We start from the raw sequence: 72,089 nt of genomic DNA on the forward strand, positions 1-72,089 counted from the left end.
CTTCTGGCAGTCCACGGCATATTCAGTATTCTTTGTCAATACCATGATTCAAATGCATCAATTCTCCTTTGGTCTTCCTTATTTATTGTCCAGCTTTCACATGCATATGAGACAAATGAAGAGGCCATGGCTTGGGTTGAAACCAAAAATCCATTGCTGTCCAGTCGACTGCCCCATAGGGTTTCCAAAGAGCAACTGATGGATTCGAACTGCCCACCTTTATGGGTAGCAGCTGAGCTCTTACCCACTGCACCACCAAGGCCTCAAGGTGATATTTTTACGTTTTAACACTTTAAAGAGGTCTTTTACAGCAGATTTGCCCAACGCAATATGTCATTTTATTTCTGGTATTGACCATGTTGAATTGAGCAACCATATGGCCTACTATCCAAGAATGACAAATTGAAGAAGATGGGTGTCACATTCATCTTCAAAAAGAACATCTTGAGTAGTATCCTGAAATACAACCCTGTCAGTGATAATATCCATATGCCTACAAGGAAGTCCAGTTAATTAATACAATATTATTCTATTTTACACACCAACAACTAATGCCAAATATTAAAAAAAAAAAAAAAATTGAAGATTTTTACCAACTTCTGCCATCTGAAATTGATCAAATATGCAATCAAGATGCATTTATAATTATTGGTGATTGGAATGCAAAAGCTGGAAACAAAGTTAAAGGGTCAGAAGTTGGAAAATATTGCCTTGGTATGAGAAACGATGTGGGAGATCCTATGCTACAATTTTATAAGACCAACAACATATTCATTGGAAATACATTTTTTACAACATCAGAATGGCAACTAAACAAATGGACCTTGCCTGATGGAATGCAGAGCAATCAAATCAAATACATCTGTGGAAAGAGACAATGGAGAAGCTCAATATCATCAGTCAGCACAAAGCCTGGGGCTGACTGCAGAACAGATCATCGGTTGCTCATATACAAGTTCAAATTGAAGCTGAAGAAAATTAAAACAAGTTCACAAGAGCCAAAGTATGACCTTGAGTACATCCCACCTGAATTTAGGGACTATTTCAAGAAAAGATTTGACATGTTGAAGGCTAATGACTGAAGACTAGCTGGCACCTAACCAAAACAATATCTAGAATATGCTAATAATTCTTACAACTGAACAAAAAAAACACACCCAATAAAAATACAAGCAAAAGAATTGAATAGATATTTCTCTCAAGAAGATATACAAATGGCCTATAAACACATCCAAAGATGTTCAACATTATTAGTCAATAAAAACTTTTGCCATCAAGTTGATTCCCATTCTTGTGATCCTATAGGACATAGTAGAGCTGCTCCATAGTGTTTCCAATGAGTGGCTGGTGGATTCAAACTGCTGACCTTTTGGTTAGCAGCCTTAGCACTTAACCACTACAATAGGGCTCCCATGTGTCAGCACCCAAAAACAAACCAAACCCATTGCTGTGGAGTCCCTTCTGACTCATAGCGACAGTATCGGACAGAGTAGAACCGCTCCGTAGAGTTTCCAAAGAGCACCTGGTGAATTTGAACTGCCAACCTTTTGTTTAGCAGCCTGAGCTAGAAAGGCACTATGTTATTTGTGTAAAAATACCGTATACGTGACCATCCCCTGCCCCTAAAACCGATTCTGACACAAGCTTTTAATTCCTGTTGTTGTGGGTTCTGCTATCCTGTTTAACACTATCTGTCTGAATGCCCTGTGACTGCTGTTTGTGGAGGAGTCACAAAATCACCTGCCCTGTGTCAGTGGTTTTAGCCTACTTTGACTACTTTGGAAATCAGTGAAACCTGAGCAAAATAGTTTAAGAAAAAATACATTGTGAGCTCTCATAAAAGAAAGCGCTGGTGATTCAAAGCTAGCATAAGATTGCTAAAGTAAGCCAGGGATTTTTGTTTTGAGTTTTACTGGGTTGGTAGAATAAAAGAATGTTACAGTCCCAGATTATCTTGATTTTAGTAAAGTATTTGGTAAATCTCTTGTATATTCTTATGTATGTGATGTTCTTATGTGTGATAGATGAAATATAGAAAAATATTTCATAGTAACATGAACTGAAAGAGCATCTCAAGAATAAATACGAGTGAATAATCTCAAGTTGTCATTTCATAGGACTTTATAATCTTCTCTTAAAAAATCATCTTATGAATAATTGGATGAAGTCATAGAAGAAATTATTATAAAATCATAGATAGTATCAACATAGAAAAGAGTAATGAATACTTACATGATAATGATTCAAGAAGATATTGGTAAGCTGTGAATACGGACTGATAATTAAAAGGATAAATTTAACAGTGACAAAAATAAAATTTTATGTGGAACATCAATTTATTCTTTTCATGGATATTTGGGCACCTCGCATAAGCCAGAGCTTATTTAGGGCGCTCCAAATAGAAAGATGAATAAGATAGAATTCCCTGCTGTTCAGAATCTCACAGTCTAGAAAGAGAGAAGGGCAGATGAGAACCTTTACAGGTCCTAAAGAAACACAGTAACTACAATACTAACTCAGAATGGGGGGATCATTGCAGAAGCATAGCAAGGGAGTGTGCAGGGAGGCACTTCCCCTGCGAGCAAATCCGAGGAGGCGCCAGACACGATGGAGAATGATATTAAGAGGTCATAAATAGGAAAGGCACCTGACTGAGGCAGCCAGACAAGCGGGGTGGAAGGCATTTCTGCTGACACAAGATCGCTTTCAATGTCTATTCATCTTGAAATTGGGGAGGGGGGTAACTTAGAGATTGCCCCGTACACTTGTTATCATCCCTAGACCTGGATCGTTGAAGGCTTCCATGAGAAACCTAAATCTAGAAGGAAAAATTATAATTATCCAGAAAAATTCAAGACTTGGATCAAGACGATTTGAAAGAAATAATAACATGACTGATAACATGGTAGTGGGATTGGACTTATTGTATGGTTCCTCAAATGGCACAGCTGTGTCTAATGTCTCAACATCAGAACCTTTCTAAGGATAAATGTGTCTGAAAGTAGGATAGGTTGAAATATGAAAAAGAAAAAGATAATCTTCTGTCTTTGTAAAATATTACACGAAAAAATGAGTAACTATTTGGCAGGTAGTTTTAGGAAATTACTATATTGCCATACAGTGGCTAAGACTTCATGAAGACCAAAAGGTTCTAGGACAGAAGGGATTCAGATACTCACCTTTTCTCTATGTGGAATGTTCAGCCAGGCTGCTCTGTATGCTTTAGACCAAATGCCTTCTAAATGAAATAAAAAAAAAAAATATATATATATATATATATATATATGTCTTAGTAATGTTGGTGGTGACAGTTCAAAGTACAGACCTCTTGGTTCTTTTTTACTGAGGGCTCAGGATGCAGATCTCAGTTTCTGAGTCGCTTGTGTAAATATTATGAATCAAAAGTCATAATTCCCTAGTGTAGCTCCCTCACAGTGCTACCTGAGACACTTGCCAAAGTGGCATTCCTATCCAGGGTTTGGATATACAAGAGGTCTCATCAAAAATATACAGAGAGAAGGTCCTTCAAGATTTCTGTTCACCAGGGATGAGTTAATGTGAAAAAGGAGCAATTAAAATTTTTCTTTTCTTGTCCTTTGTGCAATGCTCTCATTAGCTTCTTTGTGTATAATACTCTCCCTCGGTGCTGAAACACTAGACGGGCATTACATTATTGACTAGAAATTAAGATCTGGCAGACTTTATCCTATGAGTTTTTACAGTAGTGGTCTCATACGATATTTGTCCTTTTGTGGTTGACTTATTTCACTCAGCATAATGTCCTCCAGATGCATCTATGTTATGAGATGCTTCCCAGATTCATCATTGTTCTTTAGCATTGCATAATACTCCATGAGTATGTACCACAGCTGGTTTATCCATTCATCTGTTGATGGGCATCTAGGTTGTTTCCATCTTTTTGCTATTGTGAACAACGCATATATCTATAGGTGTGACAGCTCTTATTTCTCTAGGATATAGTCTTAGGAATGGGATTGCTGGATCATAGGGTATTTCTGTTTCTAGCTTTCTAAGGAAGCACCATATTGTTTTCCAAAAAGGTTGTATCATTTTGCAATCCCACCAGCAGTGCATGAGAGTTCTGATCTCCCTGCAGCCTCTGCAAATTTTTATTTTCTGTTTTATTGGCTTGTGCCAGTAATGCTGGGGTGACATAGTATCTCATTGTGGTTTTGATTTGCGTTTCTCTGATGGCTAGAGATGGTGAGCATTTCCTCATGTGTCTGTTGGCCACTTGAATGTCTTCTTTGGTGAAGTGTCTGTTTATTTCCTTTGCCCATTTTTAAATTGGATTATTTGTCTTTTTGTTGTAGAGGTGTTGGATTTTCTCATAGGTTTTAGAAATTAACCTTTGTCTAATTTGTAATACCCAGAATTTTTTTCCCAGTCTGTACGTTCTCTTTTTACCCTTTTGGTGAAGTCTTTTGTTGACCATAAACGTTTAATTTTTAGAAGATCCCTGTCATCTAGCTTATCCTCTGGAGCTTGTGTGCTGTTGGTTGCAGTTTGTATCCTGTTAATGCTGTGTATTAAGGCCTCTAGCGTTGATCCTATTTTTTCTTCTATGAACTTCATAGTTTTGGGCTTTATATTCAGGTTTTCGATCCATTTTGAGTTAGTTTTTGTATCAGGTATGAAGTATGGGTCCTGTTTCATTTTTGTTTATTTGCAGGTGGACATCCAGTTTTGCCAGCACCATTTGTTAAAAGACCGTCTTTTCCCCATTTGATGGACTTTGGGCTCTTGTCGAATACCAGGTGACCATAAGTGGATGGATTTACATCTGGGTTCTCAATTCTGTTCCATTGGTCAATGTGTCTGTCATTGTACTAGTACCAGGCTGTATTGACTACTGTATCTGTAGAGTAGGTCCTGCTCTTTTTTGATTGTTGTTTGCTTGACATATTTTTTCCATCCTCTGAGTTTCTTTGTTTCTGTATTTATGTCTAAGGTGTGTCTCTTGTAGGCAACATATAGAAGGATTGTTTGTTTTTTTAAAAAAATTCATCCTGCTACTTTGTCTCTTTTTGGTGCATTTAGTCAATTTATATTCAACATAACTATTGGTAGGTATGCCTTTCGTGCTGTCATTTTGATGTCTTATTTTGTGTGTGTGTTGCTGACAGTTTCTTCATTTCACTTGATTTTCTGTGCTGAGCCATTTTTCTTATTGTATTTTCTTTTCCTCTTTTTCATTGTTATTGATTTCGTATTTGCTGAGTCTTTATGTCTTTCTGTTTTTTATTTTGCTGTGGAAGAATGTTAGTTTCCTTTGTGGTTACCTTAATATTTAACCCTATTTTACTAAGTTTAAACTAGTCTTTTATATTGCCTTGACTTCTCTCCATATGACACATCTATTACTACATTGTTTAGTCCCTCTTTTATGTTTTAATGTTGTCATCTTTTATATAATTACATCTGTTTCCTTATTTTCAGTGTTTTAGGTTTGATTTATTTTTGTGATTTCCCTATCTGGGTTGATACCTGGTTGCTCTGTCCTGTGCTCCAGTCTTGTGGTGTTATCTGATGTCATTGATTTTCTAACCAGAGGACCCCATTTAGTATATCTTATAATTTTGTTTTGGTTTTTGCAAATTCCCTAAACTTCTGTTTATCTGGAAATGTCCTAATTTCACCATCATATTTGACAGGTACTTTTGATGGATATATAATTTTTGGCTGGCAATTTTTTTCCTTCAAGGCTTTATATATGTCATTCCATTGCATTCTTGCCTGTGTGGTTTCTTCTGGGTAGTCTGAGTTTAGTCTTATTTACTCTCCTTTGTGAGTGACTTTTTGTTTATACTTAGCCTCTTTTAAAATTCTCTATCTTTGGTTTTGGCAAGTTTGATTATGTCTTGGTGACTTTCTTTTGGGATCTATCTTGTGTGGGGTTTGATGACCTTCTTTGATAGATATCTTGCCACCTTTCATGATACCAGAGAAGTTTTCTGCCAACAAATCTTCAACAATTCTCTCTGTATTTTCTGTTACCTACCCCCCCCCCCGCCAATTCTGGTGCTTCGGTCACTCGTAGGTTATTCCTCTTGATAGAGTCCCACATAATTCTTAGGTTTTCTTCATTTTTTAAAATTCTTTTATCTGATTTTTCCTCAGATATGTTGGTGTCAGGTCTAGCAGTTCAAATCCACCAGGCACTCCTTGGAAACTCTATGAGGCAGTTATACTCTGTCTTATAGGGTCGCTATGAGTTGGAATCAACTCCACGGCAGCGAGTATGTTGGTGTCAAGTGCTTTATCTTCAATCTCAGTAATTCTGACTTCCGTTGCTTCAATTCTGCTCCTATAACTTTCTATTGAGTTGTCTAATTTTGAAATTTTATTATTAATATTCTGGATGTCTGTTTGCTGTCTCTCTATGGATTCTTGCAGCCTATTAAATTTGTTGTTAATTAATTAATCTTCTTAATTCCCTCTATTGTTTTTTATGTGTGCTCCTTGACTCGTTCTGCATTTTGCCTGATCTCCTGAAAAATTCTGTATATTAATCTTATGTATTTCACCTCCGGTAATTCCAGGATGTTTTCTTCACCTGGAAGAATTCTTGATTCTTTGATATGGTAGCTTGCTGAAGCCATAGTGGTCTGCCTCTTTATGTGGTTTGATAGTGACTGTTTCTCTGAGCCATCAATAAGTTGTTGTATTTATTTATTTAATGTTTGCTTATTGTGTCCTATCTTCTTGTTTGGTTTTGATATCCCCTAATAGGCTGTTCGTATGAGCTAGTTTGATTACTGGCACCTTTGAAGATTTAATGTCCTGGCTCCAGGTGGTTAGAGCTGTTACTAGGTTTGTGAGCCCAGGAGCCCATTTTCTTTTCTTGTATGGATTCAGCTCAGGTGTCTAGGTAGTTGGTCACCAAGTGTGTGGTGTAGGCTGTCACCTATTGTCCTAGATAAGTAGGGGTGATTGGTGTAGGCACAGGTATCTGGCTGTGGTAGGGGTTCCAGCTCTGCGCAAGGCAGACTTTAACAAGATTCCTTTCTGCTTCTAGTTTAAGGTGTTTTTGTTTTGTTATAAAACAAAATAAATAATTGTTAAAGGCTAATGTTTTGTTAAGGGTTTTTCTTTGTATATTTTTAAGGAATAGGTATTTAGGGTATTTTTTTGAATTTGTGTGTGTTTTTTTTTTTTTTTTTTTTTTACTTCTTAATCTGGTTTTGGTGTCAGAATGTCAGGTATCAGGATATGCTAGCCTCATTAAATGAGTTGGAATGTGGTCCCATCTCTTCCATTTTCTGGAAAAGATTGTGTGGAATTCATGCTTTTTCTTCTTTAAATGTTTGAAAGAATTGACCAGTGAAATCATCTGGGCTTGAAGTTACCAGTTTTGAAAGATTTTTTTTGTATAAATGCAATTTCTTTAATAGATATAGGGCTATTGAGATTGTCAATGTCTTCTAGGAAAAATCTTGATAATTTTTGGCTTTGAGAAATTGGTTTTTGGGCAGGGCCAAGATGGCATAGTCGTCAGACGCCTCCTGTGGTCCCTCTTACAACAAAGACCCTGAAAACGAGTCAATTGGTTACATATGACAATCTGGGTGAACATCAAAGACTAAGTTGAGAAATTGGACTGAGCTGCAGGGGGAGGTAGAGATGGTTCAGAAGCAGCGAGGAGTTGCCAGACCTGACCTGGCTGGCACCAGCACCCTGCAGGATGGATCAGCTAGCTCAGGAAGGGTGAGGTAAGCAGTAGCACTCAGGAGGCATTTTCTCAGTGGTGGAGAGCCTGCTGAAGTCTCCAGAACCACCAAAAAATGGTACTCAATCAGGGAAAGTACAAGTGTCTAGCCTACTGCACAGATCAAAAAAAAAGAAACTTTTTGCAAAGTACCTCTCTCCCATTTACCTGCCCCCTCCCCACTCTGCTCAGGGTCCCAGCCTGCCTTCAGCGATTCTTATACTTCCTGGGCCAGAAGTAGGACCTATCTTGTGCTCTGAGCCATTCTCCCAGCTTTGAAGAGGGAACAAAATAACAAAAAGGAAAAAGTAATCTGTCAGCTCCCCTAAGCCAGTAACTCAGACCAGGCACAGCCCCTTTGCCTAGGCACAGGCATAAGGGGTCCAAGAACTTTGAATGCCTTTCACCCTGCATAGATCTGTGTGGGCCCATTTCAACAGTGCAGGCCCTCATTAACACAGTATGACAGGGTATATACTTGAAAACTATTTTCATCTCTATCACCTATAAGGGGTAGTGGCAGATTTGTGACATTTAACACAACCCTGCCCATTAGGCAGGGTCCTCACCTACCCACATTAGGGGCCTGAGGACTGGTGGCTCCACCCACTCCACTGAGCCACCCATGACAGGGGTCCAAGAGTAAGTACAAATAAAAAACAAGAAAAACATAAATACTCAGCAAATACAAAATCAACAAGAATAAAAAACATGAAAAGAAAATATATAAAGAAATTGGTCTTCATTTATGTAAAAAACCTAAACCAAACCTGCTGCCATTCAATCGATTCTGACTCATAGTGACCTTATAGGACAGAGTAGAACTGCCCTAAAGAGTTTCCAAGAGTGCTTGGTGGATTTGAACTGCCAACCTTTTGGTTAGCATCCATAGCTCTTAACCACTACGCCACTATGGCTTCCTCCATTTCTATAGGTTATCACAAATTCAGACCTAATATCAGCTTGGGAATATCGGCTGTGCTGTTTGTGTTTGTCCTGCACGCAAATCTGGGACTGGGACTGGAGCAGTCCTGTACCCCAGGTTATCAAAGCCTTTTTTTTTTTTTCCTAATCTTCAGATCCATGAATGTACAGCTTGGGAATGATCCCAGGAGTTCATAAACAAACTTGATGGGATAACAAATTTTTACCTCTTGACACTCTTAAGGAGCTACAATTTTAGCTTCCTTCACTCATCTTGTAGCTAGAAAGTTGGGACTTTAGTTTTTTTACCCTGTTTCACATTTTTGTGATGGCATCTGCCTTTAGGGACAATCAGGGGGTAAACAGAAAACACAACAGGGCTTCTTCTCACTTCCTTGAAAACATGTTTATCGGCACTTGCCTAGCTATCATTGTTCTCACTGTCACACCACAATCACTGCTCCCTCAGTATTATCTGGTGAGAGGAAGGGGGAGGAGGAAAATGGACACAACAAACTCACACACAAGAACCAGGGGATTTCCCTCACTGTACTCTTCCACCACACATCTGTCAGTTTGTCATACTGTGGTGGCTTGTGTGTTGCTTTGTTGCTGTGATGCTGGCAGCTATGCCACTGCTATTTCAAATACCAGCTAGTAGCTATGCCACTGCTATTTCAGCTGAGCTTCCACTCTAAGACAGACTAGGGAGAAGGTCCTAGTCGTGTACTTCTGAAAAAATTGGCCAGTGAAAACCATATGAATATTAGCAGAACATTGTCTGATATAGTGCAAGAAGATGAGCCCCTCAGGTTGCAAGGTACTTAAAATCATCATGCTTAGTAAGGTAAAGGATCAGTGAAAAAGAGGAAGACCCTCGAGGAGATGGATTTACACACAGGCTGCAACAATAGGCTCAAACATAACAATTGTGAGGATGGCGCAGGTCTGAGCAGTGTTTCGTCCTGTTGTACATAGGGTCATTATGAGTTGGAAACAACTGGACAACACCTAACAACAACAATAAGTCTAACTTTGGACCCTTCTTTTAAACTCTTCAGATCAGAAAGAAAAGGCTTCTGTTAGAGATGTCTCTGTGCGCAAGAAGTGTGAAATTTTGCATTTCAAGCTGCCTTTGAGTTCAGGGTAGAGGACACTGGAGAAACAGGAAAAAAAAGAACATTCACTGTTGGATTGACCTTAATTTGGGTCTTTTTTTTTTTCTCTCTCCTACCTCCCTGCTACCACTTACCTTTCAGAGTCTTCAGGTAGCAGCTCCATGCATTCAGTGTGAGAATCCAGGTAGAGAGCACTTTTTCCATCTTAACCAGAACCAGATCCTTTTAAAGGTGTTTTTAATAAGCAGAAATGTTTAACTTATATAAAGTTTAATTTTTCTTTTCCAATAAATTCAACATTTTAGATAAAACATACAAATTCCTTAAAAAGCATACATTTCTAAAACTGACACAAGTTGAAAGAGAAAATCACGTTAGCTCTTGGACCATAAAATAAATTGAATATGTAATCAAAAACTTGCTGTAAAGGAAACTCAAGGTCCAGATGGTTTTATAAAAATTTTAAGAAAAAATAAAGTCAAATATAAACACTCTTTTACAAAATAGAGTAGGAAGGAATACATAGCAATTCTTTTTATGAGAGGAGTATAAATCTGATCCTAAAACTTGACAAAGATATGACAAGAAATAAAAATTAAGACACTGCATCTTTAACAAAATATTAGCAACTAGAATCCTATAATATACAAAAAGAGCAATACAACATGACAAAGTCGAGTTTATCTCACTAATACAATTTGGTTAACATTTGAAAATTAATAAATCAACATTTAAACAGAATAAGGAGAGAAAAACAAGTGATCATCTCAATAGAGGCAGGAAAATAGCATAATTTTTTATGGCAAAATATTGAATGACGTTCCCTTAAGATTAATGTTTTCTTTTTTGTATTGCTAACTTTATCCAAAATTGTACCAGAGACCCTTGCAAATGCAGCCCCATTTCCAGTTGCCATAGAGTCAATTCTGACTCATATTGACCCTATAGGACAGAGTAGAACTGCTCCATAGCATGTCCAAGGCTGTACATTTTTATAGGAGCAGCCTGCATCATCTTACTCCCATGGTGTGGCTGATGGATTCGAACCGCTGACCTTTCAGTTAGCAGCTTAGCCATTAACCACTGTCCCACCAGGGCTCCTGCAAGTGTAGTAGGGCAATAAAAAGGGGAGGTGTATAAAATTGGAAAGGAATATGTAAAACTTTGCTTTTGCAGATGACATGATTTTCTGCAAAGAAACTTTTAAGGCATGTACAAAGCAACTACAAAGTCAAATAGGTAAATTTAACAAAACTAGAAGATTCTCTATAAAGCAGCCATGTACAATGCAGTGTGGAAGTGGCATAAGGATAGACAACTAGGTCAGTGAAATAGAATAGAAGGTCCAAGAGAGGCCCATTCATCTATAGTCAATTGATTTTTCACCAAAACCTCACAGCAGTTCAGTAGGAAAAGAAAACTCTTCAACAAATTTTGCTGGAACAACACAAAACCCATATGGAAACAAAGTTAACCTCAAATTTTATCCCATATGCTAAACATAAATTAATTTGAAATGGATCATAGTCTAAGCATTTTATAAAAAGTGAGGCTGTAAGTCTTCTAGAAAAAAATAACAAACAGTATTCACAACCTGGTAACATAAATGTAGCATTTCATTGTTCCCCTACCTCATTTTATAAACTTTTCCCATGCTGCTATATAATTTTAATACTCAATAATATTGAGAACCACATAATAATGTGGTAAATCAATATGCTATCATTTACCTAATAAGTTACCCAATTCTGGACTTTTAAGCTATTTCCTTTTCCTTTAGCTTTAGAAATGAACTGGCATTATATTTTGTCCTTTGGAATGTTTTAGCACCATAATTTTCCAAACACAAAACTCATTGAGTCAAAGTGTATGAACATATTTATTATTATTCTTTTTTAAATCTACTTTTCTAAATGATGCACCAATATTTAAGCCCTTGAGTGAGTCATTCCACTTTATTATTTTGTGCTTTCATTAACCTTGCTCACTTTTTCCCTGCCTTATTCTTGGTTTAAATATTAATTTAAGGTTTCTCTTCTCATTGGAATTTTTTTCCTGATGTAGCCCCTATTTTGACATAAATATCACTCTTGAGTTATCTCCTAAAATCTGTCTGTGCATGTATCATTGCAATAATCTCCTTGAGGGCATGGCCAATATCTTATTCAATTTGTATCCCCAGTTCCTGTCACTACGCATAACACAGACTAGATAATAAAAGCATGAATAAAGAAATGCTTCCATGATTTATGAATGTTGCAGGATTTCTGCAGCCTTGTTAATACGTATTTTGATTGTTTAATATTATTTTGCTAATGGAATAGATGTAAAATGGTACCATAGCATCCACTGTTTAAGAAAAAAAAAACTAATAGTGAACTCTTAGTTTTATCTCATGTGAGCTATATTATATATCATTTTATGCTTGACATTATTATATTGATATGTTGATTTTTTGTATTCAATTTTGATCTATGTGTAATTTTTATATTAACATTTGAAAAATTTGAAATATACTGAATTATGTCTACTTCTTCCACTCTTTGATTTGTAATTCCTCTTCCTCCAATTATTGAGTTCCTTCTGTGAACCCAGCACACGTTGTGAAGAGTAACATACAGAAATCAGAAGCACACCTTTGACCCTCAGGAAACTCAGAAAGCACTGTTCCAGGAGTAATAGCATGGTATTCACCATCTACAATTAGAGCACAAAAGAAACACAGCCTGTGTATCTTGTGGGAATCAGGGCAGACAGGCTTTCTGCAGAGGAATTTTGACAGATGAAAATAGAGTGAATTGCATTCCAGAGGATGGGGGCAGCATATCCAAAGACACTAACATGTGATAGATTCTGTTCTGGAGGAATAACAAATAAATTGGTAATCTGAGAGTGCAAGGAGGAAAGGAAAACTAGATAGAAAGTGAGGTTGCCATTTAGATATGATCAGATTATAAAAATCATTGTATATATATTAGAATTTAGACTTTAAAGTTAATAGGAAGTCAGTGAAAGATTTTACAGCAAGGGAGTAACATCATATTTGCTATCAAATAAATGGATAAAACTGATTTTTAAAAATATTTGACTTTATTCAGTGGCTTTGCTACTTAAAGAAATAAAATTAATTTTAGAGATTCCAAAAATAATCACCCATATTAATTATAGGGAATTCATTAAAAACGCATATTAGAAGAAATGCTCACAATCCAACTAATTAGATGTTAACTATTTTTAACATACAGCCCTGGTGGCACAGTGGTTAACATGCTCAGCTGCCAAATAAAAGGTTAGTGATTTGAGATATGAACCCCACCAGGTGCTCTGCAGGACAAAGATGTGGCTGTCTGCTTCCATAGAGATTTTACAGCCTTGGAAACCCTATGGGACATTTCTACTCTGTCTTATAGGGCGGCTATGATGCAGAATTCACTCGATGGCAGTGGGTTTGATTTTTTTTGTAAACATTTTTCAATATTTCTATTGTTTACAATTTTCCAAATCTTGTCAGTAACATAATGATAAACATCTCTGTACATAAATATTTATGCAGATATTAATATCTCTTCCGAATTCTCAAGTACCTGGAAAAACAATTTGTCTTTCCCTTTCCCCACCCATCCAAACACAAACACCATCATGATCCTTAAAACTAGGGAGAATCCTTATTACCACGTGCTAAGAATGAAGATGGTTTTACTTCCACCAGGGGGAAAACAGCACAGCTTCCAGATTATGAACAGGTAGAAGGAGAAATTTATTTTCACTAGTTACTGACATATTAGGCTGTATCATGTGTCCCATATGCTGCCTGAATCTTTACTATCTGTAGTGCTAATATAGGCTAAGGTGGAGAAGAAGGCGACCATACTGGCCATCTTAGTGCAGGGAAACAGACTAGACGGGGCAAGGAAGATTTAGAGAACCAAAAGAGATGTCTGTATGTCTCATTTTTTAAAGTACAAGCCCAGAAAGCAAGAAGATAAAAGTGAGTTCCTCATCTTGATCAGGTCTCCTTCCAACCTCCAGTCAGCTCAGGGCTTGCAATGGGGACTGCACACACTGATTTGCTTTCAGTTTGGTGCGGTAGGTCACAAGTGGGGTCACTGTGACCATCCAGACATACATCCTTTTCATTCTTCATTCCCCTGTTGTGACAAAAAAAAAAAAAAGGTTTTTCTAAACGCAACCTGAAGGCATGAAGCCCAATGTGGTCATTCTTTGTCTCATATTACAGGATCCTAAGACTCTAAAGACGAGGATTAGAGCCCATGACTGACATATCTGCCCATGGGAAGGTCCACATTCCCCAGGTCCTAGGGTTGCTAGAAGCAAAACATAAGGAATATTTTTGTGATCAGGGCTTGAAGATTAGTACAAATCTTAGATTCAATATAAATTTAAAGTGCACTGTCTAAAATCTATCATATTCTGTATTTGTTACTTCCCTTTTACCTAAGTGGATAATCATAAATAGAACTTTAAGAAAACTTACGAAGGCTTTCTGTTCTCTAAAACGAGGCATTCAGTTTAGCCACAATGAATACAAGTACTTTCCAGTGATGACCACTGGTTCCGTAATTGTCATGAACACTGTGGGTCAGTTACCAATACGTATCTTTAGTTTTCATGGCATCCTAAATATATAACTGCTTGTCAGAGTTTGTAGTGTACTTCAAACTCTTCTTACAATTTGCCAAAACTGAGCATCAGACATTCTGCTATAAGCACCATTCTGGTCTTACTTTTTATGAACTTCTCGAATTTAGTAGAACTTGATTCCATGGTATATGGTAGGGATAATACCAAGACCCGGAATCACCATGGCATTGGATCAAGCATAATGTGTGAAACATGGACTAACATAGCAACAGATTATTTTAAGTTAGGATTGTCATGAAGGATTCAAGCTATATTGTTACATTATTTTGGAGAATTTTAAAGTAGTTTGGGTTGACTTGTAGAAAAGTCAAGTATAAAAGGGGAATATTGTCATTGTTATTGTTAGGTGTCCTTGAGTCTGTTCTGACTCATAGGTACCCTATGTACAACACAGTGAAACACTGCCTGGTCCTGTGCCATCCTCACAATCTTTGTTATGTTTGTTGTAGCCACTGTGTCAATCCACCTCACTGAGGGCCTTCCTCTTTGTCCTTAACCCTCTACTTTACCAAGCATGATGTCCTTCTCCAGAGACTTGTCCCTCCGATAACATATCCAAAGTATGTGAGATGAAGTCTCGCCATCTTTGCTTCTAAGGAACACTCTGATTGTACTTCTTCCAAGACAGATTTGTTCATCCTTCTGGCAGTTCATGTATATTCAATGTTCTTTGTCAACACCATATTTCTAAGGTGTCAATTCTTCCTTGATCTTCCTTGTTCATTGTCCAGCTTTTACATGTATATGACGCAATTGAAAACATCATGGTTTTGTTCAGGCACACCTTAGTCCTCAAAGCGATATCTTTGCTTTTCAACACTTTAAATATGTCTTTTGCCGCTGATTTGCCCAATGCAATACATCATCTGATTTCTTGATTTCTGCTTCCATGGGTGTTGATTGTAGAGCCAAGTAAAATGAAGTTCTTGATAACTTCAATATTTTCTCCGTTTACCATGATATTGCTTATTGGTCTGGTTGTATTTTTTTTCTTTATGTTGAGGTGCAATTCATACTGAAGGCTATAGTCTTTGATCTTCATCAGTAAGTACTTCAAGTTCCTCTTTGTAAAACATTATAATCCCAAGAAGGATGAAAAAAAAATCTCACACATATCAGAGGGGAACTACTAAAAAAGGAAAAAAAAAAAACAGAAAAAATCATAAATGCACTAAGGAAATGATTATTTCATTTCTTAAATGATAAAGTCAGAAGACAATGGGAAAATATTTCTAAAGTGTTAAACAAAATAACAACCAACCTAAAATTCTACAGCCACTGTCAATATACTTCAAAAGTGATGGTTGGAAAATAAAAGCATTTCCAGATGAATAAATATAATAATAATAATAATTGTCTCTATTAGGCACAAACTTCAAGAAATGTTAAGAGACATCTTCTGGCAAAAAGAAAATAAACTAAATGGAAATGTCCATCTACACAAAATAATAAAGAATGGCAAATATGTAGGGAAATATAAAAGCAATTTCTATCATTTTAAAAGCTCTTTAAAAGGTAAATACTAATGAATAATAATAATAGTTTATTATGGATTTTATAACATATGTGGAAGTAAAACGGATAACAACAGTAGTACAGATCATGGGAGGAGTCAATGGAAAGTATACTGTAAATTTCTTACATTATACATGACGTGGTATGGTATTATTTGAAGATAGACTGTGGTAAGTTAAAGTGGTAAAACCTTTATCATTCACCAAAAATAAAAACAAAGGTATAACTGATAAGCCAATGTTCTATTATGGTGTTAGGTGCCGTCAAGCTGATTCAACTCATATCAACCCCGTGACAGAGTAAAACAGCCCTACAGGGTTTTCTTGGCTATAATCTTTATGGAAGCATATCACCAGGTCCTTCTCCAGTGAAGCTGCTGGATGGGTTTAGCAGTTTTAAAGCCAAGCACTTAAACATTTGTGCCGCCACAGCTCCATGATAAGCCAAAAAAAACAAAAGCAAACCCATTGCCATTGAGTCGATTGCAACTCCTAGCGACACTATGGGACAGAGTAGAACTGCCCCATAGGGTTCCCAAGGTGCGACTGGTGGATTCAAACTGCCAACCTTTTGGTCAGCAGCTGAGTTCTTAACCACTGGGCCACCAGGGCTCCGGAGATAAAATGGAATATAAGAAAAATGAAGAAAGATTGTCTATTACAAATAGAAAACAAGCAGCAATGTGGTAAGTTTAAACCTAATCATATCAAAAATTAAATGTAGTCTAAACACTCCAATTAAAAAAAGGAGAATGTCAGGGAAGGAAAAAAAAGAAAAGAAGAAATACATGTGGTCTAAAAAATAAAATAACCAACCAAAACAAAGAAACAAGCGAAAAAAAAAAAAAACCACAAACTTCAAATGTAAAGGTATGGAGGTTAAAAAGTAAAAAGATAAAAAAGATATACAAAGTAAAAAACAAAGCTAGAATAGCTATATTAACATCAATGAAACTAGATATCAGAAAAAAGAAATCTACCAGGGGCAAAGAGTAATATTTTGTGATGACAAAAGGTCAATTCATCAGTAATACATGAAAACTCACGTATGTATTCACCTAATAACAGGGTTTCGTAATAGACATGTCTATGTCTGTGAGGTCTCGCTCTTCAGATAGGCACGGTTATCATACTTTGTTTGAACACCAGCTTGCTACCTTGGAGTCAGGAAATTGTGTCCTGGCAGAGAACAAACAAGGTTGTGAGACCTAGATCACGAGTTTTTCTCTACTCAGTAATCATGGTTTTTGTAATACTTGTCCATTGCCTACAAACAGTTTATATATTTTGTCCAGTTTTTTGTACTGCCTTAGCAGTCTAGTACCAATAACAGTGTCAAGATCCAAGTATATTTTAAACTTCCCAATTCCTATTATCTTCCCTCAATTTCAATCTAAAATGATGTAAGCCATCAGATCTAGAATGGTGAAAAAATCATCTTAAATTCCCTCAATATGTTGTCACACATTTTTAAAATGTTTTTCTTTCCTGCTTCTTTGAATCTGCTCGACTGAGGGTAAGGCCAGTCTTGAAAATCTTTGTCTCTCACCTTGCAGTCCTTTGTCTGTTTGGATGGCTCAAGCATCTTCCTGTATTTTTGACAGAACCCAACCTACCGCCCAGGAGAAGACAGCCTGTGCTTTCCACCAGGTTGATCTTCATGCTCATTTCCCAGTTCTATAGTCTGAGGACAACAATGCTTCCAGTGCCCGAGATCACGCTGCAAACAGCCTAATTAAATACGGCTGTGATTTATTTCTGAGTCACTGGTTACTTTTAAGACAGTGTTTTATTAAAAAAAAAAAAAAAATAGACATTATTAAATGTGTGTGTAAAAAGCTTTTGGTTGACCTTTATGCCTATTCCAACTGCCCGGTGCCTTCTCAGATCCCTAGCTTCCTAGAAAAAACAACAAAAAAATTTTTTTTTAGAAGCCCCTGATAATTCAGTTCTTCTGACCCACTAATCCAGAGCAAGCTTCTCTGACCTATGTCCTGGAGTCAGTTCTGAATGGTAAAACAAAAACAAACAAAACACTGGTCTGCACATTCACATTTAAAAAAGAAAGACTATTAACACAACATTGAACCTAATCATGAATGTCTATGGTGGGATTATGAGAACTTTTCCCCTTCTTCCTTATGATTTACTGCTTTTCAAACTTCATTCATTAGCTATACAATCATAAATTGCAATTTAAACACAAGATAAATTTTAGAGAAAATATAATCATCATTTTTGAAAAAAAATATAAAGAAAAAAACTACCTTTTTTTCTATCACTACATTAACTCTTTCAAATATCCTTTCAGTATAACGTTAGTTTTTCCATAAGTGAATTCAATTAATTGTGAATCATATATTTCCCTTAATATATTATATGTGTGTATTTCCTATATCCTGATACATTGCTCCAATTTCTTACTTAATGATTTTTTGCATATTTAATGTCCTTGGAGATTTCTATTGAATAAATAAATGTGAATATAACATCATTCACCCTGTAAGTCTGACTTGCATGCCAAGTGACTTAGCAAGCCAAGCAGTAGGTATTTAATTCTATTTATGCCAAAGTTTCTTGATCCATTTCTACTTGCTACAAAACTGCCCCATTCCATTACTGCCATTGTTGGTTCCAGACTTTTGAATGTGGCAGTCGACTCTGTGCAGATTACAGCCTTGGAAACCCCTATGGGGCACTTCTACTTTGACATACAGAGTCACTAGGAGTTGAAATAGGCTCGACAGCAATGAAATTTATCCATTTTTTTTTTACTTTTTTTTTTAATATGTCTTTAAGAGACTGAAGTAAAACTAACTGCTGGAAACGATGGAGAGACATATTTTGTTTCAAGACAAATAAGAACATTTTAGCAGTCAGACATCCAGAAATGAAACTAGCTGCCTTACTGTGCAGCCACATACCCAAATTAGAACTGTTCAAGCATAGTCTGAAAATCACTTAGCATTTATATTGTTCAAGGACAAAAACACTGGATGGAACATTGGATATATCATCTTTAATACCTCTCTCAATTCTAGCATTTCAAGATTTTATACATTTAATTGGACTACTGTTAGACACCTCAGGGGTTAACAGCTCAGCCGCTAACCAAAATGTCTGCAGTTCGAATTTACCAGGGGCTTCTTTTTTTCTTGGAAACCCTATGGGGCAGTTCTGTTCTGTCCTATAGGGTCTCTGTGAGTTGTAACTGACTCAGTGGAAAAGGGTTCTTGTTAGACAGTCCTGCATTCAAATCTCAGCTCAACACATACTTGCTGTGTGACCTTGGGCAAAGTATTATTACTCTCCAAACTTCTGGAAAAAAAAAAAAAAAAACACAGAGATGTTAATATCTATGCTCTGGAGGTGGTGTGAAAAGAAACAATTAGAATTTCCCCTTTTCCTCATCGGTTCTCAAGTATTTACTATTCTCATATAAGTGTAATTTATTGCTCATATGTCACTGTAGATTTCAAACAAAGAGTGACAGATATCGTTGCAGCACCAGTGGGCTTCATGCTATTCTATTTAAATTTGTCAACATTCAAAATTTCAGGAAATTTTGAAGATATAGACGAAATATATTTTCTAAAGTGATTCCCCGATCTTGCTTGCTGAAAGTGAAGAGGACTTGAAACACTTAGTAATGAAGATTAAAGACCACAGCCTTCAGTATGGATTGCACCTCAACATAAAGAAAACAAAAATCATCACAAATGGACCAATGAGCAACATCATGATAATCAGAGAAAAGATTGAAGTTGTCAAGGACTTCATTTTACTTGGATCCACAATCAACAGCCACGGAAGTAGCAGTCAAGAAATCAAAAGACACGTTGCATTGGGTAAATCTGCTGCAAAGGACCTCTTCAAAGTGTTGAAGATCCAAGACGTCACCTTGAAGACTAAGGTGTGCCTGACGTAAGCCATGTTATTTTCAATCGCATCATATGCATGTGAAAGCTGGCCAACGAATAAGGAAGACTGAAGAAGAACTGACACCTTTGAATTGTGGTGTTGGCGAAGAATATTAAATATACCATGGACTGCCAAAAGAACCAACAAATCTGTCTTCGAAGAAGTACAGCCAGAATGCTCCTTAGAGGCAAGGATGGCGAAACTGTGTCTTACATACTTTGGACGTGTTGTCAGCAGGGATCAGTCCCTAGAGAAGGACATTATGCTTGGCAGAGTACAGGGTCAGTGGAAAAGAGGAAGACCCTCAATGAGGCGGATTGACACAGTGGCTGCAACAATGAGCTCAAGCTTAACAACGACTGTAAGGATGGCTCAGGACAAGGCAGTGTTTCGTTCTGCTGTGCATAGGGTCGCTATGAGTCGGAACCAACTCGACGGCACCTAACAACAACAATAACAACAAAGCTATTCCCCATGGGGAAAATAAACAACCTAAAATATAAGACTTAAAAGTTTTTTTTTTTTTTTTTTTTTCCAGTGATCCCTACTAACGCTATTTAGGCATTAAGATGTACACATAACAATAGTACTTGGAATATTTTAATATGTTAATTTCAGTCAGCATATCTGCAAGATTCTGAATGAAAGCATCTTGCAAATATTGCCATTGATTTCCTAACAAGCCTACCATAGAGAGATAATACCTTTTTTCTTTTAAAAGTAAAAGAGAATTGTATTTAAATACCAGACATATATGCATTATAGAGGTTATTTTAATTCTTTATAAAGACTGAACTACATTGTTATGTATAAAATTTATATTTTTAAATACCAATTAAAGTATTTGTTAAATATTATTATCATATAGTAATTACAATTAGTAAGTGCAATAATTTGCTTAGTTGAGTTTACCTTAAATGTTTTAATTACTGATTGATGCAGGCTTTAATCTATTTATTTATTTATTTAAATTGAACTTTAGATGAAGGTTTACACAACAAACTAGCTTCTTATTAAATAGTACACATATTGTTTTATGTTGTTGCTTAACAACCTCAGGACATCTCAACACTCCCCTTCTCGACCTTGGGTTCCCTATTTCCTGTCCCCTCCTGCTTTCTAGTCCTTGCACCTGGGCTGTTGTGTCCCTTTAGTCTTGTTTCGTTTTACGGGCCTGTCTAATCTTTGAGCAAAGGATGAACCTTGTCCATGGACCTTCCATGACCTTACCCTGAACAAGGTGTGCTGGCTTCCCCAGTATTGCATACTGTCTTACCCTTCTAAGTTACCATTTATCTATTTATTTAGTGTTTTATATCCCTGCCCCTTCCTCCTTCATACCCATCAAAGATTGTTTCTTTTTGTGTGTAAACCTATTCTGGAGTTTTTATAGTAGTGGTCTCATACAATATTTATCCTTTTGTGATTGACTTATTCCACTCAGCCCTCCAGATTCATCCATGTTGTGAGATGCTTCACAGATTCATTACTGTTATTTATCGTTGCATAATGTTCCATTGTGTGTATACCATGGTTTGTTTATCCATTCATCTGTTGATGAGCACCCAGGTTATTTCCACCATATTGTATTGCTATTGTGAAAAATGCGGCAATGAACATGGGTGTGCACGTGTGTCTATTCATGAAACAGCTTTTATTTCCCTAGGGTATATTCCTAGAAGTGGGATTGCTGGATCAAATGGTATTTCTATTTCTAGCTTTCTGAGGATGCACCATATCATTTTCCAAAATGGTTGTGCCATTTTGCATTTCCACCAGCAGCGCTAAGAGTTCCAATCTCCCTGCAGGCTCTCCAACCTTTGTTATTTTCTGGGTTTTTTTTTTTTTTTTTTTTTGATTCTTGACAGTAATGCTGGAGTGAGATGGTATCTCATTGTGGTTTAGATTTGCATTTGTTTAATGCCTAGTAATTGCAACTATCTCTTCATATGTCTGTTAGCCACTTGAATGTCTTCTTTGCTGAAGTATCTGTTCGTTTCCTTTGCACATTTTTAATTGAATTATTTGCCTTTTTGTTGTAGAGGTGTCGGATTTTCCTGTAGATTTTAGAAATTAGACTTTTGTTGGTCGTAATAGCCAATTTTTTTTCCCTATCTGTAGGTTCTCTTTTTACTCTTTTGGTGAAGTCTTTTGATGGCATAAGTGTTTAGTTTTTAGAAGATCCCAGTTATCTAGCTTATCTTCTGGAGTTTGTATGTTGACAGTTATGGTTTGTATCCTGTTAATGTCGCGTCATAGGATCTCTAGTGTTGATTGTTTTTTCTTCTATGATCTTTACAGGTTTTGATTTTATATTTAGGTCTTTGATCCATTTGGAATTAGTTTTTGGGTATGGTGTGAGGTATGGGCTCTGTTTCATTTTTTTTTTTTTTTTGCAGATGGACATCCAATTTTGCCAGCACTATTTGTTTAAAAGACTGTCTTTCCCCATTTGATGGACTTTGGACCCTTGTGTCCATAGGTGGGTGGATTTACATCTGGGTTCTCGATTCTGTTCCATTGTTCGATGTATCTGTTGTACCAGTACCAGGCTGTTTGGACTACTATAGCTGTATACTAGGTTCTGAGATCCGGTAGTGGGAGTCCTCTTACTTTCTTCTTCTTCAATAATGCTCTACTTATATGCAGCCTCTGGCCTTTTTGTATAAAGTTAATGATTGTTTTTTTCATCTCTTTAAAGAATGTTGTTGTATTTGGATCAGGATTGCATTACATTTGTAGATTACTTTGGGTAGAATTGTCATTTTCAGAATGTGGAGTCTACCTATCCAGAGCCTGGTATGTTTTTTCTTTTTTGTGAATCCCTTTTGGTTTCTTGCAGTAGTGTTTTCTAGTTTCCTTTCTATATGTCTTTTACATCCCTGGTTAGATTTATTCCTAAGTATTTTATTTTTTAGGGGCTGTTATAAATGGTATTGTTTTCCTGATTTCCTTTTGTTCAGTCTCTTTAATGGTGTATAGGAATCCAACTGATTTTTGTATATTTGTCTTGTATCATGCTAATCTGCTGAATCTTTCTATTAGTTCCAGCAGTTTTCTTGTGGAGTCTTTTGGGTTTTATATATATATAGGATACATCATCTGCAAATAGGGACACTTGTATTTCTTCATTATTAATTTGGATGCCCTTTATTTCTTTTTCTTGCCTTATTGCTCTAGCTAAGACTTCCAACACAACGTTAAATATGAGTGATGACAAAGGACATCCTTGTCTTCTTCCTGTTCTCAGGGGGAATGTTTTCAGCCTCTCTCCCTTAAGAATGATGTTGGCTGTTTGTTTTGTATCGGTGCCCTTTATTATGTTGAGAAATTTCCCTTTATACCTATTTCATTGAGAGTTTTATCAGAAATGGTGTTGGAATTTGTTGAATGCCTTTTTTGTGTCCATTGAGGTGATCATGTGACTCTTTGTGTGGTGTATCACGTTGATTAACTTTCTAATATTGAACCATCCTTGCATGCCTGGTATGAATTCTACTTGGTCATGGAGTATTATTTTTTAGATATGATGCTGAATTCTATTAGAATTTTGTGGAGAATTTTTGCATTTATGTTCATGAGAGATATTGGTCTGCAATTTTCTTTTTTTGTGGTGTCTTTGCCTGGTTTTGGTATCAGGGTTATGCTGGCTTCATCAGATCAATTTGGAAGTATCCTTCCTTTTCTCTGTTCTGAAATAATTTGAGTAGTTTCGGTGTAAGTTCTCTGAATGTTTGGTAGAATTCTTCAGTGAAGCCATCTGGGCCAGGGCTTTGTTTGTATGTATTTTTTTTTTTTTTTAACCTTTTTGATCTCTTCTGTTGATATGGGTCTGTTCAGATTTTCAACATAGATTTGTGATAGTTTGGGTAAACAGTGTGTTTCTAGAAATTTGTCTATTTACTCTAGATTTTCAAATTTGTTGGAGTATGGTTTTTCATAATACTCTGTTAAAATTCTTTTAATTTCATTTGGGTCTGTTGTAATGTCCCCCGTTTCATTTCCTATTTGGGTTATTTGCATCCTCTCCTGTTTTTCTTTTGTCAGTTTGGCCAGTGGTTTGTTGATTTTGTTGATCCTTTTGAAGAGCCAACTTTTAGTTTTGTTGATTCTTTCTATGGTTTTTCCATTCTCTGTTTCATTTATTTCTGCTCTGATCTTTATTATTTCCTTACTTCTGGCTCCTTTGGCTGTCCTCTTTCTATTTGTTCAAGTTGTGTAGCTAATGCTTTGATTTTCTCCCTTTCTACTTTTTTGTGATGTGTGCTCCTATTGCTATAAATTGACCTCTGATCACTGCCAAAGGTTTGGTATGATGTGTTATCATTCTCATTTAATTCTAGGATTTTTTTATTCCATCTTTGACTTCTTCTATTACCCAGTGGTTTTTAAACACCTTGTTATTTAGTTTCCATGTAATAGATTTCTTTTACTTGATCTTCACGTTGTTAATTTCTACTTTGATGAAATTGCAATCTGAGAAGATACTTTGTATTATCTCAATGTTTTAGATTTTGTTGAGGATTGTTCTGTGGCCTACTATGTTGTCTATTCTGAAGAATGTTCCATGTATGTTGGAAAAGAGTGTGTACTTTGCAGCTGATGGGTGGGCTGTTTTGTATATGTCTATGAGTTCAAGTTGGCTGATTGCAGCCTTTAGATCTTCTGTATCTTTGAGTGTCTTTCTAGATGTTCTGTTCTTTACCAAGATTGGTGTATTGAGGTCTTCTGCTATTATAGTGGAACTGCTAATTTCTCTTTTCAATGATACTAGTTTGCTTTATGTATTTTGAAGCCCAGTCATTGCGTGTGTAGACATTTATTATGGTTATGTTTTCATGATGGATTGTCCCTTTAATCATTATATAGGGCCCTTATTTGCCTTCTGTGGTAGATTTTGTTTTAAAGTCTACTTTATCTGAGATTAGTATTGTACTCCTGCTCTTTTTTGGTGGCTCTTTGCTTGGTATATTTTTTTTTCCAACCTTCATTTGTAATACATTTATGTCTTTGTTTCTATGGCATCTCTCTTGTAGACAGTATACAGATGGATGCTGGTTTATTTATTTATTTATAATCCATTCTGTCACTCTCCGTCTCTTTATGGATGAATTTAGGCCATTTGGAAACCCTGACGGCATAGTGGTTAAGAGCTATGGCTGCTAATGAAAAGGTTAGCAGTTCAAATCCACCAGGTGGTCCTTAGAAACCCCATGAGGCAGTTCTATTCTGTCCTATAAGCTCAGTGTGAGTTGGAATCGACTTGACAGCAAAGAGTTTGGTTTGTTTTTAGGCCATTTACCTTCAGTGTAATAACTGATAGGTGTGAGTTTATTCTTGTCAGTTTGTAGTAATTTCCTTGTGGTGCTGAGGATTTCTTTGTTCCTCTCACACTCCTGCAGTAAATTCCTTTTGTTTGTGTTTTGTTATTATTTTTATTGTGCTTTAAGTGAAAGTTTACAAATCAAGTCAGTCTCTCACAAAAACTTATATACACCTTGCTACATACTCCCAATTGCTCTCCCCCAATGAGACAGCCTGCTCCCTCCCTCTACTCTCTCTTTTCGTGTCCATTTCGCCAGCTTCTAACCCTCTCTGCCCTCTCATCTCCCCTCCAGGCAGGAGATGCCAACATAGTCTCAAGTGTCCACCTGACCCAAGAAGCTCACTCTTCACCAGCATCCCTCTCCAACCAATTGTCCAGTCCGATCCATGTCCGAAGAGTTGGCTTTGGGAATGGTTCCTGTACTGGGCCAAAAGAAGGTCTGGGGGCCATGACCACCAGGGTCCTTCTAGTCTCAGCCAGACCATTAAGTCTGGTCTTTTTACAAGAATTTGGGATCTGCATTCCACTGCTCTCCTGCTACCTCAGGGCTTCTCTGTTGTGTTCCCTGTCAGGGCAGTCATCGGTTGTAGCCGGGCAACATCTAGTACTTCTGGTCTCAGGCTGATGGAGTCTCTGGTTTGTGTGGCCGTTTCTGTCTCTTGGGATTGTAATTACCTTGTGTCCTTGGTGTTCTTCATTCTCCTTTGATCCAGGTGGCTTGAGATCAATTGATGCATCTTAGATGGCTGCTTGCTAGCATTTAAGACCCCAGACGACACTCTCCAAAGTGGGATGTAGAATGTTTTCTTAATAGATCGCTCTGCCCAGTATTTTAGTCTTGGGTTGATACCTGATATTATTGATTTTCTAACCAAAGAACTCCCTTTAGTATTTCTCGTAGTTTTGGTTTGGTTTTTAAGAATTCCCTAAACTCCTGCTTATCTGGAAATATCCGAATTTCACCTTCATATTTGAGAGACAGTTTTGCTGGATATAAGATTCTTGGCTGGCAATGTTTTTCCTTCAGTTTTTTAGATAAGTCATCCCATTGCCTTCTTGCCTGCATGGTTTCTGCCAAGTAAAAAAAAAAAAAAAATCAGAGCTTATTCTTAATGTTCTCCTTTGTAGGTGACTTTTCCTTTATCCCTAGCTGCTCTTAAAATTCTGCCTTTATCTTTGGTTTTGGCAAGTTTGATTATATGTCTTGGTGACTTTCTTTAAAATCTACCTTATGTGGAATTCAATGAGCACCTTGGATAGATATTTTCTCATCTTTTGCGATATCAGGGAAGTTTTCTGCCAACAAGTCTTCAACAATTCTCTCTGTGCTTTCTGTTCTCCCTCCCTGTTCTGCTACTCCAATCACTCATAGGTTATTTCACTTGATAGACTCCCACAAGGTTCTTAAGGTTTCTTCAATTTTTCAAATTGTTTTATCTGATTTTTCTTCAAAAATGTTAGTGCCAAGTGCTTTATCTCCAAGTTCAGGAATTCTGCCTTCCACTTGCTCAATTCTGCTCCTCTGACCTCTATTGAGTTGTCTACTTCTGTAATTTTATTCTTAATCTTCTGAATTTCTGATTGCTATCTGTCTGTGGATTTTTCCAGCTTCTTAAATTTTTCATTATGTTCCTGAATAACCTTTTTAATTTCTTCAATTGTTTGATCTGTGTGTTCCTTGGCTTGTTCTGTGTATTGCCTCATTTCCTTCCTGATGTCTTGAATGGTTCTGTATATTAATCTTTCGTATTCTGCCTCTGGTAATTCCAGGAATGCACTTTAATCTAGAAGATCCCTTGATTCTTTGTTTTTAGAGCTTGTTGAGGCAATCATGGTCTGTTTCTTTACGTGACTTGATATTGACTATTGTCTCTGAGCCATCTATAAGTTATTGTATTAGTTTATTTTGTTTGCTTATGGTGTCGTAGCTTCCTGCTTTGTTTTGTTTTGATATGCTCAGGTGGGTTGCTAGAGTGAGCTAGCTTGATTGTTTTCACCTTTGGCACTTTGATGTCCTGTTCCCAGATGGCTAGAGCTCTTATCAGGTATGTCAGTCTAGGAGTCCATTCACTTTTCTTGTATGAATTCAGCTCAAGTGTCCAGGTAGCTGATCAACAAGTGTGTGGTACAGGCTCTGTCCTACAGACTTTAGAGGGGCAGGGGTGATTTGCATAGGTACCAGTATCTGGTTGTAGCAGGGGAACACACTCTGAAAAAGGCAGGGGGCTGAAAATCATCTCCCATGTGTCTCTGAGCAAAGTGTGTCTCTGTTCCCCAGAGCATACAAGTGGGTGGGTTCTGCAGATGGGTCACGGGCACACAATATTTTTGTTTGTAAGGACTGGGAAGTACCAGTTATCCTTGGACCCCTGTCGCAGGTGGCTGGGTGACCTGAGTAGAGCCACCAGGTCGTAGGCCCCTGAAGTGGGTAGGTGAGGATGCTGTTTAATAGGCAAAGCAACGTCAAACATCAAACACCCACCTCTCGGCCGCACAGCTAAAACGGTTGGAGCCTGCCAAAAAGGGCCTATTCTCCTGAAATAGGCCCACACAGGTCCATGCAAGGGGAAAGGTACTCAAAGTCCACGGACCATTTATGCCTGGATTGGAGCTGCTTCTGTCCTGAGCTCACCTGGTTAGTGGAGCGGGCAAATTATCTTTTCCCTCAATTGAAATTTATTCCTTCTCCAAGGCCGGGAGGATGACTCTAGGTACTCAACAGGGCCTATCTCAGGCCTAGGGAAATCACCCCCTGAATCTGGCCTAGGAGCGGGGGGTGGGGAGTCACAGTAAAATATACGCAAGCACTTGGATTTTGCCAGGAGCGCCGTTCTTCTCTGGTTCCGGAGGTGTGAGTAGGCTGTGTGGCTGGCTGCTTCTCCCTGAGGAAACTGCAGCCAAATGCTAGTACCAGCCTGCTGCTGCCTCTCCCAGGAATGTTGACTGAGGGTTCCCAGCAATTCAGGTCCAGTAAGTCCTCCCCCGCCCTTCAGCTCGTTTTCTAAGCTTGCCTTTGATGTTCAGGGTTCCTAGCTTTTCATAAATATACTCATTTCTCTTGTTTTTTCGGGTCTTTGTTGTAAGAGGGCTCTCCAGAAGCATCTGTCTATTCTGCCATCTTGGCTCTGCTTCTTGTATAGGTCTTTTACATCTCTGGATAGATTTATTCCTAAGTATTTTATCTTCTTGGGGGCTATTTTAGATGGTATTGATTTGGTGATTTCCTCTTCAACGTTCTCATTGTTGGTGTAGAGGAATCCAACTGACTTTTGTATGTTTATCTTGTATCCTAATACTCTCCTGAAATCTTCGTTTAGTTTCAGTAGTTTTCTTGAGGATTCCTTAGGGTTTTCTGTGTATAAGGTCATATCATCTGCAAAAAGATACTTTTACTTCTTCCTTACCAATTCGGATGCCCTTTATTTCTTTTTCTAGCCTAATTGCTCTAGCTAAGACCTCCAGCACAATGTTGAATAAGAGTGGTGATACCGGGCTTCCTTGTCTGGTTCCCGTTCTCAAGGGGAATGCTTTGTCCATTTAGGATGATGCTGTCTGTTGTCTTTGCATAAATGCCCTTTATTATTTTGAGGAATTTCCCTTCTCTTCCTGTTTTGCTGAGAGTTTTTATCATGCATGGGTGTTGGACTTTGTCAAATACCTGCTCTCTGCATCAACTGATAAGATTATGTGGTTCTTGGCTTTGTTTTATTTACGTGATGGATTACATTAATTGTTTTTCTAATACTAAACTATTCCTGCATACCTGGTATGAATCCCAATTGGTTATGGTGAATTATTTTTTTGATACATTGTTGGATTCTATTGGCTAGAATTTTGTTGAGGATTTTTGTATCTAAGTTCATCAGGCATATCGGTCTGTAATTTTCTTTCTTTTTTTTTTTTTTTTTGTGTGTGCTGTCTTTCCTGGTTTTGGTATCAGGGTTATGCTGTCTTCATAGATTGAGTTTGGGAGTATTCCATCCTTTTCTATGCTCTGAAATACCTTTAGCAGTAGTGGTGTTAAATCTTCTCTGAAATTTTGGTAGAATTCTCCAGAGAAGCTGTCAGGTCTAGGGCTTTTTGTTGTTGTGGGGAGTTTTTAAATTACTTTTTCAATATCTTCTTTTGTTATAGGTTTATTTTGTTGTTCTACCTGTTTGTGTTAATTTAGATAGGTATTGTGTTTCTAGAAATTTGTCCATTTCTTCTAGGTTTTCAGATTTGTCAGAGTAGAATTTTTCATAGTATTCTGTTATAACAAAACCAAACCAAACCCATTGCCATCAAGTCATTTCTGACTCATAGCGACGCTATAGGATAGAACCACCCCACGGGGTTTCCAAGGAGTGCCTGGTGGATTTATACTGACAACCTATTGGTTAGCAGCTGTAGCACTTAACCACTACACCACAAGGGTTCCTACTGTTCTGATTCTTTTCATTTCAGTTGTGTCTGTTGTGATATTGCCCATCTCATTTCTTCTTTGCCTTATTTACTTCCTCTCCTGTTTTCTTTTGTCGGTTTGGCCAGTGGTTTACTGGTTTTGTTGATCTTTTAAAAAAGAATCAGCTTTTGTTCTTGCTAATGCTTTCAATTGTTTTCTGTTCTCTGTTTCATTTAATTCTGCTCTAGATTTTATTATTTGCTTTCTTTTGGTGCCTGAGGGCTTCTTTTGCTGTTCTTTTTCTATTTGTTTGAGTTGTAGGGATAACTCTTTGATTTTGGCCAGTTCTTCTTTTGGATGTGTGCATTTATTGCCATAAATTGAGCTCTGAGCACTGCTTTTGCTGTGTCCAAAATGTTCTGGTAGGAAGTGTTTTCATTCTCATTTGATTCTATGAATTCCTTTATTCCATCCTTAATTTCTTCTACAAGCCAGTAGTTTTTGAGCAAGGTGTTTTTCAGTTTCCATGTGTTTGATTTTTTTTTTCCATGCTTTTTCTATTACTGATTTCTACTTTTATGGCTTTATGTTCAGAGAAGATGCTTTGTAATATTTCCACTTTTTGAATTCTGTTAAGGCTTGCTTTGTGTCCTAATAAAAAAAAAAAATTTACGTGGTCCTTTTTGGAGAATGTTCCATGTGTGTTGGAAAAGAAAGTAAACTTGGCTGCTGTTGGGTGGAGTGTTCCGTATATATCTATGAGGTCAAGTTGGTTGATTGTGGCGTTTAGATCTTCCATGTCTTTATTGAGCTTCTTTCTGGCTGTTCTGTCCTGCACCGAAAGTGGTGTGTTGACATCTCCTACTATTATTGTGGAGCTGTTGATCTCTCTTGTCAATGCGGTTAGTTTTTTTTTTTTAATGTAGTTTGGATCCCTGTCATTGGTTATGTGAATGTTTATTATGGTTATATCCTCCTGGTATATTGACTCTTTAATCATTCTATAGTGTCCTTCCTTATCCTTTGTGGTGGATTTTACTTTAAAGTCTATTTTGTCAGGAATTAATATTGCCATTCCTGCTCTTTTTTGATTGTTGTTTGCTTGATATATATTTTTTCCATCCTTTGAGTTTTTGTTTGTTTGTGTCTTTAAGACTAAGGTGTGCCTCTTGTAGGCAGCATATAAATGGATCGTGTTTTTATATACATTCTGCCACTCTCTGTCTCTTGATTGGTGCATTTAGTCCATTTATATTCAGCATACCTATTGATAGCTATGAGTTTGGTGCTGTCATTTTGATGTCTTGTGTGTGTGTGTGTGTTGTTGACAGTGTCTTTGTTCCACTTAATGTTCTGTGCTGAGTAGTTCTTCATATATTGTCTTTTCTTCTTTTTCATTGTTGTTGCTCCTGTATTTGCTGAGTCTTTACGTTTTTCTTGCTTTTTATTTTTATCTGTAAGATTGTTAGTTTCCTTTGTGGTTACCTTAATATTTACCCCTATTTTTCTAAGTTTAAATCTAACTTTTATTTCTTTATATCACCTTGACTTCTGCATATGGAAGATCTATGCCTACATTTCTTAGTCCCTCTTTATTGTTTTAATGTTGTCATCTTTTACATAATGACATCTCTGTTTTCTTGTTTTCAGCATTTTAGCTTTGATTTATTTTTGTGATTTCCCTATTTGGGTTGATATCTGGTGGCTCTGTCCTGTGTTCTAGTCTTGTGTTGTTATCTGATTTATTGATTTTCTAACCAGGGGACTTGCGTTGTATTTCTTGTAATTTTGATTTGGTTTTTGCAAATTCCCTAAACTTCTCTTTATCTGGAAATGTCCTAATTTCACCTGCATATTTCAGAGACAGTTTTGCTGGATATATAATTCTTGGCTGGCAATTTTTTCCTTCAAGGCTTTGTGTATCTCATCTATTGCCTTCTTGCCTACATGGTTTCTGCTGAGTAGTCCAAGCTTAGTCTTAGTGACTCTCCTTTGTAGGTGACTTTTTGTTTATCCCTTGCTGCTCTTAAAATTTTCTCTTTCTCTTTGGTTTTGGCAACGGTGATTATAATATCTCTTGGTGACTTTCGCTTGGGATTTACCTTGTGTGGGGTTCAATGAGCATCTTGGATGGGTATCTTCTATCGTTCACGGTACCAGGGATGTTTTCTGCCAACAAATCTCCAACAATTCTGTATAATCTATTGTCTCAACTCCCTGCCCCCCACCCATTCGCTTATTCCAATCACTCATAGGTTGTTTCTCTTGATAAAATCCCACATAATTCTTAGGGTTTCTTCATTTTAATTTTTTTATCTGGTTTTTCCTCCAATAAGTTGTTGTCAAGTGCTTTGTCTTCAGTCTCACTAATCTGACTTCCATTTCCTCAATTCTGCTCTTATGATTTCCTATTGAGTTGTCTAATCCTGAAATTTTATTGTTAATCTTCTGAATTCCTATTTGATGTCTCTCTATGGATTCTTGCTGCCTCTTAATTTGTCATTATGCTCTTCCCTAATCTTTTTCAATTCCTCTAATGTTATGTCCTTGTGTTCCTTGGCTTGTTCTGCATTTTGTTTGGTCTCCTTCCTGATCTCTTGAAGAGGTCTGTATATTAATCTTCTGTGTTCTACCTCTGCTAGTCCCAGGAAGTTCTCTTTTTCCAGAATATTTCTTGATTCTTTGTGTTGGGAGCTTACTGAAGCCATCATGGTCTGCCTCCTTATGTGTTTTGATATTGACTGTTGTCTCCAAGCCATCAATAAGTTATCGTATTTACTTTATGTTTGTTTACTGTGTCCTAGCTTCGTATTTAGTTTTGATAGGCCAAATAGGCTGCTCGAGTGAGCTAGTATGATTATTGGCACCTTTGAAGCTCTAACACCCTGTTATCAGATGGTTAGAGCCATTACTATGTATATGAGCCCAGGAGTCCATTTACTTTTCTTGTATGGATTCAGCTCAGGTGTTGAGGTAGTTGGTATCAAATGTGTGGTGCAGGCTCTAACCTACAGTCTTAGACGAGCGAGGGTGATTGGTAAGGCACAGGTATGTGGCTTCAGTAGGGGGCCACGTACTGAGAAAGGCAGGGGACTGACAACCACCCCTGAGTGTGAGGAAAGCATGTCCCCGTTCCCTAGAGCACCTAGATGGGTGGGTGTGGCAAGCAATTATGGACACCCAATGCTGTTGGCTGTAAAGACAGGGAGTCACCACTTATCCTTGGATGACCCCTTTTGAGGGTGGTTAGGTGGCATGGGTGAAGCCACCAGTCCTCAGGTCCCTGATGTGGGAAGGTAAGAACCCTGCTTAACAGGCAGAGTGGTGTGAAAATCACAAATCTGCCTCTCCACCATATAGCTGAAACAGCTGACATTAGACTTCAGATATATTCCCTGTTGTACTGTGCTAATGAAGGCCTACACTGTTGAAATGAGCCCACAGAGGTCTATGCAGGTGTGAGAGGCATTCAAAGTCTGTGGACCACTTATGCCTGTGCCTAGGCAAAGAAGCTATTTTGGTACTAAGTTCCCAGCTTAGGCGAGCTGACAGATTATTTTTTCCTGTTTGTAAATTTCTTCCATCTCCAAGGCTGGGAGGATGCCTCATGGCACACCATGGGTCCTACTTCCAGCACAGGGAAAGTGGTTATTATGGAAGCTGGATCAGGACCCAGTGCAGAGTGGGGAAGGGTCAGAAAATGGGGAACTTTTTCCAAAGGGGTGTTTTTTGGATTGCGCAGTAGATTAGACACTACTACTTATCCTATGTGGAGAGCACCGCTTTTCATTGATTTTGGAGGCCTGAGTGAAATCTCCGTCCCTTGCTCTATCTCTCCTAATGTGGAAAACACGTCCCAAATGCCACTGCTTTTCTCATCATGCTCTCACCAGTGAATCCGGTCTGAGGGGTGCCAGCTCCTGCCAGGTCAGGTCTTGCAACTCCTCACCACTTCTGAACTGTCTCTTCCTCCCCCTGCTGCTCAGTTCAATTCTTTAACTTTGTCTTTGATGTTCACGGCTCCTAGATTGTCCTATATAATCGATGCACCTGTTTTTTGGGATCTTTGTTTTAAGAGGGACTAAGAGTCTGACTACTCCACAATCTTGGCCCTGCCCCCGCCCAGGACTAGTTTTCTTAATATTTTAATTACCTTTAAAAGATAATCTTCTGTTTAAAGAAAAAATAACATTGCACTGCGGAATTGATAACATACAAAGATGTCAAAATATGGCAACAGTACCAAAAGGCTGGCACGAAGGTTCTTACATATGTGAAGTGGCATAATATCACTTGAAGGTAAACAGTGATAGCTGGAACACACATCCAATGCATTCTCTAAAGCCAAAATCACCTGGATACTAAAACCAGACAAAGACATCACAAGAAAACTACAGACCGATATCCCTCATGTATATAGATGCAAAAATTCTTCTTCTAATTTATTGTGCTTTGTCATTGTTAATGTACACAGCAATTCAACAATTTCTACATGCACAATTCAGTGACACTGATTGCATTTTTCAGGTTGTGAAACCATTCTCTCTCTCTTTTCCAAGTTGTTTCTCCTCCATTAACATAAATTCAGTGCCCCTAAGTATCCCATGTAATCTTTTGAGTTGCTGTTGTCAGTTTGATACCAGTGCTCAAGGCAGACATTCTTTACTATTGCTTGGTTTTAAGAACGCCTCAGGGGATATTGTTTGTTTTAGGTTTAAGGTCTAAAGATTATCTCAGGGCAAGAGTTTCAGGGGTTCATTCAGCCTTCATGGCTCCAAAAACTATGGATTCTATGAAAACTTGAAATGCTACTCTGCATTTCTGCCCCTTTGATCAAGAGTCTTCTACAGAATCTTTTATCAAAATGTTCAGTGATGGGGCGGGACCAAGACGGCTGACTTGGTAGAAGCTTCCGCTTATACCTCTCGCAACAAACACTCGAAAAAACAAGTGAATCGATTGCATACAGAACGGTCTATGAACCCTGACCATCAAACACAGAACTAAGGCGTTGACCTGAGTGACAGGAGAGCGGAAATGCCACATGCTAAAGCAGTGACCATTTCCGGAGCTAGTGTGCCATGCCACAGCCTTGAGTCCTCGCAGTTCTCTGGTGCCAGAGTGGTGGGGCTGATTGTGGCTTACTGTGAAGGGCATGTACGGATGCAGGCCTAACCCCTGGGAACAACCTCAGAGGGGACCCAGCCAGCGCACGCAGGCTGCACACAGATTCAGCTGACAGGCAAACAAAAAACCATGGGGAAGCAGCATTTGTTTTGGAGCCTGGAGCACAGCGTCCCGGACAGGAAACCTTGGCACTGGGCTTGGACTAAGCATGAAGGAGGTGATTGTGGCTTCCTGAGATGGTGCAAGCATGGGAAGCAGCCCTAACCCTCTGGTGCAGTCTCAGCAGGGATCCAGCCAGTGCACACAAGATATACACTCCTCTGGAATCTCAGGGAAAACATTCCTCACCAAACAAGATAAGTAACTTTGTCTATCTTGCCATGTTACTCTCTACTGTCTATCTGATCCCTTCCCTCCCTGCCCCACCCAGCTTCATTAACATTGGAATTCCCTGGTCCAGAGAGTGAAGTGCACTGCCTGTTTTTTTTTTTTTCTTCTTCTTTCTTTTCTAACCCATTCTCCTGCCCTGAGAAAAGCAGCATTTAACAATCAAAGGAAAAATCCTTCCCTGACTTCGTAAACCAGGATAACAATACAGAACCAGCTCCATCTAGGCATAAGAGACCCACAGTCTTTGGTTTTCATCCCTACAGGGAACTAGGTGGCTAGTATAATGCAAAGGAAATTCTGATAGAGATCTGACTGTAATTGCATTAGCTGAGCAGAGGAAAGGCAAGTTTTGGAGGTCAGATACCTCTCTACCTATTAAACTGAGCTCTCACTGATCCACATGAGGGAACTTAGGACTGAGGCTCCACCCACACCACCTAGCCACCTTCTAAAGGAGTCTGAGGATAGTGACGCCTACCAATCTATAGAGGTACAAGCATTGGGTGCCTAAGGTACAACTGCAGAGCCCACACACCAGAGCACTCTAGAGAATAACGCCACTCTTACCTCACTGACACTTGGGGGAAGCCTGTCACCATCCTACCCTCCTTGGAATGTGACCCCTTCTGCTACTAGAAACTGGCACATACAACCATCAACACTACTCCTCTAAGTTAATAGGTGAGAGCCTACACCACACACTAGGTGACCTGCTATCAGGACACCTGAGCTGATTCTATTCAAGAACAGCGAATGGACTCATAGGCTTATATACCTGGTACCAGCACAGACCAGCTGATAATAGGACATAGGGAAAGCTAGAGCAATCAAGACAGTGCAATCTAGTCGCCCATCTGGGTGTACTGTAACAAAAGAAAACAAGAAGATAAGACTCAGTGAGCAAATAGAAAAGAAAATATTACAATATCTTATGGATGGCTCAGCGACAGCAGCCGGTATCAAATCAAATAAAGCAGCAGACCATGCTTGCTTCTACATACCTCCAAATCAAAGAATCAAATCATTCCCAGATGTAGATACATTCCTGGAATTGCCAGATGTAGAATACAAAAACTAATATACAGAATGCTTCAAGACATCAGGGATGACCTCAGAAATGAAATAAGCCAATCCACAGAAAAAGCCAAGGAACACACAGATAAAGCAGTTGAAGAAATCAAAGAGATTACTCAAGAACATAGTGAAAAATTTAATAAGTTGCACGAATCCATAGAGAGGCAGCATTCAGAAATTCAAAAGATTAACAAATTACAGAATGAGACAACTCAATAGGAAGTCAGAGGAGCAGAATCAAGCAATTGGAATGCAGAGTGGAGGAGACAGAGGATAAGGCAAATGTTACCAATACATTTGAAGATAAATCAGATAAAAGAATTTAAAAAAAAGATGAAACCCTAACAATCATGTGGGACTCTATCAAGAAAAATATAACTCACGTGTGACTGGAGTTCCAGAACTGGAAGGGATAACAGAAAATACAGAGAGAATAGTTGAAGAGCTGCTGGCAGAAAACTTCCCTGGCATCGTGAAAAATGAAAGGATATCTATCTAAGATGTTCATCAAACCCCATACAAGATAGATCCCTAAAGAAAATCACCAAGACATAATATCATCAAACTTGCCAAAACCAAAGATAAAGAGAATTTTCAAAGCAGCCAAGGATAAAGAAAAAGTCACCTATGAAGGACAGTCAATAAGTTCAGACTACTCAGCAGAAACCATGCAGGCAAGAAGGCAATGGGATGACATATATAGAGGACTAAAAGAGAAAAACTGCCAGCCAAGAATCATATATCCAGCAAAACTCTTAAATATGAGGGTGAAATTAAGACATTTAGAGATAAACACAAGCTTAGAGAATTTGCAAACACCAAACCAAAACTGCAAGAATTACTAAAGGAAACTCTATCATCAGAAAATCAATAGTATAAGATACTAACACAACAGAAGGTCACAGAACAAAACATCCTGATATCCACTCAGAAACGGAAATCACAAAAACAAAATAAGATTAATTAAAAAAAAAATTGCTCAAAACAGGGAATCATTGATGTCATTAACTAAAAGATTACAATAATCAAAAAAGAGGGACTAAATAGAGGAGGCATTGATCTTATGTATGAAGAAGAAACCAAGGCAATATAGGGAGATACAAGTTAGGTTTTTACTTAGTCAAATAAGGGTAAATATTAAGGTAACCACAAAGAGGTCTAACGGTTTTATTTTTCAAAATAAAAACCAAGATAAACATAACGACTCAGCAAAAATAAATTCAACTACTGTGAAAAGGAGGAACACACATTCTACAACAAAAAACTTCTCAGCACAAAAAAGTAAGTGGAAAAATGAAATTGTCAACAACACACACAAAAAGGCATCAAAATGACAGCACTAAACTCATACTTACCTATAATTACACTGAATGTAAATGGACTAAATGCACCAATAAAGAGACAGAGAGTTGCAGACTAGATTAAAAAAAAAACAAAAAACATGAAGACCTAATTGCTACAATCAACCAACTTGACCTCATAGGCTTGTACAGAGCAATCCACCCAACAGCTATAAAGTATACTTTCTTTTCTAGTGCACATGGAACATTTTCTAGACTAGATCACGTATTAGGTCATAAAACAAGCCTTTGCAGAATCCAAGACATTGAAATATTACAAAGCATCATCTCAGACCATAAGGCCGTAAAAGTAGAAATCAATAACAGAAAAACCAGGGAAAAGAAATCAAATACTTGGAAACTGAACAATATCCTGCTCAAAAAAGACTGGGTTATAGAAGACATGAAGGAGGGAATAAAGAAATTCATAGAACTCAACGAGATTGAAAACACTTCCCATCAAAACCTTTAGGACACAGTGAAAGCAGTGCTCAGAGGTCAATCTATATCAATAAATGCACACATACCTAAAGAAAGAGCCAAAATCAAAGAACTGTCCCTATAACTTGAACAAAGAGAAAGAGAGCAACAAAAGAAACCGTCAGGCACCAGAAAGAAACAAATACTACAAATTAGAGCAGAATTCAACGAATTAGGAAACAGAAAACAATTGAAAGAGTTAACAAGGTCAAAAGCTGATTCTTTGAAAAAATTAACAAAATTGACAAACCATTGGCCAGACTGACTAAAGAAACGCAGGAAAAGAAAGAGATAACCCAAATAAGAAATGAGATGGGCCATATCACAACAGATCCAACTGAAATTAAAAGAATCACATCAGATTATTATGAAAAATTGTACTCGAACAAATTTGAAAACTAGAATTAGATGAATTCCTAGAAACACACTACCTACCTAAACTAACACAAACACAGGTAGAACAACGAAATAGACCCATAACAAAAAAAGAGATTGAAAAGATAATCCAAAAAATCCCAACAAAAAAAATAGGCCCTGGCCCTGACGGCTTCACTGCAGAGTTCTACCAAACTTTCAGAGAAGAGTTAACATCACTACTACTGAAGATATTTCAAAGCATAGAAAAGGATAGTATGCTACCTAACTCATTCTATGAAGCCAGCATAACCCTGATACCAAAACCAGCTAAAGACAACACAAAAAAAGAAAATTACAGACCTATATCCCTCATGAACATAGATGCAAAAATCCTCAACAAAATTCTAGCCAACAGAATTCAACAACGTAGCAAAAAAATAATCCACCATGACTAAGTGGGATTCATACCAGCTTGTTTAATGCAAGGATGGTTCAGTATTAGAAAAACAATTAATGTAATCCACCACATAAATAAAACAAAAGACATGAACCACATGACTTTATCCATTGATGCAGAAAAGGCATGTGACAAAGTCCAACACCCACTCATGATAAAAACTCTCAGCAAAACAGGAATAGAAGGAAAATTCCTCAACATAATAAATGGCATTTATACAAAGCCAACAGTGAACATCATCCTAAATGTTGAGAGAGTGAAAGTAGTCCCCTTGAGAACGGGAACCAGACAGGGATGCCCTTTATCCCCGCCCTTACTCAACATCGTGCTGGAGGTCTGAGCCAGAACAATCAGGCTAGACAAAGAAATAAAGGGCATCCAGATTGGCAAGGAAGAAGTCAAATTATCTCTATTTGCAGATGACATGATCTTATACACAGAAAACCCTAAGGAATCCTCCAGAAAACTACTGAAACTAATAGAAGACTTCGGCCGAGTTTCAGGTTACAAGATAAACATACAAAAACCACTTGGATTCCTCTACATCAACAAAACGAACATCGAAGAGGAAATCACCAAATCAATACCATTTACAGTAGCCCCCAAGAGATAAAATACTTAGGCATAAATCTTACCAAAGATGTAAAACACCTATACAAAGAAAACTGCAAGGTACTACTGCAAGAAAGCAAAAGGGACCTACATAAGTGGAAAAACATACCTTGCTCATGGATAGGAAGACTTAACATTGTAAAAATGTCTATTCTACCAAAAGCCATCTATATATACAATGCACTTCTGATCCAAATTCAAACGACATTCTTTAATGAGATGGAGAAACAAATCACCAACTTCATATGGAAGAGAAAGAATCCCTGGATGAGTAAAGCATTACTAAAAAAAGAACAACAGAGTGGGAGGACTCACTCTACCTGATTTTAGAACCTGTTATACCGCCACAGTAGTCAAAACATCCTGGTACTGGTACAACAACAGACATAGAGACCAATGGAACAGAACTGAGAATCAAGATACAAATCCATCCACATATGTGCAGATGATATTTGACAAAGGCCCAGTGTCAGTTAATTGGGGAAAAGATATTCTTTTCAACAAATGGCGGTGGCATAACTGGATATCCACCTGCAAAAAAAGGAAATAGGACCCATACCTCACACCACGCACAAAAACTAACTCCAAGTTGATCAAAGACCTAAACATAAAATCTAAAAAAATAAAGATCATGGAAGAAAAAATAAGGACAACGTTAGGAACCCTGATACATGGCATAAACAGAATAAAAAATATTACTAAAAATGCCGAAGAGAAAGCAGATAATTGGGAGCTCCTAAAAATCAAACACCTATGCTCATCTAAAGACTTCACCAAAAGAGTAAAAAGACCACCTAGAGACTGGGAAAAAATTTCCAGCTACAACATCTGCGACCAGCGCCTGATCTCTAAAATCTACATGACTCTGCTAAAACTCAACCACAAAAAGACAACAAGCAAACCAACTAAAAAATGGGCAAAGGATATGAACAGGCATTGCACTAAAGAAGACATTTAGGCGGCTAACAGATACATGAGGAAATGCTCTCTATCATTAGCCATTAGAGAAAAGCAAATCAAAACTACAGTGAGATTCCATCTCACTCCAACAAGGCTGGCACTAATCCAAAAAACACAAAATAATAAATGTTGGAGAGGATGTGGAGAGATTGGAACACTTATACACTGCTAGTGGGAATGTAAAATGGTACAACCGCTTTGGAAATCGATTTGGCGCTTCCTTAAAAAGCTAGAAATAGAACTTCCATAAGACCCAGCAATCCCACTCCTCAGAATATATCCTAGAGAAATAAGAGCCTTTACAGGAACAGATATATGCACACCCATGTTTACCGCAGCAGTGTTTACAATAGGAAAAAGATGGAAAACAAGGTGCCCATCAATGGACGAATGGATAAATAAAATATGGTATATTCACACAATGGAATAATATGCATTAAAAAGAACAGTGATGAATCTGTGAAACATTTCATAACATGGAGAAACATGGAAGGCATTATTCAGAGTGAAATTACTCAGTTGCAAAAGGACAAATATTGTATAAGACCACTATTATAAGATCTTGAGAAACAGTTTCAACTGAGAAGAACACTCTCTTGTGGTTACAAGAGTGGGGAGGGAGGGAAGATGGGAGCAGGTATTTACTAAACAGAGAGTAGACAAGACCTGCTTTAGGTGAAGGGAAGGACAACACTCAACACAGTGGAGATCAGCACAACTGGACTAAACCAAAGCAAAGAAGTTTCCTGAATAAGCTGAATGCTTCCAAGGTCAGCGAAACAGGGGCAGAGGTTTGGGGACCATTGTTTCAGGGGATATCTAAGTCAATTAGCATAATAAAATGTATTAAAAAACATTCTGCATCCCACTTTGAAGAGTGGTGTCTGGGGTCTTAAATGCTAGCAAGAGGCCATCTAAGATGCATCAACGAGTCTCAACCCACCTGGATCAAAGGAGAATGAACACCAAGAACACAAGATAATAACGAGCCCAAGAGACAGAAAGGGCTACATGAACCAGAGACTATATCCTGAGACTACATCATTCTGAGACTACATCATCCAGAAGAACTAGTTGGTGCCTGGCCACAACCGATGACTGCCCTGACAGGGAACGCAACAGAGAAGCCCCGAGGGAGCAGGAGAACAGTGTGGTGCAGACCCCAAATTCTCATAAAAAGACCAGACTTAATGGTCTGACTGAGGCTAGAAGGACCCTGGTGATTGTGGCCCCTAGACCTTCTGTCGGCCCACGACAGTAACCACCCCCAAAGCCAACTCGTCAGACATGGATTGGACTGGACAACGGGTTGGAGAGGGATGCTGGTGAGGAGTGAGCTTCTTGGATCATGTGGACACTTGAGACTATGTTGGTATCTCCTGCCTCGAGGGGAGATGGGAGGGTAGAGGGGCTTAGAAGCTAGCAAAAGTGTCACGAAAAGAGAGAGCGGAAGGAGGGAGCAGGTTGTCTCATGGCGGGGGTACAGTAACTGGGAATATGTGCAAGTTGTATATAAGTTTTTATGTGAGAGACTGACTTGATTTGTAAACTTCCACTTGAAACACAATAAAAATTATTTAAAAAAAAAATGTTCAGTGATGGTAGCCAGACACCATCCAGTTCTTCTGATCTCATGGCAAAGGCGGCAGCTGTTGGACCTTGTATGACTGATTGCAAGCTTTTAAGACTACAGGCACTATTCAGTGAACTTGGGAGTGCAACAGAAGCACTAACCACTTATCCGGCCAATTAACTGAAATGTCCCATGAAACCAGGACCCTAAACCTCCAAACCAAGGAACCAAATCCCATGAGGTATATGGTTCTACCTAAGCAGCTCCAGCAGCTATACTTTTTTTTTTTTTTCTGGTCATTGTTATAAATATATCTATCACTCAAATTTGCCAATTTTACTTTTAACAGGTGTAGAACTTAGTGATAGCAATTGCATTAATAGGTTGTGCAACCCGACTGTTGATGCAAAAATTTTTGACAAAATTTTAGCGAGTAAAACTATGACTAAACAAGTCTTAGGCTGTGTTCTCTAGGGAAGCTTTATACCAGTAAAACATATAAATACATACAGAGAGAGATTTTTATCAATTCACGTAGCCACATGGGCTGATGAATCCAAGACCGGCAGGACAGAGAGAAGGGCTCTTGCTCACAAACGGCAAAGATAGACAAATCCCAAGATCGCCAGACAAGGCAGCAGGAAAGCAGCTAGCTCAAGTCCAGGTAACCAAGGTCAGAAGAACAGGCGCCAGCTGCAGGATACAGAACAAGCAAAAGCCCACGAGCTCCACCAGAATGTCTATGCAGGCCACAGGCCGAATGAACCTCCCTTTCAACTGACTGGCTACTCACAACAGATCCCATCAGATGTGATCACATTCTATCAAATCTCATCATGGAAGTCATCACAACATCATACAGCTGCCAAACCACTGAGATCATGGCCTAGCCTAGCTGACACACAGCCTTAACCATCAAGACAAGGTTTATTGCAGAAATGCAGGTTGTTTTAACATTTGAAAATAAGCACTCACCATACCTGCTGGTGGAGGACTGGAGGCTGGAGGTAGAACAAATACCCTCTTCAGAGATTATCAGCCCAAGAATTGTTTGGCTGTCAGACCAGTCTCACTGAAAGGCCTTTTCAAGGAAACACAGAAATCCTGGGGTGTTACAAGCGTATCACAATATCGAAAGAAGCCAAGCAGGTAACGTAAATGTGTAAAATAAGGGTAGACGGTAGAAATGCTGGGTCCTGGGACTGAATTGGAAAACGCCTACCTTGCCTAAAGATTTCCAGAATCCAGGTTGAAAAGAAAACAGCACAAAAAACTTCTCCAGTCAAACAGCATGCATCCAGAGTAGATGAGTAGATCTAACCACCAGCAACTAGTTTGTGGCCCTTAGTTGAAAGTGGCCACCAACCCATCTCTGCAGGTAGTCATCTCCCTGAGGAGGCAAAGGCTGGAACAAAGGGCAGCTCTGGCAAACCAGGCCTTGGACAGGCCTCCAGAGGTGAGGCTCATTCCTCCTCCTCCATAGGAGTGTTTACAATCTTTTCTCATGCACATAGCCTGGAGGCATCCCTTTCTTGTTACCACACTATAATTTAAAGATACTGCTGCTTTGGTCTTTTCCTGTCACCACAGCCTTGGTCCCCTTCCTGCACCTCTGATTACCAATCACCCATTACTTGTAACATCAAAGCTCTCCATTTCCAAGCCTTAACCTGACTCTGCCTGCCCTAACCTCTTGTGTACTTTCAGGTAAGTTTCTAGTACAAGTGAAGGAGCTGGTGGAGGGTCCTCTGCCCTGGCTACTCTTTCTTATAAGGTGCCCTGTGTGCTTAAACACTCAGTTTCTGGAGAGTTTCAGACTGGTGTAACAGAGAGAGCTGAGTCATCAGGCTGGTGTAAAGTGTGGACAGTAGAGAGAGAAGGGGAGCGTAGACACTGCCTGTGGCCTGGCCATGGCATCTTTAGTTGCAAGCTCTGAGACCCACAGAGGTAACCCGATGCCCTCATCTACAGACTGAATCACCACATAAACTTCCCTAAGACAGCTACAGGGCTTTGATGCCACACCTGCTTTATGACACGGGAGGCCTTTGTGATGCAGTCGATGACTGTGAGGTGGAGATGACAAGGCTCAGTGCTGAGAATCATTAGGCACCAGTATCCTGGATGCCTAGAGAGAGGGAGGACTGGTCTCCTCAATGTATTGAGGCAAGACCATGTTGTGCCCTACTTTCCTTTGGTGGCATGCTGGATATCCCTTATATAAATATGCCTCTGTTTTCTGCCTTATAATAAATATTTGGCAAATAAAAAAGAAATACCATGGATTCAGACTGGAATCTAACAGGAGTGCCCATGAGGTAGGGAAACACCCTGAACACTATTGATCTGTTAAGTCTCAGACAAGAAGCTTTTAAATCCCCAGGTTCTCTCCTTATCCCTGCTTGAGAGTTTTTTTTTTTTTTTTAATCAAACCTTCAGTTATTCTTGTATAGTCATTTACTTCTTAGAGCCTAGAACAATCCCTTGCCAGCCCTCCATGTAATGTACTCTAATTGAAACGCCAAGGACATTAGCTGATTTGGGTTGAGGGGTCAAAGATATAAAGTCTACCTTACTGGACCCCCCAGTTTGGGTGATTTTTCTAGTTGGTGGTTCTTTAAGGTCTTTGTAAGCTGAAGCTTTTGGCTACTGCAACCATTCGCCCTTTAATCTGTTCCACTCTTCCTCCTGTGTCATCCTAAGCCGCCCACAGAACTCCTAGAAATGGGGTATAAGGCATGGGGTCTGGAAGAGCCTAGAAGTGAGTCAAATAAGCAGAAAAGAGAAATGTTGGGGTAAAAAAGGGGGACTAAGGAAAGGAAATATAGTAAAAGTATAAAATATAGAAAGGTATATAAAAGGCATTAGAAAATGTTTATTGGTTTTATCCCATTTTTGGCATGAAAAGAAATTTGTGTCAAAGCTTCACATTCTAACGCTTTTTGTCTTTAGGCAACACCAAAGGGTCAGCCAAAGGGCCAGAGATGCTCCAAAAAGAGGTAAGGTCCCAGTCTCTCCTCTCATTCCCCTTCACCGTGAGCGAGGTTCTCACGGATACTAACCCTATCCCTTGGTGCCAGGAGCAAGCTACTCTAACCACTAAAGGCTGAAGTTCCCCAAATTGACAATTTCTTATAGAAACTTCCTTGGATAGGAAATCAGAGCCTGGACATGTCCAGATTTCTCTACCTTAACCTGCTGGGAATGAGGAAATAGGACAGAGGTCCTTAACTGTGTTATTTACTAGTTTTTATGACACTGTGGAAGTCATTCCATGTCTCAGTCTTATTATCCATAAAACAGGCATAACACTGATGATCCTGCTGCACTCACACTGTGATTGTGAACATCAAATGAGATTAGGAATGAGATACATAGTGTAAATGTTTAAGCTATACACACACATGCCTTGGAGCCTGACTCTTGAAGCCTTTAGTCTCCTTTACTGAGAGTCCAAGGCCTCACTACTAGCTTCCTATAGAATGCCCCTACCCTCTCCTGTCCATGTAACACTGTTTTCTGGTTCTTCAGCTAGGAGACCTTCCAAGGAAGAAGCTGAAAAGCTTCAAAAGGGTCTCGCTGTCCCAAAAAGGTGATCTCTTGCTCTCTGTCCTTTGTTGTCTCCCAAGTCCCAGCCTGGGCTGTGATGATTTCTCAGTTTGGCCAGGGACAAGGAAGAGGAGAGGGACAATGCACGGGAGGGAACCATACATGAGACAGGCTGGTTCACTGGTTGAGAGAGTTGCCAGGACAGAAGTGGTCAGACATCACAGGAGAGAACAGTCTCCCAATCTGCTCTGTGCTAGAGTCACATTATTCCTGGACTTCAGGTCTGACTAGTACGTAATTTATGAAAGATTCTACATGAAGTGGAACTCAGCAAGGAGACACGTTATTCGGCCTAGAGTCTGGATTTTGCATAGTTAAGTCATCACTGTCATATTCCTTTTGCTTCTACATCCTTTCACAGGTAGACTCCTCTGAGTCTGTCTTGGCCTGGAAACATAGGGAGGTCACTCACTAGGACAGTCTTCAGACAGAAGCCTGTCAGCTTATCCTCCTAATAAGATCTCCAGAGGACAGGACTAGTCCCCAAGAGATGCTGTATATAGCACCAGGGACAATCCACAGTCCCTAGAATACAGTATTCGCACAAAGATGTCATTATCCACAAATATGGATAACGGACATTGTTTTCATAGCCCCAATTGAGACTGACTCTAGGTTATACTTGGTGATGTGCCTGGTGATGGCCATTCTGCTAACTACCTGACATCCTCACCTGCTTTGTTCCCTTCTAGTTCAGCTTCTCAACAGAGTTCAGCAGAGAATTCACCCTACCTCCCAGTCCTATCTGAGGGCCCTGCCCACCCAGCAGCTGTCTGAGACCTTGCCCAACAAGACCAAGAGCCTCAGCTCAGCCAGGCCTAACAAGCAAAGTGGTAGATCCCCAGGGGTAGGCCCAGGGCTTACAGGCCTAGGGGAAAGGAAAGGCCAATCCCCCAGACCACACTCTTCCAAGGAGGCAGATGACACTGCATCAGTAACGGTTGCCATGCGTCCCTTTCCAGGCAGGCCTGGCTTCCTCGAGAAGGACGTGTGTTGCAGCTCCTATATGCAGACCTCTACTATCCGGTCTCCAATGCCATGGCTCTGGACATTCAACAATTGGTGACAGGTAAAAACACCCTGATCACCCCTATTTCGGCAGGGATCTCACAACACTCTTCTTGCCTAGAAATTCTGTCCATCTCTGGAGTGTCTAAGCAGAGTCTGCAACTGCGTTCCAAGAACTCCAGAGAGCTTTTACCGGCATCCGTAACCTCCACACTGTTACAATTAATGGATCAGAAATCCTTAACCCAGACGACTGCCCCATCAACCAGTGTGGTCATCATCCAAGATCACTGGGATGAACACCTGCAGCTAGGGAAGGGATTTCAACTGCCAGATGTGCCCAGGAACCCAGGAACTATACCTTCTTCAAGCCTTGGGGAGACCAGAGTTCCTGTGAACCACCAAGAGATGCTGTATAGCAACCACAAATTTTTCCATGGGAACCAAGGCCAGCAGCCCTTGAGATCCCATGTCTCTCTGCTGTTCCTGACCACAGACCTCACGAATCTGACACATGCTATAGCCATGCATACAGTCACTATCTTTCCCGCCCACCTCCCATTACTCAGTCCTGAACTTCTCAGGTTTCTTGAGGTCCATGTAAAAAAATGGATGCATTTCCAGAGGTGGGGATGCCCCAGGCATGTGGAAGAGTCCCTGAGGCAGCTTATGAATGATAATTTGAATGCTTGTGTTGAAACAACTGGGACCATTTCCCACAAGACTTGGGGTTCCTGTATGCTCAGCCAGCCTACTCAGGCCTTCTGGCTTTTTAAATGGTCCATCAAGGGCCAAGACCAAAGCTGCCACTGCCAGAAAACCCCAAGCCCTCTGGCTCTGGCCTTGCCCTCTCCAGCCCTTAAAGTTCTAAATAGCCTCTATCCACAGCCTGAGAGACAGGCTGAAGACTCAGGTGATCATCTGAAGCAGAAGCACAGCCAGCAATTCTGCAGCTTCTCTTGTCTAACCAGTGAGTCCCTGCTTGTCACTGACATTGATCGTCTGAAGCAGAAGCACAGCCAGCAATTCTGTAGCTTCTCTTGTCTAACCAGTGAGTCCCTGCTTGTCACTGACATTGAGTTTCAAGGGATTTCCACAAACAGGTACATACCCCAATTTCCCTTGAATGTTCTTTTTTTCTTCCATGAGCACTCCTTCCTCCCGCTCTTGCCTAATACTCCACCCCAGTCAGCTTCACCTTCTTCCACATCTGTCCCAAATTTGGTGTCTCCAACTGACCATCAACGAAACCAGATCAATATCCCATTTCGGGCTCTGGTCAAGTTCAAAATGTTGGAGTGGAACCTGCTGCAGAGGAAGCTCCAGGTTAGGTGGGAATTGCCAGCTGCTTTCGAGAGATCTCAGTATGCCCAGAGTCTCATGCAATATAAGACCGGTGACACAACCCAGTCTCCAGAGACCCTGAGATCTTCCTGGTCCAGGAAGCCCATCTCACTCCTCAGGGGGGAACTACCCTTCTTCCCAGACCATGCCCAGAGGCTGCTGGAGTTCCACCTCCAAAAGCAGTTAATTCCCCAGCACGGTGGCATGTCTCAGAGGATCAAGCTGTCCACTGCATTGCTCCTGTCCCCTGCTGACCAACAGCCTCTGCTCTTGAGCAGTAAAGCCTTGGACAATGTGAATGCCTCCTGGTCTGCAGCCCCAGAGGTCAGTGGAATTAGTGACATGACCTCACTCACATTGGCCCCAGTGTTAGACTCCATGCCACGCTTGCTCACCCAGACCAAAGCAATACGGCAGAACCACATCGATTACAAATGTTGGCAGACCCTCCAGGGCACTGTCCTTGCCCATATATTTATCTGCCACGACTGTGGAATTCCGGGGAATATGGAGGTAGCTCAGTACCCCTGCATTCCAGAAAACAAGCTCTTAGAGCTGAAGGCAGCAACTGATCCTGAGATATATCAGAAAGTTATGCCCTCACAGACCTCATCAGGTGCTGTCATTGACCACACTAAGCTGTCCAGATCCCTGCCCAAGGGACCCATGGAGAAGCTGGGAACTAATTTACAGGACAAACATCTAGCCTTCCTGTCAGGGCTGCCTGATCTCTATTATTTGGCTCCCTCCAAGGCCACGGGCCTGCCAATCACTAGCCAATCTGAAAACGCAGAGATAATGCCTGAGCCTGTTGAAATCACACCAGAGCCTCTGACTGAGATGATCTCCTACGAAGAACAATGCAGAAGTCCTGGGCCAGGTCTTCAAGACGACGAGACTGGTGCAGATGGTGCACAGGAGTTCCTTGCTGAAGTGCAGGAGGAACAAACAAAGGAGATGGTGCATCTAGAAAGTCAAACAGATGCTGCTATTCTAAAGGCACTCAAAACACCCATCTTGACCAAACTAAATTTCCATCTGAGAAAAAAGGTCCTAGAAATACAGATGGGAATTCCCATAAAAGCAAGGGAGTCTCAGAACCAAACTGTAGTAGTCTCAGAGAAATTACCCACACAGGAGGCATCTGGGAGTCTAAACAGTGAATACTATCTCTCTATGCAGAAACTCCACATCCCACCAAACAGTCCACATGCCCCAGATCCAGAACTGATCTGCCTCAGAGAACAGCTGATTTTTGAGCTAAAGACAGTACAGGAGAGGAAGAAACAAGGCAGTTCCAGAGCAGGGCCCCATGGTTCTACCCACTGGGTCTCCAAGATCTCACATCTCAGCAGGGACATGGCAGATGTCCAGGAACTTTGTGCTCAGCTAGAAGGCAGAGTGAACAGCTCCAGCCTGGAAGAGGCCTGCTGCCCTGAGTCCCCAGACCCTGGCCCGACCAAGGACTCAGCCCAAGGACCCACACTGGCAGAGACAGATGCTTATATTCCAAAGGCACTCAAAACATCCATCTTGACCAAACTAAACTTCCATCTGAGAAAAAAGATCCTAGAAATACAGTTGGGAATTCCCATAAAAGTAAGGGCATCCCAGAACCAATTTGTAGCAGTCTTAGAGAACTTACCCACACAGGAGGTGCTTGGGAGTCTAAACAACCAAGGGAAAATATCCCTCCAGGATTTCCTCATCCCAATAGACAGTCCACATGCCCCAGAACACGAATTAATCTGCCTTAGAAAACAGCTCATTGTTGAGCTAAAGGCAGTACAGCAGAGGAAGAAACAAGCTAGTTCCAGAGCAGGGCCCCATGGTTCTGCCCACGGGGTCTCCAATATCTCACAACTCAGGGAGGATACTGCAGATGCCCAGGAGCTTTGTGCTCAGCTAGAAGCCAGAGTGAACAGCCCCAGCCTGGAAGAGGCCTGGTGCCCTGAGTCTCAAGGCCCCAGCAAGACCAATGACTCAGCCCAAGTACCCACACTGGCAGTGAAGAAAGAATACCCACGGAAACTGAAACCACAAGGGGACACTACAGAATGGAATCCAGGGTTTGGGCTGCCCTTACCCACAGAAAACAGACCCCCTGCTGAAGACCAGAAGCCAGCAGGGTTATCTGTGAACAGGACACCCCGAGGTCCCTGGCAAAGGAGTGTGAGCTTTGATATTACAGCCCCCTCTCAGCAGAGTCCTCAGTACTGTCCTCAGTTTAAGCTCCCAAAACTACCTCCAGGGGCACTTGGGGGGAAAGATTCTGAGAAGAATGATGTGGAGGACAGTGAAAGCAACCTGAATGTCATTACAGAACCAGGCAGAATTCCTGGGACTGCCCAGCCTGTGGTGCCCCAGGCTTCACAGGGCCGGTCTTCGCTGGGCCCACTAATTCAGGGTAAGCCTTTGCAGGACAAACCTTTGTGGAATGAGATCCCAGAGGTGGGAATGAGACTAGCCCATACTCAGAAGAGCCCTGGCCTTCCAGAACCTGGCTTAAGAAATAAGGTGAAGTGCATTTTTAGCTGTATTCATTCCAAGACAGTAGATGAGAAATCCATGTTTTCCTCAGAGGAGAAAGTGACCAAAACGCGAAAAAATCGTCTTAAGAAGAGCCTGGCCCCAGCCAAAGGCCTGTGGGACAAGCTAAGACAGAGAAGACAACAAAGGATCCGAAGCCCAATTTCTCCCCACTGAGAAACAGGTGAGCCTGGCCTTCTCGGATGGCCTGGAGGCCCCGGACAATCAGCTCTGGCACTACTCTCATCATCTTTGCTCGGGCTCTATGCTGGGCCACCTCCACAGCTGCTTGGCACCATCCTCGAGAGGCTTGTGCCACCCAACCTGAGAATCCACCGTACGTCCCAACCCTTACTTCAGAGAAAAACACTGCTTTCTTCAAGAAGATCCAGTTCATTAAAATAGTCTGTAGGGTATCAAATCCCTGTATTGTCATTTTCTTTAATGTACAGGTTGTGCAAAGCATAGCCCAAATATATCCCTAGGCAGAGATACATGCCTGCTTGTTCCTTCTTGTCTCCTTATGATGTGTTAAAGGTTGAGCGGGAGGTATACAGTCTTTTGTATTAGAGAATAACCTTCAACCCACAGTTCAGATGTGTTAGCATTCCACATAACTCCTCCCAGCCCTATCCTGGACTGTGCATAAAGGGACTTGAGTAGAGAAGGCAAGGCCTTTGTCTAAGGTACACTGAGGGTAAAGATCAGGGTGGAGTTCAGTCAAAGCTTCCCATGATAATCTTGAACCCCATGACAACAGTATTGACAAGAAGGAGTGGTCTGGAAATCAATGCATTGTTTGCCCACCCATAGGCAAAAATCATTAATTGATGGCTGATACATACATACACCTGCAAGCTGGAAGGTTTTTAGGAGAGTGCCACAGTGCTTCCTCCTTGAAGATGTGCTTTTGTGATTCGAAAAAGCAGTTTCTATGACAGAGGTCAAAACCAAAATACAGAATCTCCCCTCTCTGCTCCCTGGTTGGTACTAACAAGATCTTTCAAACAATCTGGGAGCCTGCTGTGGCCCTGTTGCCTGTTTCCCATCTCCAGTGCCTCTCAGCTACATGGAAGGAATGCCTACTAGAATGAAGATCAGAGTAGAAGGTAGAGAGGTTTGTCCCCCAGGCCTAAGGCTCCCAGGAAAGGAAGCCAGTAGGGAAAGAATGTAAATGGTAGTATGAATACCTGGGACAGCACACCATGCTCCTGACCAGGGCATGGTAATGGAGAAAAGCTGGGTTTTTCGGAATTAAAAAAGTCCAGAGCCAGAAAGTCAACCCAAAGCCTAAGTGCTCTTGGTGGAGGGAGGTAAGCAAACTCTGAGATTTATGAGCCTGACAAAGAACATGGGCCTAGCAATGCAGAAAGAGGGCAGATGTGGCATCTTAGCCTTCAGTGACCAGTGAGGTTTGGGGCCAGGAAGAAAGAACTGGGAAACAAAAAGACAAAGAGGTTGCCCTAAGCATGTGGGATAAAGACTACTATTTTGGCCACCACCTAGTAGCCTTCAAAAGGTACCATCCCTGTGTCCTCCTCTGACCTACCACAGAGAAGCCAAGAGCTGGAGAAAGAGCAGGAAATGTGGCTTCTTGATGATGTGGTACAGGGGACTGTGGGATACCCCTGCCTCACTGGTTCCTAAGGAAAGCTAGGATCACTCACCATCCCATCAAACCAGGAGGAGGTGGTGGCTGCACTCACTTCCTCTATAGGATTCCACTGCTTAGCACAAAGTGTCCACTGAGAGGATGCAGAAAAACCAGGATGGGAAGAAGCATGGATGTATCCCTGTTGAGAATGGTGATTCTGTGCCTAAATCATGGGGACCCAGCTCCTATTGTGGCCACCAGAGGAGGCAGGCACAAGCCCTAGGCCTGCCATGCCAACATTTTCTACGTGTTTTACTAATGCATCCCTGAAGGAGATCAAAGGAGGTCTTGTGGCAGGTACATCCTCCCTGCCTGGTGGGAGTTGGACAGAGAGCCATGGAACAGAGAGAGAAACAGAGGAAGGCAGGAGTGAAGGGAAGTGACTCAAAAGGGTCAAAACAGCGTCAGGTGGGAAGCAAGGGTTAGTGTGCACACATCCTGACACACGGTGGAGCAGGTCCTTCCCGTGGTCCCCGCAGGCTCCTACCTGCCCCACCCCAGCATGGGCTCATGATGCTGACCAAAGTCCTGTGCCAAAGGGCTGGGCCAGAGAGATGAGCTAGAACCAATACCTTCAGGATTATGAGTTCTCAGCAAAATCAAGAGCTGAGAAGAGACAGGGTGAGAGCCTATGAACTCATGCAGGATGTTGCTGAGTGGATGTAGCTTTGCTCATCCTATCCCACAACGCTAGCAGAGCCCCTACCTTCCTCCTCCCCCCAGAGCTCGGGAGAGTTAAAATAAGAGCAAAATAAATGCTTCAGGGCAGGGCACAAACTCCAAAAATATAATATACCCCAGAAGTGGTGGTAGATGCTTGGAATACATCACTACTTGCTCAGGATCTTTGGGGTTCACCACTGGGCCTTTGACGTAACATGCCATGGTGAACAGCCCTGACCTTCTACAGCCCTTCCTTTGGGCTTTCTGGGGGTCTGGGTGAGTACTTGAGAATTCTATAAACGTAACTTAGGGGACTGAGTAACAGCAGTAAGAGAAGTATGTCTTCTCCAAACATCACTCTGCCTTTTAATCACTGAGTCCTTGAGGACAGGGACCATGCCTGACTCATTTTATACATGCTCACCCTGTCCCATCCAGGGAAGGACAAAAACACACTAAGCGCAGGAGTGAGGGTGAGACCCCACTGAGATGCTATTTTCTGCACCACGAGAGAGGTCACTGGGCCTCTGCTCTTTTACTGGCCATCAAGCCCTAATGCTCTACCTGTGCTCAGGGGCCTATGGCATTAGCCAGGGCTATCATGAAAGAAAGGCCAAGAAGGTTCCTGTGTCCACCGTAGGGATAGGAAAGGAGGAAGGACAATCTTGAGCTAGAGTGGACAGATGGAGAAAGGGAACCATGCAGACAGGTAAGGTGCTGGGAGACAGTACCGAATCCCTGACACACCTGGCTGGGCTTGCAAAGAGATGTCCATTCCCATCCCCAGAGACACTGAGGTCAGGACCCTGAATACTTGGTCTGTATGCGAGCACAGGGGAAGAAGGGGCCCTGAGAAGGAGACAGAGAAAGATATCCATTCCAAGAAGGAGGGATGGGTTCTGCCAACAGCCTCCCTTCCCCGATTTGTATCTGTCCTCCACAGTAACTTCTCTGGGTCCATGGCCAGGCAAGGGGCATGCTGGGTGCTTTCCAGAATATTTTACTTCCAAGGTCAAGCCTGTACAGAGGCCACAGGGTCAGGACCCTGGGCAGATAGTCTTACCCGTGGGAATCCAGGCCACGGGAAGGGAAACCTATCGTTGAGGTAAATATTACTGGCAGCTGCGGTACACTGAGGGGTGGGAAGGATGATTAAAGACAGACGTCAGACTAGGATCTCACTACACACAGTGAATAACACGTGGACACACAGACATCCAGTCACACATGTACATAAAGAGAAAGACACAGATTCAAAGATGCCCCACAGAAATACTACAGAGTACGAAGAAACTTTGACCAGAAATATACATCTACACAGACCAGGGAACCCCCTGGGTCGGAAATACTCAAGTAGACACAGGCAGAAATACACAAGCACATACAAAGCTGACTTGCACACATAAGAAAAAGATACAGCCCCTCTTGTAGACTCACAAACACATATGCAGTCCAAATTCATCCTTCAAAGCCCTTTTCCTCTATAAAGCCTCCTAGGCCACCTCAGAACCAGGCCTGCCTATCCCTCCTCTAAACTCTCCTTTGTAATTTCTGTTTCACTGCTTGTTCTTTAATAGAGACAGCAGTGGATTCACGTGCATACCCCTGGTCTCACCAACTTCTCTGCATGCTCTTAAAAAAATGTCAAGGGCTTGCAGTAGATCTACTGCCCTCATCCTTCACCTATGCACCCATCTCCACAAGGGCCACTAATTTACTACTGCCTCCATCCCTGCAGGGCCCTGCCCTCCAGCCCCTTCAACACAGCAGATAGACACACCCACCAAGGGCACTCTCAAGGCACCGTGAAGATGCAGGCCTTGGTTCCCCAGGACGGAGGCCATGACGCATGGCATGACTACATGTGTAGTTCTAACCCAAATCTTAATGTTAACCAGGATTCCACACCTGTCAACCCTACCCCCTACTCCAAACCTATTTCCAGGGACAACTCTAAACCCGTAGTGCTTTTAAGTGCAAACTTTGGAACAACTGTACCTCAGGAAGGTAAGAAATGAATTCTTCCAAAAGCCTGAGTGAGCTTGGAAGTGGATTCTTCCACCTTCAAGCCTCCAGATGAGAACACATCCTAGTGAACACCTTGATTGCAGTCTTGTGAGACCATAAGCAAAGGACTAAGCTAAGCCCTGCCTATACTCCCGACCACAGAAAATAGGGCATAATAAATGGGTATGGTTTTAAGCCACCAAGTTTGTGGTACGTTCTTACGCAGCAGGAGATAGGGAAAAAATAGGGAAAGAGAAGGCATCTAGGGAACGCTTCTCCTTCAGCTCTCTATAAAGATAAGTAGCTCTGGAGGGTCCACAGCCTTCCTAATAAGCCATGGCTCCCTTGTGCTGCATGTTAAATAGAAAGTAACCTTGAGTGCCTTCACCTGATAATTGATATGAGCATGGCATATGTTGGAAAAAGCTAAAAACAACAGCAACAACAAAACTGACAGTGATCTTGCAGAAGAAGGTGGGAAGGTTTTCCCCAGCAGCAATAAAGGAACGAAAACTTGAAAAAAAACCGTAGGTTTAACAGGTAGCTCCAGATTTTCTTTGAGCTCGGAAGGGAGGAACAATCTAAATAGGATCACAAGGAGAAAATGTTCAATAAATATTTGTTGAATAAATTTTGCAAAGATGATTGGAGAAAACAAAGGGTTTACTTGAGATCATAGTGCCAGTATCCCCAAAGGGGCTCATCAGACCAAATCTTCAGAACTTGTTTCTAGAAACTACACAGTCACCAGCTCATCATATTCACTCTGCTTCCTCAGAGGTGGAACCTAAGTTGTGAATCAAGGCTAGGAGGGATAAGAACAGGTAACCCATACAGTAGCTATGGGTGATTTCTCTGACCATAGGAAGGGCTGCAAAGTTTTGGGATTTAGCCAGTTTCCACAACCACGATGATAAGGTCAACATCACCTGCATTTATTCGATATCCGGTAGTACTCTGTCCTGGCCCACAGGAAAGCAGCTGACCTAAAGGCACTGTTAGGGATTGAATTGTATCCCCCAAAAATGTGCATCAACTTGGCTAGGCCATGATTCCCAGTATTGTGTGGTTGTCCTCCATTGCGTGATCTGATGTAATTACCTCTGTATGTGTTATAAATCCTAACCTCCATGATGTTAATGAGGTAGGACACAATCTATAGGACTTGGTCGTATCTTGAGTCAATCTCTTTTGAGATATAAAAGAGAGAAGCAAGCCGAGAGGAGGGGGACCTCATCACCATCAAGCAAGAACAGCAGGAGGGAAGCACATTCTTTGCATCTTGGATCCCTGCACTGAGAAGCTCCTAGGCCAGGGGAAGATTTATGACAAGGACCTTCCCCGAAGCTGACAAAGAGAGAAAGCCTTCCCCTGGAGCTGGCACCCTGAATTTGGACTTCTAGCCTCCTAAACGGTGAGAGAATAAATTTTGCTTTGTTAAAGCCATCCACTTGTGAGATTTCTCTTATAGCACCACGAGGTAACTAAGACAGGCAGTAACCAAAAACTTGAAAATGCATCTCTTCTGTCCTGGATTTGATCTGGAAGAATGTAGCACAAGCAGCACTTGCATATAAGGGTAAAAGTTTGCAAGGTAGCAGACAACTGGCTTCTAGAAGCATAGGCCTCAGGAATAGCAACTTCATCTAACACAGAAGACCAAGGGACTTTGGGAAATCAGCATAACTGGAACCTCTAAAAAAGTTAGTATACACACACAGACATTCTGAGTGCTCCGTGCACATCTGGGTGATTCAGATCAAATGAAGCTACAAGTGTGGTCAGTTTACCCAAAGGTTATGGACAAACTAATTTGATAGAGTAAAGGCAGAGGGACTAAGAATGTGACTGCCAGAAGAGGGAAAAACAGTGACTAAGTGTCAGTGTCACCTCTGAAAAGGCATAAAGCCAAAAAAACAAAACAGTGGCCATCAAGTGGATTCCCACTTACGGTGACCCTATGTGTTTCAGGGTAGAACTGTACTCAGTAGTGTTTTCAAAGACTGTGACCTTGCAGGAGGACATCGCCAGATCTCTCTTTCGAGGTGCCCCCAGGTGGATTTGAACCACCAACCTTTCAGATAGTACCTGAGTGTTTAACCATTTGAGCCACCTAACCCGTTGCCATTGATTCCGACTCATAGTGACCCTATGGAACACAGTAGAACCGCCTCACAGGGCTTCCAAGAAGCAGCTGGTGGATTTGAACTGCCCACCTTTTGGTTAGCAGTCGAGCCCTTACCCACTGCGCAACCAGGGTCCTTGAGCCACCCAGGGACTCCATAATATACGTTAACTCCTATAAGTGCACTGCAAAGCTATAATTTGCCCCTTATGGCTCAAAAACTGGCAGTAGATGAACTCAAGAGCATAAAACATTTACTTCTTTAGCATAGTGCCTGGCAAGTTGGTAGCACTTAGTAAATACATCTGGGTCTCTGAGGTGATTACTGGGAAAGGGGGAAGGGGATGAAGGAGGAAGCTGTAATGGGAAAGATGATCATGTCTCCACAGATGGTCTTGGTTCCTTGGTCCAAAGCTTGTGAGCAATTTCTGACAGAACTTGGCCATTGAGATCGAAGCGTGGAGTGGCTGATGATATTCCTATTAGAAATGAGAGTAAACCAATCTGGGAAATGGGGATACCAGAAAGAAAGCGGCTCTGCTTGAAGACAGACGTGAGATTGGGAGACAGAAGATTTTGAAACGGAAGAGATAGGAAACTTTTTGCATAAATAAGATCCATTTAGGGGCAGATACGGGAAAAAATAAATGTGAAGAGTGCAAGAAATGGGCCTAGGGAGGTCCTCTCGTTTATGTTTGCAGGGGGAGAGTGTCACATGTGACAAAGAAGAAGAATAAGAATGTGATCAGAGAATAAGTGGAAGATCAGAAGCTGAAAAATCCAGGCAGTAAGGATATCGGTCAGCTTTGAAATGAATATATTCAAATGGATCTGCGGTGAGCTATTCTCTCCACATTTATTTCCTTTTCAGATAGTGTTTTTGAGAAGATTTACAGCAACCTGCTGACATCCTTCACTTCCATGCTGGAACTATTTGCAGAATATTTGTGATTGGGCTAGAATTAAACCGTATTCTTAGGATCTGTATCATCTTAATATTCACCTAACAGACCGGGCTTGGTTTTTCCTCTCACTGCTTTAATCCCCAGGAAGGCCACTGCTACTGAGGAGGGTGCATTAGTTACCTAATGCTGCTTAAGAAATTGCCCCAAAACTTAGTAGTCTAAAACAAAAAATACTATGTGGGTCAGGAATTTGGGAGTGGCTTAGAAGGGTGCTTCTGACTTCCATGAGGCTGCAGTCCAGACATCCGCCAGGGCAGCAGTCATCTGAAAGCTTGACTGGAGCTACAGGGTCTGCTTCCAAGTTCACTCACATGGCTGAGGGTCAAAGGTTTTAGGACCCCAACACGTGAGCCTATCCATTGAGCAGATTGAATATCCTCACAACAGGGCACTCTCTTCCACAGAGGCAAGTCCAGAGGCCGCCCTTGGGGGTCCGTAGTTACACTGAGGAGCCCAGGGGGACAAATACAGAGAGACTCCTGGGGAGGCTCCGTTCACACAGGGGTGCTCCATGGGGGCGGCTCTCCAACCCTCCTCAGGAACTCTCTCGAGGGGCCAGAAGCAGCAGACACATAGGATCATTCTCCTACACAAGGGCAACTTGGGGGCGGTCCCCATACAAACACCTCAGAGTCCCCGGAGGGCCGCCCGCAGCCCTACCCCTTGGGGTGCCCGCCAGGTCCCGGTGTCCTCGCTCCCGCTTACCGGGATGTCCGAGTGCGGGACGCGGCTCCGGGGCTGACCGTCTCTACACCGCGGGCCTCCCGCCTTCATTGGCCGCTCGGCGGGCCTGCGTACTGGGTCCCAACGCCGGGGGCAGAGGGCGCAGGCGGAGCTGCAGACTGAGGCAGCAGCGGCGTGGGGGCGCGCGCCCGCAACACACCCAACAACCACGCCCCCCGCCCCCAGCCGCTATGGCTCGCGCGCTCGCCCCTCCCCGCCCAGCTGGCCACCGGCGCTGGGGAGCGAGGTGCTAAGGGTCCGCTGGAGGGCGGTGGCCTGGCCGGGACTCGGCGTCGCGCTCCCATGAGCCCTCGGCCCAGGTGCCGATGGGCGTCCCCAGCCTGCGCCTGGCACTGCGGCGGGGGCACTGAGCCAGCCTGGCCGCCTGGGACAAGGTCGGTGTGGGTCCCAAGGAGGCGGCCCAGGAGGGGGGCGCCGCAGGGGGCCGAGGCCGCTCACAACTCCTGCCCACGCCAAGGCTAGGGCGGGCGTCCGGTGTGTCCTGCCGCGGACATCTGCCTGGGGGGAAAATGACTCTGTCAGCCGCCCAGGCCGGTGCCCTACTTCCCCCCCAGACTCTGCTGCCCACCCAGGCTTCTGGGCCACTGGTCATCGGGCGCTTATCTTCCAGAATGCCATCCGCCCCCCCATCCCGAATGCCAGTGCCCAAGAGTTCGCTGTTTTCTGAGACTGTTGGTCTTCCATCTCCAGCAATAAACCCATACCCTATTGTAACCCACTTTTCGCTGCAGCAACCTTGCCCCTCTGCAGTTCTGAGAGCTATAAAGTGCATTGCATTAAACTAGATGCTTTGAAAAAACTGAGAGGAAAAAAAAGAATGTTAAAAGTCTTAAGCCCCTAACACAAACTATAAAGCAGTAATTGAAGAAATACAAATACGCTGAGGACCTTTTTATTAAATTTATATTTTATTTATATTTAAAAAAAATTTGTTGTCCTTTAAGTGAAAGTTTAAAAATCCAGTCTCTCGCACAAAAACTTATGTACACCATGCTATGTAGACTCCCAATTGCTCTCCCCCTAATGAGACATCCCACTCCTTCCCTCCACTCTCTCTTTTGGTGTCCATTTTGCCAGCTTCTAACTGCCTCTACCCTCTCATCTCCCCTCCAGGTAGGACATGCCAACATAGTCTCAAGTGTCCACCTGATCCAAGAAGCTCACTCCTCACCGGCATCCCTCTCCAACTGACTGTCTAGTTCAATCCATGTCTGAAGAGTTGGCTTTGGGAATGGTTCCTGTCCTGGGCCAACAGGTCTGGGGGCCATGACCACTGGGATCCTTCTAGTCTCAGACCATTGAGTCTGGGCTTTTCATGACAATTTGGGGTCTGCGTCCCACAGTTCTCCTGCTGCCTCAGGGGTTCTCTGTTGGGTTCCCTGTCAGGGCATTCATTGGTTGTAGCCTGGCACCATCTAGTTTTTCTGGTCTCAGGATGATATAGTCTCTGGTTTATGTGGCCTTTTCTGCCTCACGGGGTCGTAATTACCTCATGTCCTTGGTGTTCTTCATTCTCGTTTGATGGAAGTGGGTTGAAACCAATTGATGCATCTTAGATGGTGGCTTGCTAGTGTTTAAAACCCCAGAGGCCACAGTCCAAAGTAGGATGCAGGATGTTTTCTTAATAGATTTTATTATGCCAATTGACTTAGATGTCCCCTGAAACCATGGTCCCCAAACCCCACCCCTGCCATGCTGACTTTCAAAGCACTTAGTTTATTCAGGGTACTTCTTTGCTTTTGGCTTAGTCTAGTTGTGCTGACCCCACCTGTATTGTGTGTTGTCCTTCCTGCCACCTAAAGTAGCTCTCATCTACCATCTAATTAGTACGTGCTGCTCTCCCATCCTCCCTTCTGCCCCCGTCTCATAGCCATCAAACGATATTTTCTTCTCTGTTTAAACTATTTCTCGAGCTCTTATAATAATTGTCTTATACAATATTTGTCCTTTTGCAGCTGACTAATTTCACTCATCATTATACCTTCCAGATTCCTCCATGTTATGTAATGTTTCACAGATTCATCACTGTTCTGTATCAATGGGTAATATTCCCTTCTGTGAATGTATCATAATTTATTTATCCATTCATCCGACGATGGGCACCCTGTTTGCTTCCATCTTTTTGCTATTGTAAACAGCGCTGTAATAAGCATGGGTGTGCATGTATCTGTTCATGTAAAGGCTCTCATTTCTCTAGGGTATATTCTAAGAAGTGGGATTGCTGGATCCCATGGTAGTTCTATTTCTAGCTTTTTAAGGAATCACCAAATCAGTTTCCAAAGTGGTTGTACCTTTTTACATTCCCACCAGGAGTGTATAAATGTACCAATCCCTCCACAGCCTCTCCAACATTTATTATTTTGTGTTTTTTGGATTTGTGGCAGCCTTGGAGTGAGATGAAATTTCATTGTAGTTTTGGTTTGCTTTTCTCTAATGGCTAATGATCATGAGCATTTCCTCATGTGTCTGTTAGCTACCTGAATGTCTTCTTTAGTGAAGTGTCTGTTCATATCTTTTGCCCATTTTTTAATTGGTTGTTTGTCTTTCTGTAGTTGAGTTTTTGCAGTATCATGTAGATTTTAGACATCAAGTGTTGATCGGAAATGTCATAGCTAAAAACTTTTTCCCAGTCTGTAGGTAACCTTTTTACTTTTTTGGTGAAGTCTTTTGATGAGCATAGGTGTTTGATTTTGAGGAGCTCCCAGTTGTCTAGTTTTTCTTCTACGTTGTAAGGAATGTTTTGTATACTCTTTATGCCATGTATTAGGGCTCTTAACGTTGTCCCTATTTTTTCTTCCATGATCTTTATTGTTTTAGATTTTACATTTAGGACTTTGATCCATTTTGAGCTCGTTTTTTTGCATGGTGTGAGGTATGGGTCTTGTCTCATTTTTTTGCAGATGGATATCCAATTATGCCAGCACCATTTGTTTAAAAGACTGTCTTTTCCCCCTTTTAACTGTTCTGGGGCCTTTGTCAAATATCAGTTCCTCATATGTGGAATGATTTATATCTGAATTCTCAATTCTGTTCCATTGGTCTATGTGCCTGTTGTTGTACCAGTACCAGGCCATTTTGGCTACTGTGGCTGTATAATAGGTTCTAAAATCCGGTAGAATAAGGCCTCCCACTTCGTTCTTTTTCAGTAATGCTTTACTTATCAGGGGCCTCTTTTCCTTCCATATGAAGTTGGTGATTTTTTTCTGCATCTCATTAAAGAATGTCATTGAAATTTGGATCGGAAGTGCATTAAATGTATAGATCGCTTTTGGTAGAATGGACATTTTTATAATGTTAAGTCTTCCTATCCATGAGCACAATACGTTTTTCCACTTATGAACGTCTCTTTTGGTTTCTTGCAGAAGTATATTGTTGTTTTCTTTGTATAAGACTTTTATATCTCGGGTAAGATTTATTCCTAAGTATTTTATCTTCTTGGGGGCTACTGTAAATGGTATTGATTTGGTGATTTCATCTTCGATGCTCTTTTTGTTGGTGTGGAGGAATCCAACTGATTTTTGTATTTTTATTTTGTATCCCCGATACTCTAGCTGAACTCTTCTATTAGTTTCAGTAGTTTTCTTGAGGATTCCTTAGGGTTTTCTGTGTCTAAGAGCATGTCATCTGCAAATAGAGATAATTTTACTTCTTCCTTGCCAATCTGGATGCCCTTTATTTCTTTATCTAGCGTATTTGCTCTGGCTAGGACCTTCAGCACAATATTGGATAAGAGCGGTGATAAAGGGCCTCCTTGTCTTGTTGCCATTCTCAAAGGGAGTGCTTTCAGGCTCTCTCCATTTAGGATGATGTTGGTTGTTGGCTTCGTATAAATGCCCTTTAATATGTTGAGGAAATTTCCTCTATTCCTATTTTCGTGAGAGTTTTTATCAGGAATGTGTGTTGAACCTTTCCAAATGCCTTTTCTGCATCAATTGATAAAATCATATGATTCTTGTCTTTTAATTCTGTGATGGATTACATTAATTGTTTTCCGAATGTTGAGCCATCCCTGCATACCTGGTATGAATCTCACTTTGTCGTGGTGAGTTTTTTTTTTTTTTTGATATGTTGTTGAATTCTATTGGCTAGAATATTTTTGAGGATTTTTGCATTTAAGTTCATGAGGGATATAGGTCTGTAATTTTCTTTTTTTTTGGTGTCTTTACCTGGCCTTGGTTTCAGGGATATGCTGGCTTCATAGAATGAGTTTGGGAGTATTCCGTCCTTTTCTATGCTCTGAAATACCATTAGCAGTAGTAGTGTTAACTCTTCTCTGAAAGTTTTGTAGAACTCTGCAGTGAAGCCATCTGGGCCAGGGCTTTTTTTTGTTGTGAGTTTTTTGATTACCTTTTCAATCTCTTCTTTTGGTATGGGCCTATTTAGTTGTTCTACCTCTGTTTGTGTTAGTTTAGGTAGGTAGTGTCTTTCTAGGAAATCATCCATTTCTTCTAGGTTTTCAAATTTGTTAGAGTACAATTTTTCATAGTAATCTGATGCCATAGTTTTTCTTTCAGTTGACTCTGTTGTCATATTGCCCATCTCATTTCTTATTTGAGTTCTTTGCTTTCTCTCCTGTTTTTCTTTTGTCAGTTTGGCCAATGGTTTATCAATTTTGTTGATTATTTCATAGAACCAGCTTTTGGCCTTGTTAATTCTTTCAATTGTTTTTCTGTTTTCCATTTCATTTAGTTCTGCTCTATTTTTTATTATTTGTTTTCTTCTGGTGCGTGAGGGTTTCTTTTGTTGCTCTCTCTCTCTTTTTTTTTTTATTTGTTCATGTGGTAGGGATAATTCTTTGATTTCGGCCCTTCTTTTTGGATGTGTGCATTTATTGGTATAAATTGACCTCTGAGCACTGCTTTTGCCATGTCCCAAAGGTTCTGATAGTAAGTGTTTTCATTCTCATTGGATTCTATGAATTTCTTTATCCCATCTGTAATGTCTTCTCTAATCCAGTCTTTTTTGAGCAGGGTATTGTTCATTTTCCAAGTGTTTCATTTCTTTTCCCTGCTTTCTCTGTTATTTCCACTTTTATGGCCTCATGGTCAGAGAAGATGCTTTGTAATATTTCATTGTTTTGGATTCTGCTAAGGCTTGCTTTATGACCTAATATGTGGTCTATTCTGGAGAATGTTCCATGTGCACTAGAAAAGAAAGTATAGTTGGTTGCTGTTGGGTGGAGTGTTCTGTATATGTCTATGAAGTTAGGTTGGTTTATTGTGGCATTTAGATCTTCTGCGTCTTTATTGAGCTTCTTTCTGGATGTCCTGTCCTTCACTGAAAGTGGTGTGTTGAAGTCTCCTACCATTATTGTGGAGCTGTCTATCTCACTTTTCAATGCTGATGGAGTTTGTTTTATGTATCTTGCAGCCCTGTCATTGGTGCATAAATATTTAACACGGTTATATCTTCTTGGTGTATTGTCCCTTTAATCATTATACAGTGTCCTTCCTTATCCTTTCTGATGGATTTAACTTTAAAGTCTATTTTGTCAAAAATTAATATTGCCACTCCTGCTCTTTTCTGATTGTTGTTTACTTGATATATTTTTTTCCATCCTTTGAGTTTTAGTTTCTTTCTGTCTCTAAGCCTATGGCATGTCTCTTTGAGGCAGCATATAGATGGATCCTGTTTTTTTTTACCCATTCTGCCATTCTCTGTCTCTTTGTGGGCGCATTTAGTCCATTTATATTTAGCGTAATTTTAGATAGGTATGAACTTTGTGCCGTCATTTTGATGTCTTTTTTTGTGTGTTGTTGACAGTTTCTTTTTCCCACTTAATTTTTAGTGCTAAGTAGTTTATATATTGTCTTCTCCTCATATTTGTTATTGATTTTGTTTTTGCCAAGTCTCTAGTTTTTGTCTTCTATGTTATTTCGATATGTAAAATAGTTTGTCTCCTTTGTGGTTACCTTAATATTTACTCCCATTTTTTCTAAACTTAAACCCAGCTGTTGTTTCTTTATATCACCTTGTCTTCCTCTCCATATGAAAGATCTACAACTTCATTTCTTAGTCTCTCTTTATTGTTTTAATATTGTCTTCTTTTACATAATAACATTGCTATTTCCCACTTTTGAGCATTTTTTTTTTCTTATCTTGATTTATTTTTGTGATTTCCCCATCTGGGTTGACATCTGATTGCTCTGTCCAATGTCCTAGTCTTGGGTTCATACCTGATATTGATTTTCAAAACAAAGAAGTATTCCTTGTAGTTTTGGTTTGGTTTTTATGAATCCCCTAATCTTCTTTTTCTGGGTTTGGGTAATCTTTTTATCTGGAAATGTCCTAATTTCACCTTCATATTTGAGAGACAGTTTTGCTGGATATATGATTCTTGGTTGGCAGTTTTTTCCTTCAATGCTTTATATAAGTCATCCCATTGCTTTCTTGCCTACATGGTTTCTGCTGAGTAGTCATTGCTTATTCTTATTTACTCTCCTTTGTAGGAGATTTTTCATTTATCCCTAAAAAAAAAAAAAAAAAAAAATACCTGTTCTTAAAATTCTCCCTTTAGCTTTGCTTTTGGCAAGTTTGACTATAATATGTCTTGGTGACTTTCCTTTAAAACCTGCCTTATGTTGGGTTCAACGAGCATCTTGGAAAAATATCTTCCCATCTTCCATGATATCAGGAAATTTTTCTGTCAACAAATCTTCAACAATTCTCTCTGTATTTTCTGTTCCCTGTTCTGGTACTCCAATCACTCATAGGTTATTTTCTTGATAGAGCCCCACAAGATTCTTAAGTTTTCTTCTTTTTTTTGAACTCTTTTATCTGATTTTTCTTCATATATATTAGTGCCAAGTGCTTTATCTTCAAGTTCAGAAATACTGCCTTCCACTTGACCAATTCTGCTCCTCTGGCTTCCTATGGAATTGTCTAATTCTGTAATTTTATTGCTAATCTGCGTTTCTGATTCCTGTGTGTCTATGGATTTTTCCAGCTTATTAAATTTTTCATTATGTTTCTGAATAACCTTTTTAATTTCTTCAACTGGTTTAGCTTTGAGTTCCTTGGCTTGTTCTGCATATTGCCTGATTTCCTTCCTGATATCTTGAAGTGTTCTGTATATTAATCTTCTGTATTCTGCCTCCGGTAATTCCAGGAAGGCACTTTCATCTGGAAAATTTCCTGATTCATTGTTTTGAGAGCTTGTTGAAATGATCATAGGCGGTTTTTTTACGTGATTTGATATTGACTGTTGTCTTCGAGCCATCTATAAGTTATTTTATTAGTTTATTTTATGTTTGCTTACTGTGTTGTAGCTTCTTCCTTTGCTTTTTTTTGTATTGGTATACCCCAATGCGTTGCTTGAGTGAGCTAGCTTGATTATTTTCACTTTTAAAGCTCTGATGTTCTGTCTCCAGATGGCTAGAGCTGTTATCAGGTATGTCAGTCTAGGAGTCCGTTCACTTTTCTTGTATGTATTCAGCTCAGGTGTCCAGGTAGCGGGTAACCAAGTGTGCGGTACGGACTCTGTCCTACAGTCTTAGAGGGGCAGGGGTGATTGGTGAAGGTACCGGTATCTGGTTGCAGCAGGGGTTCACGCTCTGAGTAAAGGTGGGGACTGAGCATCATTCCCCGTGTCTCTGAGGAAAGCGTGTCCCTCTTCCCTATAGCGTACAGGTGGGTGGGTTCTGCAGACAGACTGTGGGCACCCAACGTTTTGGTTGTAAGGACTGGGAGGTACCAGTTATCCTTGGACCCCTGTCACGGGTGGCTGTGTGGCCTGTGTGGAGCCACCAGCCCTTAGGCCCCTGATGTGAGTAGGTGAGGACTCTGTTTCATAGGCAAAGTGGTGTCAAATGTCAAATACCAATCTCTCCACTGCACAGCTGAAACAATTGTAGTCTGCCAACAGGGGCCTACTCTCCTAAAATAGGCCCACACAGGTCCATGAAGAGGGGAAAGGTACTGAAATTCATGGACCATATATGCCTGGACAAGAGCTGCTTCTGTCCTGAGCTCCCCCAGTTAGTGGAGCTGGCACTTTATTTTTCCCCAGCTGAGAATTTATTCCATCTCCAGGGTTGGAAGGATAGCTCTCGGTGCTCACCAGGGCCTATCTCAGGCCCAGGGAAATCAACAGTCCCTGAAGTCGGCTTGGGGGCGGGGTACATGGTAAAATATATGCAAGTACTCAGCCTTTGCCAAGAGTGCAGTTCTTCTCTGGTTCCAGACGTGTGAGTAGGCTGTGTGGCTGGCTGCTTCTCACTGCGGAAACTGCAGCCAAAAGCTAGTATCAGCCCACCTCAGCCGCTCCTGGGAATGGAGCCTGAGGGCTGCCAGCAATTCAGGTGCAAAACTCCTCTCTGCTTCTGAACCATCTCTTCCTCCCCCTGCTGCTTAATTCATTTTCTAACTTTTCCTTTGATGTTCAGGGCTTCTATGTTGTCATAAATATACACGTTTCACTTGTTTTTCCAGGTCTTTGTTGTAAGAGGTCTCACCAGAAGTGTCTGTTTATTCTGCCATCTTGGTCCCGCCTCTATGTTTTTCCTCCTTTTTATTTTGATGGGTAGATTTGGTAGCTTCCTTTTGTTTACCTTGAAATTTATGTTTACTTTTCTAAGTTTAAACCAGTCTTTTATATCCTAATATCACCTTAACTTTCTCACATATTGAAGTTTTGTGATTACACTGCTTATTCCCTCTTTTTAGATTTGACATTGTCATTGTTTACATATTGACGCCTCTGGTTCCCTATTTTCAGTCTTTTAGCTTTGATTTTTATTGTGGATCCTCTGTCTGGGTTGATAAGGGGCTGATCTGTCCTGTGTTCTAGTCTTAGATTTTTTTCTGATGTTACTTCTCTAACTGGAGGGCTCCCTTTAATATGTCTTGTAATTTTGGCATGGTCTTTTCAAATTCTCTTAATTTCTGTTTATCTGGAAATTACTTAATGTAATCATTATATTTGAGAGACAATTTTACTGGCTATATAATTCTTAGCTGGCATTTCTTTTTCCTCCAAGGCTTTCTATATGTCATCCCATTGCCTTCTTGGCTGCATGGTTTCTACTGTGCAGTCAGAGTTTTGTCTTATTGCTTCTCCTTTGTAGGTGACTTTTTGTTTATCCCTAGCCACTCTCAGGATTCTTTCTTTTTCTTTGGTTTTAGAAAGTTTGGTGACTTTCTTTTGGGGTCTAAGCTGTATGGTGTTTGTTAAGCCTCTTGGATAGGTATTTTCTTGTCTTTCATGATATTGGGGATGTTTTCTGCCAGCAAATCTTCAACCATTCTCTCTGTGTTTTCTGTTACTCTCCCCTGTTCTGGTACTCAGATTACTCAGTGGTTTTTCCTCTTGATAGTATCCCACATAATCCTTAGGCTTTCTTCACTTTTTTTTTTTTTTTTTATATTTTTCCTCAGACAAATTGGTGTCAAGGGATTTATCTTAAATCTCACTAATTCTGTCTTCCCTTGTCTATATTCTGTTCTTACAACCTTCTACGGAATTGTCTAATTCTAAAATTTGATTGTTACTCTTTTGAATTTCTATTTTCTGTTTCTGTATGGTTTCTAGCAGCGTGATTATTCTGTCGTTTTTTTCTTGTATTGTTTTCCTGAATCCTTCTATTGATGAACAAAGAATAAAGAAGATCGAAGAAGAATCGATGCCTTTGAATTATGGTGTTGGCCAAGAACATTTAATATACCAGAAACTGCCAGAAGAATGAATAAATCTGTCCTGGAAGAAGTACAGCCACAATGCTCCTTAGACGCGGTGATGGCAAGACTTTGCGTACTTTCAACATGTTATCAGGAGGGATGAGTCCCTGGAGAAGGACATCCTGCTTGGTGGAATAGAGTGTCAGAGAAAAAGAGGAAGACCCTTGGTGAAATGAATTGACACAGTGGCTGCAACAGTGGACTCAAGCATAACAAAGATTGTGAGAATGGCACAGGACCAGGCAGTGTTTTGTTCTGTTGTACATAGGGTCTCTGTGAGTGGGAACAGACTCGAGGGCACCTAACAATGACAACAACAAAATTTCTCTCTCATACTGGACTTTTCCACAAGTCAACCCAAACTACATTTTAATTCCCAAAATAATATAGCAATATATCTTGGATTCTCCAGGAGAATCCTAAATTCAAATATTCTGTTGCTACCTTAGCCCATGATTCACACATTATGTTTAAAGCAGGACTCTGCTGACTCTAGGTCTGAAGGCAGATTTGTTTGTTATTCTGGCAGTCTATTGTATATTTAATATTCTTCACCAACAGCATAATTCAAAGGCATCAATTCTTCTTTGCTCTTCCTTATTCATTATCCAGCTTTGGAATGCATATGAGGCTCTGAAAAATACCATGCCTTGGTGCAGGCACACCTTAGTCCTCTACTCGACCCCTTTGCTTTTTAACACTTTAAAGAGGTCTTTTGTAGCAAATTTGCCAATGGAATAAGTCATCTGATTTCTTAATTGCTGCTTCCCTGGGCATTCATTGTGGATCCAAAGTGAAATGAAATCCTTGACAAATTCAGTATTTTCTCTGTTTATCGTGATGCTGTTTATTGGTCCAGTTGTGAGGATTTTTGTCTTCCTTATATTGAGGTGCAATCTGTACTGAAGGCTGTAGTCTTTGATCTTCAGCAGTAAGTGCTTCAAATCCTCTTCACAAACCACTGTAAATCCCAAGAATGATGAAAAGAAAACCACACTTAAGCATATCAGAGGGGAGCTACTAAAAAAGTAAAGGCAAAGAGAAAATTATAAATGTGGCAAAGAAATGGCTATTATTTTTAAAGGAACAACAATTTGATATCTTTATTCTTAAAAGATAAAAGAACAAAATGAGAAAAATTAAAATTTTTTTTTTTTTTTTGTATTTTAGATGGTTTACAGAGCAAATTAGATTCTCATTAAACATTTAATATACATCTTGTTTGGTGACATTGGTTGCCAACCCCACAACATGTCAACCCTCTCCCCTTCTTGAACTTGGGTTCCCCATTACCAGCTTTTTTGTTCCCTCCTGCCTTCTTGTCCATGCCCCTGGGCTGTGTGCGCATTTAGTCTTGTTTTGTTTTACAGGCCTGTCTAATCTTTGGCTGAAGAGTGAACCTCAGGAGTGACTTCGTTACTGAGCTATAAGGGTGTCTGGTGGTCAGACTCTCAGAGTTTCTCCAGTCTCTGTCAGACCAGTAAGTTTAGTCATTTTTTTTTGTGTGTGTGTGTGAGTTAGAATTGTGTGCTGCATTTTTCTCCAGCTCTGATTGGGGCCCCCTATTGTGATTGCTGTCAGAGCAGTCAGTGGGAAAACATTTTTGAAGTACTACACAAAATAATAATCAACCTAAAATTTTATGCAAACTGTCAATATACTTAAAAAGTGATTTTTGGAATATAAATATATTTCTACTTGAATAAAAAAGTAATAATTGCCTCTATTAGGTGCGAACTTTAAGAAATATTAAAGGATGTCTTCTCACTTTCTCACACAAAGAAAATAAACAGAATGGAAATTTCTGTCTACACAATATAAAAAAGAATAGCAAATTTACAGGGACATATAAAAGGCATTTTTATCAACTTAAAAGTTCTTTGAAAGGTTAATACTATTGAATAATAATAACAATGTATTATAAATATTGTAACTTAAGTAGAAGTAAAATGGTTAACAACTGTAGTACAAATCAAGGGAGGAGATAAGTGGAAGTATACTATAAATTTCCTACATTATACATGACATGGTGTGATATTACTTGAAAATAGACTATAATAAACTAAAGTTGTAAAACCTTTATCAGTCATCAAAAATAAAAACAAAGGTATAACTGATAAGTCAATGTTTTTAATGTTGTTGTTAGATGCCGTCAAGCTGATCTCAACTTCTATCAATCCCATGTGGCAGAATAAAACAGCCCCAAAGGTTTGCTTGACTGTAATCTTTACAGAAGCATATCACCAGATCTTTCTCTTGTGAAGCTGCTGGATGAGTTTAGCAGTTCAGAAGCAGATCCTTTAACCATTTTCGTCTCCAGGTCACCAGGACTCTTTGATAAGCCAATAAAACCAAAACCAAACTCTTTGCAATGGAGTCAATTCTGACTCGTAGCAACCGTATAAGACAGAGTAGAACTGTCCCACAGGGTTTTGAAGGCATGGCTGGTGGATTCAAACTGCCAACCTTTTGATTAGAAGCCGAGTTTGTAACCTCTGCACTACTGTGCTCCTAACAAGCCAATAGGAGAGAGAAAACAGAATACAAAAAAAAAAAAACAAAGATTTTTGTTACCAGTAGAAAACAAGTAGCAATATGGTAAGTTTAAACGTAATCGTATCAAAATTACTTTAAATATAATCTGAAAACTCCAATTCAAAAGCTGAGAATGTCAGGGAGAAAAAAGAATAGAAGTACATGTGTTCTAAAAAAATAAAATAACCAACCAGAAACCACACACACACACACACACACACATGCACACACACAGACATTTTAAATGTAAAGTTACTGAGGTTAAAAAGTAAAAAAGATGGAAAAAAAGACAATGTAAAAACAAAGCTAAAATAGCTATATCAATATCAGTGAAACTAGATATCAGAAAAAGAAATCTACCAAGGGCAAAGAAGAATATTTTTCGATGGCAAAATGGTCAACTCATCAGTAATACATGAAAACACAAATACAGATGCACCTGATAAGAGGGTTTCATAATAGATACGTCTATGTCAGGGATGTCTTGCTCTTCAGATAGGTGGGACTGCCATACTTTGAACACCAGTTTGCTGCTTTGCAGTCAGGAAATTGTCTCCTAGCAGAGAGCAAACATGGTTGTGAGGCTTAGGTGATGAGTTTTTCTGTACTCAGTAATCATAGTTTTGTAATACTCGTCCATGGCCTACAAACACTTATATATTTTGTCCAGTTTTTTAAAAATTGTTTTCAGTCTAAAATGATGTCATCTATGAGATCTAGAGTGCCAATATAATGATAGTGATTGGCTAATAAAAAAAAAAAAAAAACTCTCAAATTTCTTCAATATGCTGTAACACATTTTTTTTTTTTTTTCCGTCTTAATTTCCTCTTTGAATTTGCTCAACTGATAGTGAGCCCAGCCCTCAAAATCTTTGTCTCTCAACTTGCAGTTGTTTGTTTGGATGGTTCAAGCATCCTCCTGTATTTTTGTCAGAATCCCAACCTGTCATCTCAGGAGAAGATAGCCTGTGTTTTCCACGGCAATGATCCTCATGCTCATTTCCCTGTTCTACAGTCTGAGGACAAAAATGCCCCAGTGTCCAAGACCATGTAGCAAACAGCCCAATTAAATGTGGCTGTAATTTATGTCTGCTTTCCTGAGTCACTGATTACTTTCAAGACAAATGTTTTATTAGAAATTTTTAAATGTGTGTGTAGAAAACTTTTGGTTGACCTTTAAGCCTATGCCAGCTGCCCAGTGCTTTATCAGACCCCTACTTTCTGGGAGGCCCCTGATAATTCAGTTCCTCTGACCTACTCTTTCCTCATCCATTCGTCCCGGG

General features: G+C 40.4%; 1 long non-coding RNA gene across 1 annotated transcript; it reads right to left on the reverse strand.

The window, feature by feature from the left end:
- Window positions 1-10,097: 10,097 nt before the first annotated feature.
- Window positions 10,098-58,662, reverse strand: LOC135227819 (uncharacterized). The gene is made up of 4 exons (XR_010318003.1): window positions 58,558-58,662; window positions 17,006-17,126; window positions 14,943-15,562; window positions 10,098-13,919 (listed from the first exon to the last, which is right to left on the reverse strand). It is a non-coding gene; the product is annotated as an uncharacterized LOC135227819 (long non-coding RNA).
- Window positions 58,663-72,089: the final 13,427 nt, after the last annotated feature.

The sequence above is a fragment of the Loxodonta africana genome, chromosome 15 (genome assembly GCF_030014295.1).
Source record: "Loxodonta africana isolate mLoxAfr1 chromosome 15, mLoxAfr1.hap2, whole genome shotgun sequence".
Taxonomy (NCBI): domain Eukaryota; kingdom Metazoa; phylum Chordata; class Mammalia; order Proboscidea; family Elephantidae; genus Loxodonta; species Loxodonta africana.